This window comes from Medicago sativa, chromosome 2 (genome assembly GCF_051527215.1).
Source record: "Medicago sativa cultivar Bolivia chromosome 2, Bolivia_mono, whole genome shotgun sequence".
Classification (NCBI taxonomy): Eukaryota; Viridiplantae; Streptophyta; class Magnoliopsida; order Fabales; family Fabaceae; genus Medicago; species Medicago sativa.
In genome coordinates this window covers 68,877,372-68,947,553 of record NC_140750.1, presented here as the reverse complement: position 1 = coordinate 68,947,553, position 70,182 = coordinate 68,877,372, and the positions used below count along the sequence as shown (strand labels likewise).

General features: G+C 32.7%; 5 protein-coding genes, 1 long non-coding RNA gene and 2 other non-coding genes across 11 annotated transcripts in view; 5 read left to right on the top strand and 3 right to left on the bottom strand.

Moving 5' to 3' along the window:
• The first annotated feature begins 12,019 nt into the window (after nucleotides 1–12,019).
• Nucleotides 12,020–23,737, top strand: LOC146950099 (uncharacterized). The gene is made up of 15 exons (XM_085748608.1): nucleotides 12,020–12,250; nucleotides 15,366–15,505; nucleotides 15,632–15,718; nucleotides 15,823–16,027; nucleotides 16,121–16,315; nucleotides 17,142–17,306; nucleotides 18,437–18,453; nucleotides 21,505–21,707; nucleotides 21,859–21,940; nucleotides 22,024–22,136; nucleotides 22,408–22,574; nucleotides 22,675–22,763; nucleotides 22,861–22,989; nucleotides 23,097–23,258; nucleotides 23,477–23,737. The coding sequence occupies exons 1-15, from the start codon at nucleotides 12,025–12,027 to the stop codon at nucleotides 23,735–23,737; spliced, it is 2,241 nt and encodes a 746-aa protein (XP_085604734.1). The 5' UTR covers nucleotides 12,020–12,024.
• A 6,665-nt stretch (nucleotides 23,738–30,402) lies between these two features.
• LOC146950098 (uncharacterized) lies at nucleotides 30,403–34,125 on the top strand. Of its 2 annotated transcripts, XM_085746052.1 has the most exons (3): nucleotides 30,403–30,561; nucleotides 30,809–31,252; nucleotides 33,546–34,125. In XM_085746052.1, the coding sequence occupies exons 1-2, from the start codon at nucleotides 30,456–30,458 to the stop codon at nucleotides 31,240–31,242; spliced, it is 540 nt and encodes a 179-aa protein (XP_085602178.1). In that variant the 5' UTR covers nucleotides 30,403–30,455; the 3' UTR covers nucleotides 31,243–31,252; nucleotides 33,546–34,125. The 2 variants fall into 2 exon arrangements, with proteins under 2 accessions (XP_085602178.1, XP_085602177.1); XM_085746051.1 differs by lacking the exon at nucleotides 33,546–34,125 and having other exon boundaries at nucleotides 30,809–31,351.
• A 327-nt stretch (nucleotides 34,126–34,452) lies between these two features.
• On the bottom strand, nucleotides 34,453–35,854 carry LOC146950097 (protein SENSITIVE TO PROTON RHIZOTOXICITY 2-like). The gene has a single exon (XM_085741542.1). It carries the CDS (start codon nucleotides 35,759–35,761, stop codon nucleotides 34,562–34,564), a length of 1,200 nt encoding a protein of 399 aa, XP_085597668.1. The 5' UTR covers nucleotides 35,762–35,854; the 3' UTR covers nucleotides 34,453–34,561.
• Nucleotides 35,855–40,211: 4,357 nt separating this feature from the next.
• On the bottom strand, nucleotides 40,212–40,284 carry TRNAV-UAC (transfer RNA valine (anticodon UAC)). Its single transcript has one exon. It is a non-coding gene; the product is annotated as a tRNA-Val (tRNA).
• Nucleotides 40,285–42,821: 2,537 nt separating this feature from the next.
• TRNAV-UAC (transfer RNA valine (anticodon UAC)) lies at nucleotides 42,822–42,894 on the top strand. The gene has a single exon. It is a non-coding gene; the product is annotated as a tRNA-Val (tRNA).
• Nucleotides 42,895–51,283: 8,389 nt separating this feature from the next.
• On the bottom strand, nucleotides 51,284–52,502 carry LOC146950094 (zinc finger protein ZAT5-like). Its single transcript, XM_085746050.1, has one exon. It carries the CDS (start codon nucleotides 52,363–52,365, stop codon nucleotides 51,463–51,465), a length of 903 nt encoding a protein of 300 aa, XP_085602176.1. The 5' UTR covers nucleotides 52,366–52,502; the 3' UTR covers nucleotides 51,284–51,462.
• Nucleotides 52,503–56,883: 4,381 nt separating this feature from the next.
• Nucleotides 56,884–58,002, top strand: LOC146950093 (uncharacterized). The gene is made up of 2 exons (XR_015027431.1): nucleotides 56,884–57,215; nucleotides 57,961–58,002. It is a non-coding gene; the product is annotated as an uncharacterized LOC146950093 (long non-coding RNA).
• Nucleotides 58,003–69,490: 11,488 nt separating this feature from the next.
• The window catches only part of LOC146950092 (uncharacterized), a 9,913-nt gene continuing 9,221 nt past the window's right edge, over nucleotides 69,491–70,182 (top strand). For all 3 annotated transcript variants that reach the window (XM_085746048.1, XM_085746049.1, XM_085746047.1), the window contains exon 1: nucleotides 69,491–69,955. In XM_085746048.1, coding sequence (XP_085602174.1) covers nucleotides 69,512–69,955 — 444 coding nt within the window. In that variant the 5' untranslated portion in view covers nucleotides 69,491–69,511. The remainder of the gene's footprint in view (nucleotides 69,956–70,182) is intronic.

The window sequence follows — 70,182 nt, the reverse complement described above, 5'->3', positions numbered from 1 at the left end:
GTTCTAAAACATTGAAATTAATGACATAATGTTTGTCGGCCATTTTAGATCCTTACTGTTACTTATGCTAAAATCAGAAGGCTCGTTATCTTTTATTGTTTTATTTAACGTCACTTTCACTTGTGTGTACTGGCGCATGCTCATGTGTACCGTGTAATAAACGTGCTTATTACTTGCTTGTATTTGAATCATAGCATATTAGCATATATGATGAGTGATCCTATTATTTCAGATCACTAGAAACAATAGTACTTCCAGAGTCATTAAATACTGAGACGGTGGTTCCGAAGTCATCAAACACTGAGATGGTGGTTCCAAACTCAAATATGGTTCGAGAGACATCGGACACAAATATGATTCCAAAGGCATTGAATAATGGCATGAAGCAGAGTGCATCTAGCAAGAGTCGGGGAAAAATAACTAGAAAGTATGTATTTTAAGCACTTAATACATTTGGAAAAAATTAGAATGTAGATGTATATTATATATTATAAGCATTAACAACACACAACGTTCTAGTTTCATCAGGAATTTAAATTTTGCTCTTTTTCTTGATCCTATTTTGATAGGGATCTACAGTTGCATAAGTTGGTATTTGAAGAAGACGTGTTACCAGATGGAACTGAAGTTGCTTACTATTCTCATGGAAAGGTAGCTTCGGTTAAAGATGGGTTCTGCTTTACCTTTTTTAATGACTTTCATCTTTCCTGATTGTGCTTTTGTGGTGCGTTCACAAACTATTGGTCGGTTACAAAAAGGGATATGGAATTTTTTGTACCTGTTGCAGTGCAGTGGTTAGTGCTACTACATTTGAAGCTCACGCTGGATGGTCATCTCGACGCAAGCCGTGAGTTCTTGTTTAAATTCTTTTATCGGATCTGTAGGGTGCATATGTCTCGTCCAACTAGCTTTGCATTTGATTGCTTATCATATTCCCAGTTTTATCTTTTTCTTTGACTAGTAAATATTTTGTGCATTGTATTGATATTTTTAAATTCAGGTAAAAGTAACTTCATGAATTGATATGTGCTGTTTTGTAAAATTCACCTTCATTTCCTTGTTTAACATTGAGTTAATGTATTGCAGTTATCAGCACATATATACATCTAATGGAGTCTCACTACATGAGTTGTCCCTCTCTCTATATAATGAGTTGTACACCACTAATTTGAACCAGGGAGAGGTGTATAACATTAATCAATATTCACTTTTTATATGTAATTTTATATTTCATTCATTAAATATTATATGCTTTTGAAAATAATAAATGATTTTGTAGGATGTGGTGGATGCTCTATACCGACTATCTGAGGCATTTGATCATCGTCGCCTTGTTAGTATGGATTCTGCGACCGGTTATGTATCAGACGTTCTCTTTCATGATCAAGATGGTTCTCACGCACACACGGTAAAGTCAAGCTGCAAATCTCATTAAATTAAACTTTGAATCTAATAATATGTAAAGTTATTTTTCTCTTGTATAGTATTATTTATTTATTTGTTGTGTTTGTTTAAATGTCCGGCATGCAGGGAGTTTTTGAGATAACTTCTTTATCTCTACAATGTGTCGCTGATGAAGATGGTCGTCCTTGTCGAAATAAGGCAACATGTTATGTTTTATTGACCGATGCTAAGGGAAACACTTTTGAAAGTACTGGCGTGAATTCCCTCATTGCGGACGGCCCTATTAAAGTAAGAAAAACATGTTAACAATCTTTAATTTCTTTATTGTTTACTGAATAATACATGTGAGACATATATTTCAAAATGGTAGAACTTGCATAAATTTCACTTCGTTAGTAAATAGAGTGTTAAAAAGAGTGATAGAGAAAGTCGCACAGATATCTTTGAATTAACAATCTTTATCTATTGGTTAATTAGATTATTGCAGAAGTGGAGAAAGAGAAATCAGCTGGAGAATCTTCTTCTGCTGCTGCTGCTGGCGATGGAAACATAAATCCCGCAACAACAACAACTGGTGCTGCAAATGATCAAGACAAAAAGTCTCCTTCTGAAGAGGATATCTAGAGTCCTATTTGGCATTCGCGATTAGTTTTGGTGTCGAGGAAATGATCGCAAATGACATTATTGTTTTCTTTTCTTTTCATTTATTTGTTGGATGATTAGGAATTTAGTTCCCATGACATGATTCATTTTTCTGTCGTCCATTAATTTTGTGTCTTTTATGATTATTGTCAATGAAAATTTTCTGTCTTTCATCTATTAATTTGATTGTTACTTGCTGAGGAAATCATGGCCACAAACAGGATACACATGGCCATTTACACAAAGGAGACTATCATTCTAAAAACATTTAAATCATGTTCCCTTATATTGAATTTTAAAAACGACAATTAAATAAAAACAATTTGATCTACAAAGTCTGGTAAATTTATGGTTACAAAAACAAGTGTTAAATAGAAACAGAAGAGAATGTTTTTTGGTTTTTGTATGGGTACAACATGATTAGAGGCTAAGGGAGCAATTGTTGGCAATTGTTTCCATTTGATTAACATTTCCTGAAGAAATTTTGCAGACTACTTTATAGTAATAATAAGTCTTGGTAAATGTTGAAGATTCAGCATGGTGTGACATCTTTGGCTCTCAAGTAGAAGGTTAAGTTTTTAAGTCACTTGTACTATATAATGTTACTGCTAAGTCACATTTTAATTAAAGGATGCCCAAACTTTAAGATCAAATTTAAAAACTTGTCTTTAAATTCTCAATCTAATATATAACTTTAATAAGCAATTGGATATTGTTTGAAATTTTGAATTAAAACTATCTGACCAATATGCCAAATTTAGAGATTTGGTTTGTAGTTTGTATTATTGATATAATGGTTCTGTTATAATTTAAACATAACACTTACCTATTAAATTATGAATTTAGTTTTCTTCAAACAAAAACAAACTCTTAGTGATTTTTTTCTTCGGAAACAACTTAATTAGATATTTGCTTGAATGATATTTAGGATTTATTTTTTGAATAAAAGATTGTCTTCTTTGCACAAAGCAATCCCAGAAAGTAACCTGCTCATCTTCTATAAATAGGGATGCAAACTCATGAAGAAAAGTGCACTACAGAAACCAAGAAGATAAGCAAGTTCAGTTTTGAGAAGAAAAAAATAGCTATGCTTTCTTCATTCTCTGCACCATCAGATATGCTTTATGAGAATTAGAACTTCTAGAAGAACATTCTACTGTGAGAATTAGAACTTTAAGTAAGTTCAGTATTTTGTATAAAAATCTTTGTAATTTAAACCCTTGATGTGAATCAAGCATATGTATTTACGGCACTAGAGCCATTATTTTGATGTATTGAATTGTAAATGATTTTATTTTATGCGTCATATACATGCATATATACATGTATCTTATCTTATGTTTTATTCACATTGTTTAGAACACAATACTATTATGGATTGTCTGCACAATAAAAAGAGCAATATGAATACCTTCAAAGCATGAACTACAATCTAGAGGTGCAACTCCTCAAGCTCAAGCCAGCTGATCGACTAGTCTTTCACATCAATGTTCTATCATATTCAGTTGATTCTAACTCAGTTACGCGCTTTAACACCTTATTCCATGTTTATCAAGAAGTGAGCAGCAAAAGGTTCTTTCAAGAGGATCAAGATTGGATTCGCTCTATCTTGTTCCACCAAGACTTTCCCTCTGAATCACTTGAGCAACTAGCGCAAAGGCTCGTGCTCGAAGTTCATGAATTGTATGATTTCAATGAGATATTATTTGGTTCTAATCTTGCTAGTGGAGTCAGAACTTCCATTGCTCGTCATTTACTTTGCGTCTTACAATTGTCGTGGAGATATAATTAGATATTAGATCTGCAGTATTTTACAAATAAAAAACTATTACTTTTCTTGTCTTGATCACACTATTAACTGCATGTTGATTGAATATTAGTATTTATGGTTAAACAATTAATATGGTTAAACGTTAAAATAATTGAAATTGTAAAGTTGGAGTTATAATTTAATCCCTAAAATTTAAGCGTACTTTGTGCAGCAGGTGCTGTATCAATGCTTATAAAAAACTTCATCCAATAACATAATTTATAGTTGACAAGGAGTATTATTATGCTCCTTAAAGAAACTTAAAGAATTTTCAAATGGTTAACAATTATTGATCAGTTGCAACTTTTCAGTTATGGTAGTTGATTAGTTATAAGCAGTTAGTACCTTCTTAGATTGCTCTTCAGTCATATATATCTACTGTTCGCATTCCATTCTGTTTCTTGAAAATTATAGATTAAGTTGTTCTTGATACCCAAAAATGGAGGAGGATGGTAAAAACAAGGTGAAAAGGAGGTCGATGGCAATGAATGAGGTCGATGGCACAAAAATGGAGGTGGATCATAAAAACAAGGCAGCAGCAAAGATGATCAGTTCAACTACTGATCATCATCAGAAAGAGGGTGGTGATGACGATGTAGCGATGAATGAAGGCAGCACTAGTAGTGATTCTTCAACATTGCCATCCAAGAAGAGAAAAGAAGGACCTTCCTTTCCAAGAAAAGAAAAGGACGGCCTTCTGGTTCTTATTCTAGGGGGAAATTCACCGTACATTTGAATGCTGGCGAGGTATAGCAGAAATTAACCAATCTTCACATTTCAGATGCAACTTTATATTTCATCAATGTACTGTGTAAGAGTTAACTTAAAATCAGGTTCAGAAATCAGGAGCAACGTGCCACGATCAGAAGAAACGTGCCACGATGGAGAGCAACGTGCCACGATTGGAAGCAACGTGCCACGATGGGTTGAAAGCAGATCCTGATGCAAGCACTGGAAAAATCGTGCCACGATGGAATCGTAACGTGGCACGATGGTACGCTGAAGGAAATAAAGAAAACGTATTTTCAGTGCAGATTTGTTCCATATTTTAAGGGTTACTTTTACTATAAATATAAACCTTGTATCAGATGAAACGCAGAGTAGAAAAACAGGGTTTAGAAGCCAACATAAAAACTAGGGTTTATAGAGAATTCTCTTGGCAACAACACTAGGGTTGGGTTTGTTTTCGATTCACCTTGAACAAAGCACTATTAGGATTGAGTCTCTTGGTCACGGGAAGAGGCTGGGATTTTGGGTAGAATTAGGTTTGAAGACTGATTTTTGTAACCCTCTGACATCTCTTTGTAAAGAAACTCATATCATTATAGTGGAACGGAGAGCTGCTCTCTCCCCCAGAGTAGGTCATCATTAGACCGAACTGGGTAAACAGATTCTCGTGTTCTCTCTCTCTCTCTCCTCTCTTGCTGTTTTATTTTGTTTGTTTTATTTTTGTCATCCGCTTCAATTGATTGCTTGGTATTAATTTGCTCCACACATCAAGTTTTTATTGGTGTGGTTTTCACAACGAATCCGCAACAATTGGCGCCCACCGTGGGGCAAAGGTCAAATCAATAACCAGGTATCATGGGTTCGAAGTGGGATATTGAAAAGTTTACCGGTAGTAACGACTTCGGGTTGTGGAAGGTAAAGATGAGGGCAATTCTAATTCAACAAAAGTGTGTTGAAGCATTGAAGGGAGAAGCACAGATGCCTGCGCATCTGACACCTGTAGAAAAGACAGAGATGAATGATAAAGCGGTCAGTGCTATCATTCTGTGTCTTGGTGATAAGGTGTTGAGAGAGGTAGCAAGGGAGACTACTGCTGTGTCTATGTGGAATAAACTTGATTCATTGTACATGACCAAGTCCTTGGCACATAGACAATGTCTGAAACAACAACTCTACTTTTACCGAATGGTGGAGTCAAAACCTATAATGGAGCAACTGACGGAATTCAATAAGATTATTGATGATTTGGCGAACATAGATGTAAATCTGGATGACGAGGATAAAGCCTTACACCTACTGTGTGCTTTACCTAAGTCCTTTGAGAATTTCAAGGATACAATGCTTTATGGCAAAGAAGGCACTATCACTTTGGAGGAAGTTCAAGCAGCTTTGAGAACCAAAGAGTTAACCAAGTTCAAAGAGTTGAAGGTTGATGATAGTGGAGAAGGCTTGAATGTCTCAAGGGGGAGAAGTGAAAACAGAGGAAAGGGGAAAGGCAAGAATTCCAGATCAAAGTCTAGGTCAAAGGGTGGTGATAATAAAACAAAGTACAAATGTTTTATTTGTCACAACTATGGTCACTTCAAGAAGGATTGTCCGGAGAGAAAGGGCAATGGAAGTGGTAATCCATCCGTTCAGATTGCAAGTGAAGAGGAAGGTTATGAGAGTGCTGGAGCACTAACTGTGACAAGTTGGGAACCTGAAAAGGGCTGGGTCTTGGACTCTGGGTGCTCTTATCACATCTGTCCGAGAAAGGAGTACTTTGAAACATTGGAGCTGAAAGAAGGTGGAGTTGTTCACCTTGGTAACAATAAGGCTTGCAAGATTCAAGGTATGGGTACTATCCGTCTCAAAATGTTTGATGATCGTGATTTCCTTTTGAAGGATGTGAGGTATATTCCTGAACTTAAGAGAAATTTAATATCTATAAGCATGTTTGATGGTCTAGGATATTGTACTAGAATTGAACGTGGTATGATGAGAATTTCTCATGGTGCATTAATTATAGCTAAAGGGTCTAAAATACATGGTTTATATATTTTAGATGGTTCCACTGTTATAGGTCATGCATCAGTTGCTAGTGTAGACACTCTGGACATAACTAAACTGTGGCATTTGAGGTTAGGTCATGTCAGTGAGAGGGGTTTAGTTGAGCTAGCTAAACAAGGTTTGCTAGGGAATGAAAAATTGAACAAACTAGATTTCTGTGATAATTGCACATTAGGCAAACAACACAAGGTGAAGTTTGGGGTGGGTGTGCATAAATCTAGTAGGCCTTTTGAGTATGTTCATTCGGATCTTTGGGGTCCAGCATCAGTTAAAACTCATGGGGGAGGTTCATATTTCATGTCTATTATTGATGATTTTTCTAGAAGGGTATGGGTATACATTCTGAAGAATAAAAGTGACGCTTTTGAAAAATTTAAAGAATGGCATACACTTATAGAAAATCAGATTGGAACTAAACTGAAAGTGTTGAGAACTGACAATGGCCTGGAGTTTGTTTCAGAGCAGTTTAATGAGTTTTGCAGGAAACGAGGTATAAAGAGGCATAGAACCGTGGCATACACACCTCAACAGAATGGTCTTGCTGAAAGAATGAACAGGACCTTGTTGGAGCGTGTGAGGTGTATGCTGTTGGGAGCTGGATTGTCCAAGAGTTTCTGGGGAGAAGCTGTTAGTACTGCAGCATATTTGATTAACAGATGTCCATCAACAGGGATAGATCTTAAGACACCTATGGAGGTTTAGAGTGGGAGACCGGCAGACTACTCTAATTTGAAAGTTTTTGGAGCTTTAGCATTTGCTCATGTGAGACAGGACAAACTTGATGCTAGAGCTGTGAAGTGTATTTTCATGGGTTATCCTGAAGGTGTGAAAGGTTACAGACTGTGGAAGATGGAACCTGGAGGATCAAAATTTATTATAAGCAGGGATGTTACTTTTGATGAGACCCGTATGGGGATGAAGTGCAAAGACCTGGATACAAGCTCAGAAACGGGGGTAGAGAAAATTCAGTTTGAGGTGGAGCCTACCACTGATGAAAGGGAAGGGGAGGATCAGACTCCGGTACCTGATGAGAGTGAAGGCCAAGAAACAATTGATCCTGACTATCAGCTAGCAAGAGATAGGATAAGGAGACAAATTAATCCACCTGTTAGATACGGTTATGCTGACCTCATATGTTATGCTTTGAATGCAGCTGAAGAATTGCAAGACTCGGAACCAAAGAACTTCAGGGAAGCATTAGAAAGCAATGAAAGCAAGGACTGGCTGAAGGCAATGAATGAGGAAATACTTTCATTGGAAAAGAACCAGACTTGGAAACTTGTTTCATTACCTAAGAATCAAAGGGTAGTGGGAAGCAAGTGGGTGTTTAAGAAGAAAGAAGGTATACCAGGGGTCGAAGCACCAAGGTATAAGGCAAGACTTGTAGCAAAGGGTTTTACTCAGGTGGAAGGGATTGATTACAATGAAATCTTTTCACCGGTGGTAAAACATTGTTCTATAAGGGTACTTATGGCGATTGTTAACATGTATGATCTTGAGTTAGAACAAATGGATGTGAAGACCGCATTTCTACATGGAGAGTTGGAAGAAACTATCTATATGCAACAACCAGAAGGTTTCGTAGAAGATGATTCAAAAGTATGTCTGTTGAAGAAATCTCTGTATGGGTTGAAGCAAAGTCCAAGGCAGTGGTATCGTCGGTTTGATGAGTTCCTAGTAAAGGCTGGTTTTGTGAGAAGCAACTATGATAGTTGTGTTTACATGATGAGGAGGAATGAGAAAGTCATTCTCTACCTTCTCCTTTATGTAGATGATATTCTTATGGCAAGTTCTGACATGCAAGAGATTCAGAAGCTCAAGAAAAGATTGAATGATGAATTTGAGATGAAGGATCTTGGTAATGCAAAGAGGATACTTGGTATGGATATCATAAGGGACCGAAACAAAGGTGAGCTATTCTTATCTCAGCAAGGGTACTTGAGGAAAGTGGTGGAGCGGTTCAGAATGAGAGATTCTAAGGTCGTTGGCACTCCTCTTGGTCATCACACAAAGTTGTCAATAAAGCAGTGTCCTCAATCCGATGAAGAGAAAAGCAAGATGGAGGGTACTCCCTATGCAAGTGGGGTTGGAAGCATCATGTATGGTATGGTTTGTAGTAGACCGGACTTATCCTATGCAATAAGTGTGATAAGTCGGTTTATGGCAAATCCGGGTCAAGTGCACTGGCAAGCTTTGAAGTGGGTTCTGAGATATTTGAATGGGACTTTGAAAGGTGGTCTGAAGTATACAAGGTCACAACCAGGAAGGGATGCTTTGGAAGGATATGTGGATGCGGACTATGCAGGTAATGTAGACACTAGAAAATCTCTATCAGGTTTTGTGTTTACTTTGTTCGGTACAGCGGTAACTTGGAAGGCAAATCAACAATCAGTTGTAGCTCTTTCAAAAACTCAAGCAGAGTACATAGCCCTTGTTGAAGGGGTCAAGGAAGCCATATGGTTGAAAGGTATGATTGGAGAAATGGGGATTAGTCAAGGGTGTGTGAAGATACATTGTGATAGCCAAAGTGCCATTCATTTGGCAAATCATCAGGTCTATCATGAAAGAACAAAACACATTGACATTCGTTTGCACTTTGTTAGAGACATGATTGAGACAAAGGAGATCATGGTGGAGAAAGTGGCATCGGAAGAAAATCCAGCAGACATGTTCACCAAATCATTACCAAGATCAAGATTCAAGCATTGCTTGGACTTGATTAACTTCATTGAAGAATAGATGAAGGTTGGAGAGAGAAGCAAGGTGATTGATGGTTAAATTGGCATCATCACTGATTTGAAGTCAAGGTGGAGAATTGTAAGAGTTAACTTAAAATCAGGTTCAGAAATCAGGAGCAACGTGCCACGATCAGAAGAAACGTGCCACGATGGAGAGCAACGTGCCACGATTGGAAGCAACGTGCCACGATGGGTTGAAAGCAGATCCTGATGCAAGCACTGGAAAAATCGTGCCACGATGGAATCGTAACGTGGCACGATGGTACGCTGAAGGAAATAAAGAAAACGTATTTTCAGTGCAGATTTGTTCCATATTTTAAGGGTTACTTTTACTATAAATATAAACCTTGTATCAGATGAAACGCAGAGTAGAAAAACAGGGTTTAGAAGCCAACATAAAAACTAGGGTTTATAGAGAATTCTCTTGGCAACAACACTAGGGTTGGGTTTGTTTTCGATTCACCTTGAACAAAGCACTATTAGGATTGAGTCTCTTGGTCACCGGAAGAGGCTGGGATTTTGGGTAGAATTAGGTTTGAAGAATGATTCTTGTAACCCTCTGACATCTCTTTGTAAAGAAACTCATATCATTATAGTGGAACGGAGAGCTGCTCTCTCCCCCAGAGTAGGTCATCATTAGACCGAACTGGGTAAACAGATTCTCGTGTTCTCTCTCTCTCTCCTCTCTTGTTGTTTTATTTTGTTTGTTTTATTTTTGTCATCCGCTTCAATTGATTGCTTGGTATTAATTTGCTCCACACATCAAGTTTTTATTGGTGTGGTTTTCACAACGAATCCGCAACATACTGTTACTATATGGTTTTGGAATTTTATTATTTTGCAGGATGTGGCGGACAATCTATATGCACTAGCATGTTGGGATTTGAATAAATGAAATAATTCATAAGTTGTTAATAACTTGTATTGCAAGTTATCTCTTTTAGTCGGTTAGTTTGTTGAGATATCTTAGGAAATTTTATTTAGCATTGACCTGTGTATGTAAGAGGTACATTGTAATGCAAAATCAGTTAGTTACTCAAGTTGAATAAACACAACCTTTCAATAATCACTTTTCCACTTATTTTTCTCTTTTCCCAGTTATCTCTCCTTCACTTGTTTTCATGATTCACTTGATTTTCATTACATTACATTACAGTAATTTTTCCCAACATAGCATCCCATCATCATCAAGAGAAATGTGTACAGCTAAAGGTGTATACACCATGAGAGAAAAATAAATAGAAAAAAAATGAGATGTTGAATGGATGTAGAGTATTATGGTCTGTTTGGTTCAAGATTTTTGGCCCGATAGAAAAAGCTAGTATATTTTTATTCCGCGCTAACGTGAGCATGTATTTTTCTATATTTTTTCATTTATAATATGCTTCATGAACATTTTATTAAGCTATAAATAAACATCAATGAATAGAACCAAACAAAGAACATCAATGAATTAATAGCATGAAGAGGAAAGAAAGACCAACGACATGCCCGAATGAAAAACATTTTCAAAGTTGCCTTTTATTATTTTTGGTATCTGATTCTTTTCCCATATTACTGAAAACTCTAAGGATCTACATTTTTTCCTCTATAAGGTTCTTTACTTGTTCCATGTAATAATTTTCAATGCACTGTTTTGGTAGAGAAACCTTTTGCCTCGTGACATTGGATAGAAGTACCTGTTACATAAATCTTAATTTCCTCTATTATTTCCCATCCTCCTCTTACTTAGTTGCCTTCGGTTAAATTAAAGATGATGTTGCAACTGTTGTAGCCAACTCCTGCCAAACTAAAAACCAATTATTAACAGTCGTACCTCTATGCATGGTCAGACAAACACTTTGCTTCAATTTCATTTAAACAAAATCAAAACTTAAAAAACTTAGTCATCAATCTAAGGGAGCATATGATATGACTATGATATGATTTCTATATACAAAAAAATGGCACAAGATATGCTTCCCATAATAGGTTGCTATAGCCATTGCTGCTTGTTTCCCATAATAGGTTGCTATAGCCATTGCTGCTTGTTTCCCATAATAGGTTGCTATAGCCATTCCTGCTCGTCAATTTACTTTGTGTCTTACAATTGTCGTGGAGATATAATTAGATATTAGATCTGCAGTATTTTGCAAATAAAAAACTATCACTTTTCTTGTCTTGATCACACTATTAAATGCATATATTAGTATTTATGGTTAAACAATTAATATGGTTAAACGTTAAAATAATTGAAATTGTAAAGTTTGAGTTATAATTTAATCCCTAAAATTTAAGCGTACTTTGTGCAGCAGGTGCTGTATCAATGCTTATAAAAAACTTCATCCAATAACATAATTTATAGTTGACAAGGAGTATTATTATGCTTCTTAAAGAAACTTAAAGAATTTTCAAATGGTTAACAATTATTGATCAGTTGCAACTTTTCAGTTATGGTAGTTTATTAGTTATAAGCAGTTAGTACCTTCTTAGATAGCTCTTCATTCATATATCTACTGTTCGCATTCCATACTGTTTCTTGAAAATTATAGATTAAGTTGTTCTTGAGGCCCAAAAATGGAGGAGGATGGTAAAAACAAGGTGAAAAGGATGGTCAGTTCTACTACCGATCAGAAATATGATGTAGCAATGAATGAGGTCAATGGCGCAAAAATGGAGGAGGATCATAAGAACAAGGCAGCAGCAAAGATGATCAGTTCAACTACTGATCATCATCAGAAAGAAGGTGGTGATGACGATGTAGCGATGAATGAAGGCAGCACTAGTAGTGATTCTTCAACATTGCCATCCAAGAAGAGAAAAGAAGGACCTTCCGAAACTTCTGCAGAAACTTCCAAGAAAAGGAAAGGATGGCCTTCTGGTTCTTATTCTAGGGGGAAATTCACCATACATTAGAATGCTGCCGAGGTATAGCAGAAATTAACCAATCTTCATATTTCAGATGCAACTTTATATTTCATCAATGTACTGTTACTATATGGTCTTGGAATTTTATTAATTTGCAGGATGTGGCGGACACTCTATATGCACTAGCATGTTTGGATTTGAATAAATGAAATAATTCATAAGTTGTTAATAACTTGTATTGCAAGTTATCTCTTTTAGTCGGTTAGTTTGTTGAGATATCTTAGGAAATTTGATTTAGCATTGACATGTGCATGTAATATGTACATTGTAATGCAAAATCAGTTAGTTACTCAAGTTGAATAAACACAACCTTTCAATAATCACTTTTCCACTTATTTTTCTCTTTTCCCAATTTTCTCTCCTTCACTTGTTTTCATGATTCACTTGATTTTCATTACATTACAGTAATTTTTCCCAACATAGCATCCCGTCATCATCAAGAGAAATGTGTACAGCTAAAGGTGTATACACCCTGAGAAAAAATAAATAGAAAAAAAAATGAGATGTTGAACGGATGTAGAGTATTATGGTCCGCTTGGTTCAAGATTTTTGGTCCGATAGAAAAAGCTAGTATATTATTCTTCCGCACTAACGTGAGCATATATTTTTCTATATTTCTTCGTTTATACTATGCTTCACGAACATTTTATTAAGCTATAAATTAAAATCAATGAATAGAACCAAACAAAGAAAATCAATTAATTAATAGCATGAAGAGGAAAGAGAGACCAACGGCATGCCTGAATGAAAAACATTTTCGATGTTGCCTTTTATTATTTTTGGGATCTGATTCTTTTCCCATATTACTGAAAACTCTAAAGATCTACATTTTTTTCCTCTATAAGGGTTTTTACTTGTTCCTTGTAATAATTTTTAATGCACTGTTTTGGTAGAGAAACCGTGTGCCTCGTGACATTGGATAGAGGTGCTTGTTACATAAATCTTGATTTCCTCTGTTATTTCTCATCCTCCTCTTTCTTAGTTGCCTTCGATTATGATGTTGCAACTGTTGGAGCCAACTCCTTCCATACTACTAAAAACCAATGATTAACAATCATACCTCTATGCTTGGTCAGACAAACAATTTGCTTCAATTCCCTTTAAACAAAATCAAACTTAAAAAACGTAGTCATCAATCAAAGGGAGCATATGGAAAGACTATGAATATGATTTCTATACACACAAAAATGGCACAACATGATACGCTTCCTATAATAGGTTGCTATAGCCATTCCTGCTTGTTTGCACAAAGCAAACAGGATTTGCTTTCTGTTGGTGTATTCTGTGTATTCACAATTGAGAACCATTCCTTAATGTAAAGTTAGATCATGGTGTATTCTGTGTATTCACAATTGAGAACCATTCCTTAATGTAAAGTTAGATCATATCTATGAATATTTGTTTTTGATACTTTTTTTTGAAGGAATTTGTTTTTGATACTTGTTAAACATAATAACATAATAAATGATAATTTTCTAGTGATATTTTATACAAGTTAAACTTTTTTTTGATTTTTTTTTTGGAAGACGCTAAACTAATCCACCCAAATTGGCATAAGGGAGAATCGAACCTGAGACATTGAGAAAGAGTATACTCTAAGGTATTAATCCAATACCACCAGGCCAACACAATTGGGTTTTTATACAAATTAAACTATTACTCCTTTAGTAACAAAATTTAAAGAAAAATATATTCAAGAACTCAAATGTATTTGGTCTAAAAACACGACAAAAAACATTTGACCAGACTTTTTTTTATTGCCATTTGACCTGACTTTATTGATATAAATATTTCTTGTATTTATTGTTTATATTTTGATTTCACTTGACTTTTTTTGAGAACCCTCCCTTAATGTAAAGTTAGATCATATATTTGAATTTTTGTTTTTGATGCCTCTAAAACAAACATATCATCCATATAGATACTTGTTAAATAATATGATAGTATTCCAGTGATATTTTATTCAAATTAAACTTTTTTTAATTTTTTTTTTGAAGAAGCTAAACTATCCCCCAACCAAATTGGAACCGGACCTTCCGTTTATTGGTCAGGATAGGAAGACATGATATGGTATATTAATCATATCCTGTTTAAATCTCATGTTTAATGCACGATAGGATAAAATAAACCATTTTCCTATCATATCCTGACTTTCCTTTGTAATTTTTATCATGACTATAAGATGGGTTAGAAACTATCCTGATATGATTAGAAGATCATTCCTTATTTATTATCATGATATTCTGTCTTTTTTAAAATGTTGTAATTTTTAAAATAATGATATCATGTATTTGTTATTATAATTAATTACATGTCATTTTTAAATTATTTAATTAATTATGAGAGCAATTTTTTTATTTAATTATAATGATATCATGTTTGTTATCATGTGCGCATCAAACCAATGATATGATTAATGCTTATCATGTCCATATCATATCTTGTCTCTGTTTCATATCATATCATGTCTCTGTCCTATCCTGACCATCAAACAAATACAAGGAAGGAACATACTCTAAGGTACCAATCAAATCACCAGACGCACCCAAGTGGGTTTTTATACAAATTAAACTATTACTCCTTTAGCAACGAAATTTAAGGAAAACGTCAAATGTATTTGGTCCAAGTACACCAAAAACATTTGACTTGACTTTATTAATATAGTATTGCTTATATTTTGATTTGACTTGACTATTGTTTTTAAATATAATATTAAATTATAAAATTTAAAGTAAATCATCTATATTAATTATTTTGTTAAATATATTTGTATATTTTAATAATTAAGTAATAGCACACACTATGGAAAAAACATGAAAATGAATAATTAAATTTCTATAAATTGAGGAATGATAGCTGAAATGACTTTTTTACTTATCCTTTTTTTTTACCTTAAAACTCAAAAGTGATAGCTGAAATGGTTAACAGTTGTTGATAAGTTGGCAGGTTTCAAATGGTATAGTTATAAATAAAAATAATTAGATACCAAAAAAAACTTAAAAGAATTTTTGAAATGGGTAATAGTTATTAATGAGTTGTCTCTTCATTCATACTATAAACACAACTCCATCTGCACATGCAAATCAAATCCATCTCTCTCTCTCTCTCTTTTTGTGACCAAACAATGAAGGGAGGTTCTGGTAAGAGGTTTCCTGTCAAGCTGAAGGATCTTCTTGCTACTGGGATTCTGGAGGGATTGAAAGTGAGATATGTCAAGGGACAGAAGGTATATTGTTTTGAACTTTTTTGATTTTGGTCTGGTTTGTGAAATTGTGAATGATGTTAGGAGTTTTTTTTTTTCTTTCTTGTGGTGCATTAGTGTGATATGAGTTTATTCGTAAATGATGTGTAGGCGCGTAAACCGGGAGAAAAGGATTTACAAGGTGTGATCAAAGATTCAGGAATTTTGTGCTTTTGTGGGAGTTGTAAGGGGAATCAGGCAAGTAAATGGAGGGATGGTTATTGTTTTTTTGCTTGTGTGGGTTTAGAATCTTGTAGGTTAATACGTTTTTTTTGCTATTTGTTGTTTTTTGTTGAGAGTAGGTTGTCTCGCCGAATGTTTTTGAGTCGCATGCTGGTAGTGCTAATAAACGTCCTCCGGATTATACTTACCTCGAGAATGGAAAACTCCTTCGGGATGTCATGAATGCCTGTTCAAGTCTTCCGTTGGATACATTGGATAAAGAGGTTCAAATGGTCCTGGGTGATTTCACAATGCAGAATTCTAATATCTGTTTCAACTGCAGAGGTTTGAAATGCACACACTTGCTTTCCTAGCTGTGACACTATGTAATTTGCAATCCTGTTGATTAAACATGTAATTTTGATGAACTGTTTGTAGGGTCAATTTCTGAATCTAACAAGGGTGAGTCAAAACTAGTATGCAATCCATGCATGGAGTTGAAAGAGACTTCTGCAGGAACTTCTTCCAAGAAAAGAAGAGGATGCGCTCTTGGTTTCGGATCAAAAAATAAGAGAGAAGAAGGACCTTCCGAAAAAACTACTTCTGCAGAAACTTCTTGCAAGAAAATAAGAGGTATTACATGACTTAGAAACTTGTAAACATACAATTGTCTGCAACTTTATTTTGCCAATAATATTGACTATACGTCCATCATGAGTTAGGGTATACATATTGTTGTCAACATTAAGAAAGTTGAAGAAAACACTTACAAACAGCTGTTATGTGAAATATTTTTCTGTGATGTGGAAATAGAAGTAAGGAGCATGAGTTTTGGTTGACTTCTTTTGGTTTTTTCTCTTGTTACGTGAATAAAATACTAGAAAATATCTGATTCTTTTGTTTTGAAACTGGTAGTTGCGAAACAAATAACCATTCATAGATGATTCGTTTCTTTAATTTAGACTTGGCATTGTTTTTATTAGCTTCGTGTACATCTAATCTTTTGAGAAAGATTTACCATCGACACAACTTATGATAGAACATTATGACATCGTTTAATCTGGGTAGCTGATCTCACCTAGTGCGATAAAGCTTTCGATTGACTTATTTATGCTTATTTACTGCCATAAGCACATAGGTGACTGTTTGGGAGAGATTATGGATATTGGAAACAACTTATGACGTTAAAAAACTCTTTTCAGCTTTTTTTCTTAAACTCTCCTAGAGAACTAATGTTAACAGCTTATAGCTTATATGAAAAGAGTTTTTATTTATGAAAACAGTTTGACTTTGTTTTGTCTTTCATAATAGAAGTAGCTTGTACATAAGTACTTAAATGATAAGATCTTATGCTATAAGTGATTTATTAAGTTGTTATGCAAACAAAGTTCTTATCTATGTTGGTTAGTAGATATACTTTTCGTTTATGTCTGGTGAAGATTTGCTTTCTTATATGCAGTTAGTCCAATTAGTCCAGCACAGACACTCGGTTCTTCAGTGCATGGAACAATTGACGCGAAATTTGATGACGGATATATAGTCACGGTGGACCTGGGTTCTGAACAGCTGAAAGGTGTCCTGTATCATGTTTCAAGTAATGCATCTAAGGGTTCTTCGATTGGAGGTACACTTATTTCAAACATACAAAAGAAATCAAGATTGGCATTATGTGATTATATCTTGCAAATCAGGCAAACATTGCATTAAGATTCATTTAGATTCATAAAATTAGTAATATATGTATGGTATTGTTCTACTTTGAATTTTCCATAACTTGATGCACGTTAACTTTTAAAAAAATACATTTGTTCTCTGATTGGCAAACTAAGCTAGGCGCAAAGCAGTGTTGTTAAATAGAGGCACTATCGCGCTGCTGCGTAGCGGAATTTGATCAAACTACCATTTTTTGCAATCTCCGATCGGCAATCATGTTGTCTAGTGATCTATTATTTGTAACAAAGCTAAATTTGACAAATCCTTAGCCTTTCATTTGCGAAACTGCCTTGATGTTCCTTGGAAAAGCCAAAAGTGGGATTCATGGAATTTTCCTTAAAACATTTATAGATTTATTGTCGGAGTGTGTGAAAGCAAGTAACATGATAACGTCTGTACAAGATTATAAAGTAGCAGGCCCTTTTCTAGTTGTAGCCATAGTTATGATGTTGTCTTTTCAGCATTTGAGATTGCTCCCACAGGCTTTATAGTGTATACAGACCTAACTATTTTTCTACTGGCTTCTTAAGAGGTTCCCCTGTAGAAATAGTTTATGTCAAGAAATATTAGGAGACTATTTGTGATAAATAACCACTTTCAAAATCTACTTATGAAAAAATGGCTTCTTAGGTCTATATGAAAATAGGGCTATAATATAATACTAAGGATACACTTGTAGTTATAATTTTTTCTTCGAATTAATTAGTATGCGGTGTCAGTGTAAAAAAGTACACATGCATCCATTCATATGATTATGAAACTTTGTGCTATGTTAGCTTCTAAAATATCTCCATTATCATCTATGTAGTGAGATGTGATTGGATACACGTGTTTACATTTTTTATACTCACAGTGCATATCAATTAAACTCATTTTTTTTAGAGAAAAAGTTGCATGCAAACTACAGAATCAAAATACATATTTGCATGTCAAAAACAAAACAACGACATGAAGCTGCTCTTATCTGTTAGAACTTGGTCTTATATTTTGGTATTATTTATCTTAGACTTTTTTGTACTTTATTTTGTTAATTTAATGCAGGTTTATCAGAAGAAAAGGTTGAGAGATAAAGAAAGATATAGGATTGAAATGTTGAAGTACAAATCCAATGGTTCAGCTCCTCAATGGACTCTTTTATATGGAATCCTCAGACCTTTTTTCCATTACTTTTATTCTTGTTATAGTTGATTTTATTTTATTTTATACAGAGTTTCCCCATGAGAAAACTGATAGCTTAGAAGAGTAGCTTTTTGACATATCTTGTGTAAATTATGACGGTGAATGATTTTGCAAAACATGTTGTAGTAGTTCACTTTGTTGTAGTTCTTCTTAAATCATGGATCCCCTTATTTTATCAGTCTAAAGTTAATCAATGAATGTTTGTCTTAGCACATGATAAGCTATGCATTATAATTCAAGGTTTGCTAGTACTATCATTTCTTGTTAAGATTATTAAGAACAACAACCAGCCTTAAGGGTCAACTACATCGATCAATAGACATCACAATAATCTGCCATATATACATCTCATTCCAACTCATTAGTATCTAGGTCTTTCTTAATAGCCTCTCTAATAGTTTTTCTAGATCTACTTTTGCCTCTTAGAATTTGATTATCCTCCATTTGATGTTATTTTTACCACAGAATCGACAGGTTTTCCCTAAGTCGAGTCTTACCAGATAGGTGTTACCTCAACTCTATAATATTGCCATTTTTAATCCTATTTTGTCTAGTCTTACTAGACATTCAACATAATATTCTCACTCTTGCAATGCTTATTTTTTCTAGGGTTACTTTTTTTACTGACAACACTCTGTATCATAAAATATAGTCGGTTTTACAACATACGATAACATTTTCTCTTCAATTTGAGCGCTATTTTTGTATCACATAAAACACCTCGGAGGATCTTCCATTTCAGCCACATGAGACCTCCATTTTACACTTTGGACTCAAGATATCTAAGTTGTGTAAGCTGTGGAATGAGATTATTGCAAACTTTCAAATCTATGATGGAAATGTTGTCTTTTGCTAAGTTTTATTCAATATACCCTCTCTTGCTTCTACGACGGAAGCCATATGTTTCTTAGACTTATCTCCAAGCCTCTCAACTCCCATTTAATTTCTCCTTTAACTCTTCAAGTAGGACCATATCATCTGCTAAGAGCATCCATCTCAATGTTGGCTTTTCAATGTGTTTCGTAGGTATGTTCAAAACTATTGTAGTGGAAAAACCTTTTGTGGCTCAACTCTATGTCCTCATCACACTAGTTGAGGTCCCCTCGTACATAAGTTGTTTTGAATAGTTTATTACCTTGTAGATGATCGGAGTCGACAAGACCAAATCAAAGCTTTATATCATTCATTTAGGTACCGTTTGGCCAGACTTTTTTACGGTCTAAAAGCTACTTTAAAACGAAGTTAAAAAAAAGATCTTTGAGAAAGAAGTTAAAGCTGTTTGGTTTCTTTATTTTTTTAGTTTTAAAACTATTTTTAAGTTAAAAGTTGTTTGGCAAAATATTATACATAACTTTGAATTTATTATTTTTTTGGTGGTGTCCGGGGTTCAAACCCCGGACCTTGCATATATTTATGCATTGTCCCTATCAACTGGGGTAAGCTCACGAGGACAAAACTTTATATTTATTATGAATTAAATAATAAATAAAAAAAATGTTTAAAATATTTTTGAAGGGAAAAAATGTTTAAAATATAAAAGATATTTTTTTTACAAATACTATATTTACTCAATGACGTTTATTTCGTGTAACATGAATACAAATTCGTATCATCATATAAATGAATTGTTAAATATTTGAATAGGAGAAATAATTTAAGGAGGCTCAAATAATAATAACATAAATAATATCAAAATAGTTGGTTTTTTCTTTTTCAATTATACTCTATAACAAATTTCGTTATAAGAATACCATATTTTTGTGTCATTCAAAAAGATAAGAATTTATATTATATGATATTATATTTGTTACATTGTAGGTGTCATTGAAAAAGATATGTTTAATTTTTTTGAATAAGAAAAAGATATGCATAGTTTGTTACAATATAAAGGTGCAAAATATATATAAGTATAATTTTTTTTAGGCATCTATACTTGTACTTTTAATCGAAATAAAAATATTATAAAAATAATTATATGCATTATGCAACACTAAAAATAAATTATATTGGGGCTTTTGCTTGCGTGGCTGTTCTGTATGGTGGCTGTTGGAGGGCTTTGGGATAGAGAGCAACTGGTGTGTGTATAGGGCCGTGGTTGGTGGGTTGTCCTTACTGCTGGGTAGGTTTTTTGCGGTGGGCAGTGGCTGCGTGGGTGTATGTCTGCAGGTTTTTCTGCTATCAGCAGTAGGCTTCGCTGTCTGTCATTGCGGTGGGAGTCTGTAGCTGTGTTGGGCTGTTTGTTTTTTGGTCTGTTCTCTGTTTTTTAGGTGTTTGTTTGTATTGCTTGCTTGCTCCTTGTTTGTAGGAAGCTTGTTTTTAGGGGTTTTTTTATCGAGTGATCATTGGGGGAGTGGCTATTGTTATAAGGCCCTCTCTTTGTACTCTTTTTCCTCCTTTGCGGGTTCGCACTCCTTGTGCTAACTTTGCCTAATAATATTTTGCTGTTTCAAAAAAAAAATACCAATTACAAATAAACCTGCTCCTTAAAGAAAATACAAGATAGCTAAAGAGAATAGGACTAAAGAGAAACACATTTAAATCTTTAAGTTAAGGAAAATCACGAATTAAGGAAAGTTAGTAACACCAATTACAAACCTGCTATCCAAAATACGACAGAAGAGAAATAAATTTAAAACCGCAAATTTAGAAAAATGCACGAATTAAGAAAAATCAAGAATGGCAATGAAAAAGGCACCTACCATCCAAAGAATACGACTAAAGAGAAACATATTTAAAATTACAAATTAAGGAAAATCACGAATTAAGAAAATCAATAATAACAATTACAATTACGGCTGCTACCCAAAGAAAAAAATTCACCACTATCGGATCTCTACTATTTGAATACGAATAGTAGAGATGCTGTGTGATGTATCGAAGTTCATTGGAATCATAGCATATTTGACGAGTGATCCTATTATTTCAGATAGCTAGAAACGGTAGTACTTCCAGAGTCATTAAATACTGAGAAGGTGGTTCAGAAGTCATCGAACATTGAGATGGTGGTTCCAACCTCATCAAACACAAATATGGTTCGAGAGTCATCAGACACAAATATGATTCCAAAGGCATTGAATAATGGCATGAAACAGAGTGCATCTCGTTGCAAGAGTCGGGGAAAAATAGCAAGAAAGTAAGCATGATTTTTAAGCATTCAACACATTTAGAAAAAATTAGAATTTACTGATTTAGATGTCTATTATATATTATATGCATTAACACACGGCGTTCTAGTTTCATCAGGAATTTAAATTTTGCTCTTTTTCTTGAACCTATTTTGATAGGGATCTACGGTTGCATAAGATGGTATTTGAAGAAGACGTGTTACCAGATGGAACTGAAGTTGCTTACTATTCTCACGGAGAGGTAGCTTCGGTTAAAGATGGGTTCTGCTTTACCTTTTTTAATGACTATCATCTTTTCTGATTGTGCTTTTGTGGTGCGCTCAGAAACTATTGGTAGGTTACAAAAAGGGATATGGAATTTTTTGTGCCTGTTGCAGTGCAGTGGTTAGTGCTACTAAGTTTGAAGCTCACGCTGGATGGTCATCTCGACGCAAGCCGTGAGTTCTTGTTTAAATTCTTTTACCGGATCTGTAGGGTGCATATGCCTTGTCTAACTAGCTTTGCATTTGATTGCTTATCATATTCCCAGTTTTATCTTTTTCTTTGACTAGCAAATAATTTTTAGAGATTAATTATTTTGTTATTTTCTCTCTTTTTCCATTTCCCATTTGCTAGGTCTCGTTGATTTTCTTTTTCATGAATTGATATGTGTTGTTCTGTAAAATTCACCTTCATTTCCTTGTTTAACATTGAGTTAATGTATTGCAGTTATCAACACATATATACATCTAACGGAGTCTCACTACATGAGCTGTCCCTCTCTCTATCAAAAGATCGGAGATTTTCTGCCAGTGATAATGATGACCTGTGCAGTATATGTCAAGATGGAGGGGATCTTTTGTGCTGTGATGGATGCCTAAGGGCTTTTCACATAGGTGAACATCATTTTTTTCTATTGTGTATTATTAATTAATGTCTAGTTGATTTGTTTCATATCGTATAGAAAATTGTTGTGACTGGGTTTAGTTTCTGCAGGAACTTCTTCCAAGAAAAGAAGAGGACGCGCTCTTGGTTCCGGTGGGGGAAGATTCACCCCTCATATTATGAATTTGAATGCTGGCCAGGTAGCATAACATTAATTAACCAATCTTCACATTCCATATGACATTTTATATTTAATTTATTAAATATATGGTTTTTTATTTAATAATTGTTTTGTAGGATTTGGTGGATGCTATATACAATCTATCTGAAGCATTTTCTAGTCGTTCTGTTATTATACATTCTGCAACAGGTTTTGTATCAGAGGTTGGCCTTCTTGATCCAAATGGTCCTCCTAACACGCACCAGGTAACTAAAGGTCTAAAATCTGATAAAATTTTGCATCATATCGTATATATGTAAAGCCCTTAATTTTTCTTTCATATCTTATAATTTGTGTGCGTGTATGTTTGCAGGGAAAATTTCAGATACTTACTTTAGCTGTAAAATGTCTCTTTGATGATGATGGTCGTCCTTGCCGTGCAAAGGCAAGGTGTGGAGTTATATTGACCGATGATAAGGGAACTGCTTTTGGAAGTACTGCTGTGAATTCCCTCAAAGCAGCCGGACCTGTTGAGGTAAGCAAATCATAGTTTATGGAATGATTTGTGATATTAACAATCTTTGCTTTAATTTCTTTAATAGTTGCTGAAATTCATATGAAACTTATATTCCGAATGGTAGAACTTATATAAATTACAATCAGTAGTGTTAAAAAGACTGTGTAAAGCCGCACTCATTTGTTTTATTAAAGTGAGTAACTTGAATTAACAATCTTTATCTTCTGGTTAATCAGATTGTTGCGTCCAGTTTTGTGACAGACGTTGCTAAGGAATCAACTGCAAGAATTTTGACTGCTGCTGCTGCTGCTCGAAATAGTAATTATGATTCACAAAAGGTTCTTGAAGAGTTAGAAGCTCCTATAATCTTAGAAGGACAGTCGAGTCGCCTTTTGCCACCAACTCCACCAGCTGCAGGTGGAAACATAAATCCCGAAACAACAACTAGTACTGTGAATATTCAGGACATGAAGTCGCCTTCTGTAGAGGACACTTGAAATTAAGTGTCTTATTTTCAATAAAACCGAAAAGTTCTTGATATCTTTTCGGTATAGGTTGTAGATCATTGACTCGGGAAATGATATTCCAAAAGACATATTTGTTTGCTTTTATTTTAAGTTGTTTTTTAGGAAGGATGATTAGGAATTTAATGCATCCATAAGTTCCTTGTAGAAGAGATGATGATATATTTCAGGTTTTTCTTGTTGAGGAAAGTGGATTGCAGATGATATTTCAGTTCTAAATACTTGTTGAGGAATGTGGATTATGAAACTTGTAATATTGAGATATTGTCAATGAAAATCTTGTGGCCTTCCTATATATGTTCAGAAAATAGATTTCTTATGATATATACTCTTAACATAAATGGATATAACATAAATTTTGGAGAATCTCGGCCATAGAGTGTTTTGAAGCACTGAGTTTTAGTTTATTGTCTGTTAACTTGAACAACTTAGTTTGGAAATATATTGTCTCTGTCTAAGACTAACTAACATATTTAAGTTAACATAAAAATTAAAGTCTAATATTTGGAGTATATCAAATCAAAATCCAAACTAATTATTCTAATGGAGTTGGACCTTTAGAGATTATTTGATTATGAGATTGCAAATGGAGTTGGACCTTCCGATGTTCGCCAGTTCACTTTGCATCTTACAATTGTCTCGGAGATATAATTAGACGTATCATAATATATAGCGCTTTATTTTGCAGATTGAAAACTATTATTTTCTTTGTCTTGATCATACCATTGAATCCATCTGTTGAATTAATAACAATATTATGGATCTGTTTAATAAGGTTAAACCATTAATTTGTAGTAGATATCTTTGATATGAATTCGTATAGTTAGAATTAATGTGGAAATCTTTGATATTGTTTTTCTTCAACACATTGTAATTGATTTTGATGAGAACTAAGAGGATAACCAACAATTCTTGTATAGCAATATACTAAATTTACAATTTTTTTTCCTTATCAAATAACTGAATCTCAAATTTTATTTTCAAAGAAAATTAATAATGGTGTGAAGTTGGGAGAGCACTCTTCATGATCAATTAATTCATAATTTTTAAATATATAAATGCAAAAAAAAAAAAAAAATGAACCAACATATATAGATCAACCTACACCCTTCTCATTGTACATTTTGGGACAATGACTTCTCTTGTATTTATTTCTCATCCTCCTCTTTCTTAGTTGCCTTCGATTAAATTAAAGATGATGTTGCAACTGTTGTAGCCAACTCCTGCCATACTAAAAACCAATGATTAACAACGATACCTCTATGCATGGTCAAACAAACACTTTGCTTAATTTCTCTTTGAACAAAATCAAACTAAAAAACGTAGTCATCAATCAAAGGTAGCATATGGCATGACTATGAATATGATTTCTATACACACAAAAATGGCACAACAAGATCTGCTTCCCATAATAGGTTGTTATAGGGTGCGTTTGTAACTTTAAAAAAAAATAGATTTTGTGTCAAAAGAATCTAGAGATTTTTTTTTAGAGATTTTTAAAAAAAAAAATCTGAAGTTATTTGTGTTTGCCTACTATCCATAAAAATCCATTTTTTTAAAAAAAAAAATGAGTTCTAACATGTACATGTGTTATCTCCTTGTTGTTGAAAAAAAATAGATTTTGAGAAAAGTTAATCCTAATAGCTTTTCATTTTAGGGTCAAAATAGATTTTTTTGATAAAATGATTTTTCTAAAAATCCTAAACAAACACTTAAAAATGAAAAAAGTGATTTTTTTAAGGGGAAAAATAGATTTTTTTTTGAAAAAAAAACTGAAACAAACGGGCTCGTAGTCATTCCTGCTTGGTTGCACAAAGCAGGATTTGCTTTCAGTTGGTGTATTATGTGTCCATTCGCAATTGAGAACCTTTCCTTAATGTAAATTAAAGTTAGATAATATCCTTGAATATTTGTTTTTGATACTTGTTAAACAAAATAAATGATAATATTCTAGAGATATTTTATTCAAATTAAACTTTTTTTTTTAAGAAGGTAAACTAGTACATCCAAATTGACACTCGGGAGAATCAAACCTTAGACATTGAGAAGGAGTATACTTTATGGTATCAATCCAATACCACCAGGCCAAACCAAGTGGGTTTTTATACAAATTAAACTATTACTCCTTTAGTAACAAAATTTAAGGAAAAATATATTCAAGATGTCAAATGTATTTGGTCCAAATACACGACAAAAAACATTTGACCTGACTGTTTTTTATTGCCATTTGACCTGATTTATTGATATAAATATTGCTTGTATTTATTGTTTATATTTTTATTTGAATTGACTTTTTTTGAGAACCATTCCTTAATGTAAAGTTAGATCATATATTTATATATTTGTTTTTATGCCGCTAAAACCAACACATCATCCATATAGCTACTTGTTAAATGATATGATAATATTCCAGTGATATTTTATACAAATTGAACTTTTTTTTTTTTTGAAGAAGCTAAACTAATTCCCCACCCAAATTGACACCGGGGAGAATCGAATCTATACCTTGAGAAGGGCCATATTCTAAGGTACCAATCCAATCACCACGCCAACCCAAGTGAGTTTTTATACAAATTATACTATTACTCCTTTAGCAACAAAATTTAAGGAAAAATATATTCAAGTCAAATGTATTTGGTCCAAGTACATGACCAAAAACATCTGACTTGACGTTATTAATATAGTACTGCTTATATTTTGATTTGACTTGACTTTTTTTAAATATATTATGAAATTATAAAATTCAAAGTAAATCAACTATATTAATTATTTTATTAAATATATTCATGTATTTTAATAGTTAAGTAATAGCACACACTATGGAAAAAACATGAAAATGAATAATTAAATTATATAAATTGAGGGATGAAGTACACAACACTATCAATCTACCTCTTTCACCTCCTCCTCCTCCTCCTGAATCACTCCCCAAAAAACACTCATCTTCCTCTTTCACCTCCTCCTCCTCCTGAATCACTCCCCAAAAAACACTCATCTTCCTCTTTCACCTCCTCCTCCTCCTCCTCCTGAATCAACCACCATGAATTCTGATAGGTTGAAGAAATGGTTGTATGGCTACAACACAACCACATCATCAGCTGATACAAATAATTTTGGTGATCATGCTCCAGGAATCTTAAAAGCAATGCAAATTCTTGAATCCAACAAGGGTGAGTCAAAACTAGTATGCAATCCATGCATTGAGTTGAAAGAGACTCAAACTAGCCAACTTCAAACAGCAGCAACATGTAGTAAAAGTATTACCCCAGTTGTTCAACCCAGGTATGTTTTTTAATTTTTTATCAATGTTGAATAGCCGCTATAGTGCAGCAGCATTTGCACACACCACTATTATTCTGAAGTGCGCTATTTAGTACAAAATTTTGAAGTTGCGGATATAGGCGCTGCTGTCACACTGTTGCATAGCGGGATCTGAACATACCACTATTTTCCACGATCCACATTGACAACACTATTTGTTATGTATAACATATTGGGTGCATTGTGGTACAGTTTAAGAATTTAAGATAAGAACGTGCTTCATGGTTAAATTCATTCTAAAACATGGTAATGACATAATCTTTGTCGGCCATTTTAGATCCTTACTGTTACTTATGCTAAAATCAGAAAGCTCGTTATCTTTTATTGTTTTATTTAACGTCGCTTTCACTTGTGTGTACTCTGGCGCATGCTCATGTGTACCGTGTGATAAACGTGCATATTACTTGCTTGTATTTGAATCATAGCATATATGATGAGTGATCCTATTATTTCAGATCACTTGAAACGGTAGTACTTCCAGAGTCATTAAATACTGAGACGGTGGTTCCGAAGTCATCAAACACTGAGATGGTGGTTCCAAACTCAAATATGGTTCGAGAGACATCGGACACAAATATGATTCCAAAGGCATTGAATAATGGCATGAAGCAGAGTGCATCTGGCAAGAGTCGGGGAAAAATAACTAGAAAGTATGTCTTTTAAGCACTTAATACATTTGGAAAAAAAATTAGAATTTAGATGTATATTATATATTATATGCATTAACAACACACAGTGTTCTAGTTTCATCAGGAATTTAAATTTTGCTCTTTTTCTTGATCCTATTTTGATAGGGATCTACGGTTGCATAAGTTGGTATTTGAAGAAGACGTGTTACCAGATGGAACTGAAGTTGGTTACTATTCTCATGGAAAGGTAGCTTCGGTTAAAGATGGGTTCTGCTTTACCTTTTTTAATGACTTTCATCTTTCCTGATTGTGCTTTTGTGGTGCGTTCAGAAACTATTGGTCGGTTACAAAAAGGGATATGGAATTTTTTGTACCTGTTGCAGAGCAGTGGTTAGTGCTACTACGTTTGAAGCTCACGCTGGATGGTCATCTCGACGCAAGCAGTGAGTTCTTGTTTAAATTCTTTTATCGGATCTGTAGGGTGCATATGTCTCGTCTAACTAGCTTTGTATTTGATTGCTTATCATATTCCCAGTTTTATCTTTTTCTTTGACTAGCAAATATCTTGTGCATTGTATTGATATTTATAAATTCAGGTAAAAGTAACTTCATGAATTGATATGTGCTGTTCTGTAAAATTCACCTTCATTTCCTTGTTTATATAACATTGAGTTAATGTATTGCAGTTATCAGCACATATATACATCTAACGGAGTCTCACTACATGAGCTGTCCCTCTCTCTATCAAAAGATCGGAGATTTTTTGCTAGTGATAATAATGAGTTCTATACCACTAATTTGAACCAGGGAGAGGTGCATAACATTAATCAATCTGCACTTTTTATATGTAATTTTATATTTCATTCATTAAATATTATATGCTTTTGAAAATAATAAATATTTTGTAGGATGTGGTGGATGCTCTATACCGACTATCTGAGGCATTTGATCATCGTCGCCTTGTTAGTATAGATTCTGCGACCGGTTATGTATCAGACGTTCTCTTTCATGGTCAAGATGGTTCTCACGCACACATGGTAAAGTTAAGCTGCAAATCTCATTAAATTAAACTTTGAATCTAATAATATGTAAAGTTATTTTTCTCTGGTATAGTATTATTTATTTATTTGTTATGTTTGTTTCAATGTCCGGCATGCAGGGAGTTTTTGAGATAACTTCTTTATCTCTACAATGTCTCGCTGATGAAGATGGTCGTCCTTGTCGAAATAAGGCAACATGTTATGTTTTATTGACCGATGCTAAGGGAAACACTTTTGAAAGTACTGGTGTGAATTCCCTCATTGCGGACTGCCCTATTAAAGTAAGAAAAACATGTCAACAATCTTTAATTTCTTTAATGTTGATTGAATAATACATGTGAGACATATATTTCAAAATGGTAGAACTTGCATAAATTTCACTTTGGTAGTAAATAGAGTGTTAAAAAGAGTGTTAGAGAAAGTCGGACACATATCTTTGAATTAACAATCTTTATCTATTGGTTAATTAGATTATTGCAGAAGTGGCAAAAGAGAAATGAGCTGGAGAATTTCTTCTTCTGCTGCTGCTGCTGGCGATGGAAACATAAATCCCACAACAACAACAACTGGTGCTGCAAATGATCAGGACAAAAATTTTCCTTCTGAAGAGGATATCTAGAGTCTTATTCGGCATTCGCGATTAGTTTTGGTGTTGAGGAAATGATTCCAAATGACATTACTGTTTTCTTTTCTTTTCATTTAGTTGTTGGATGATTAGGAATTTAGTTCCCATGACATGATTCATTTTTCTGTCGTCCATTAATTTTGTTTTTTATGATTATTGTCAAAGAAAATTTTCTGTCATCTATTAATTTTGTGTCTTTTATGATTATTCTACTCTAGTATGATATATTTTAATTTTAAACAATTTGTTCTGAATAAATTTAGAAAATAATTTAATTGATTGTTACACATGGCCATTTACACAAAGGAGACTATCATCCTGAAAACATTTAAATCATGTTCCGTTATATTGAATTTTAAAAACGACAATTAAATAAAAACAATTTGATCTACGAAGTCTGGTAAATTTATGGATACAAAAACAAGTGTTAAAAAGAAACAGAAGAGAATGTTTTTTGGTTTTTGTATGGGTACAACATGATTAGAGGCTAAGGGAGCAATTGTTGACAATTGTTTCCATTTGATTAACATTTCCTGAAGAAATGTTGCAGACTACTTTATAGTAATAATAAGTCTTGGTAAATGTTAAAGATTCAGCATGGTGTGACATCTTTCTTCAACAGGCTCTCAAGTAGAAGGTTAAGTTTTTAAGTCACTTGTACTATATAATGTTACTGCTAAGTCACATTTTAATTAAAGGATGCCCAAACTTTAAGATCAAATTTAAAAACTTGTCTTTAAATTCTCAATCTAATATATAACTTTAATAAGCAATTGGATTTTGTTTGAAATTTTGAATTAAAACTATCTGACCAATATGCCAAATTTAGAGATTTGGTTTGTAGTTTGTATTATTAATATAATGGTTCTGTTATAATTTAAACAAAACACTTACCTATTAAACTATGAATTGAGTTTTCTTCAAATAAAAACAAACTCTTAGTGATTTTTTTTTTGGAAACAACTTAATTAGATATTTGTTTGAATGATATTTAGGATTTATTTTTTGAATAAAAGATTGTCTTCTTTGCACAAAGCAATCCCAGAAAGTAACCTTCTCATCTTCTATAAATAGGGATGCAAACTCATGAAGAAAAGTGCACTACAGAATCCAAGGAGATAAGCAAGTTCAGTTTTGAGAAGAAAAAAATAGCTATGCTTTCTTCATTCTTTGCACCATCAGGTATGTTTTATGAGAATTAGAACTTCAAGAAGAGCATTCTACTTTGAGAATTAGAACTTTAAGTAAGTTCAGTATTTTGTATAAAAAAATTTTAAGTAATTTAAACCCTTGATGTGAATCAAGCATATGTATTTACGGCACTAGAGCCATTATTTTGATGTATTGAATTGTAAATGATTTTATTTTATGCATCATATACATGCATATATACATATATCTTATCTTATGTTTTATTCACATTGTTCAGAACCAGCACAATACTATTATGGATTGTCTGCACAATACAAAGAGCAATATGAATGCCTTCAAAGCATGAACTACAATCTTGAGGTGCAACGCCCCAAGCTCAAGCCAACTGATCGACTAGCCTTTCACATCAATGTTCTATCATATTCAGTTGATTCTAACTCAGTTACGCGCCTTAACACCTTATTCCATGATTATCAAGAAGTGAGCAGCAAAAGGTTCTTTCAAGAGGATCAAGAATGGATTCAGTCTATCTTGTTCCACCAAGACTTTCCCTCTGAATCACTTGAGCAACTAGCACAAAGGCTCGTGCTCGAAGTTCATGAATTGTTTGATTTCAATGAGATATTATTTGGTTCTAATCTTGCTAGTGGAGTCGGAACTTCCATTGCTCATCAATTCACTTTGCATCTTACAATTGTCGTGGAGATATAACTAGATATTAGTAAGCATTATTTTGCAAATAAAAACTATTACTTTTCTTCTCTTGATCACACTATTAAATGCATATGTTGATTGAATATTAATATTTTGGCTTTCTTTATATGGTTAAACGTTATAATATTTATGCTTTGTTTAATATGGTTAAACAATTAATTACTAATTGATATCATCTAGAGTTCAAATTTGTATGAATAAAGTAGAGATGTTCGGTCTGACCAAAAAAAAAAAAAAAAAGTAGAGATGTTCGGTAACGATATTTTTCCAGGATTTCAAGATTAATATTTTGGAACTACAGGATTTGTTGATTTTCTGAATTAATGCTGAATTCATATATAAACACTCAAGAAATCAAATGCTTTATCTGAGTTAGAAACTTAGAATTGCAGAAAGAGTAAAAGAGTAAACAGGTCAATTGGCAAAACACTTGTAAGTAATATTTGAAAGTTGGGCAAGGCTCCTCCTTCTTGATCAATTTGCTTAGTAAAAAAGAGTAATATAAATTATTGATAAACAAATCAATAGTTGATATTATATGTGTGTGCATAACGAAATTACATGTGGTTACAACTTATAATATCACTCTAGAGATGTCAAATTCTTGAGAGCCAATTTATCTTCCAAATTCCAATATCCCTATAGTAGCAGTGAGTATGAGAATCCAACCTTAACCTTTTTTAGTATGTCTAAGAATGCTGTCAACAAAATGTGTCTAAACTTCACAAATCATCACATCATATCATAATACTTAATGAAACCCAAGAAGCCTCTCATTGATGTGGGACAATTTTTTATGCATGTTTAGTATTCTTAACGAACCCTAAGAACTAGTAAACTTAATAACAACCTTAGTCCCTTCCTACGAAAGCACGGATACGGACACCGACACCGAACACGACACGGACACTGACACGCCGACACAGCTAATAATTTTTAAAAATCACATAATTAAGTGTAATTACAAGTGTCGTGTCTGACACGACACGTGTCCGACACCGGGACACGCCTGATTCGATCAGTGTCCGTGCTTCATATCACTTCCAACACGGCATGCTTAGCCCATTGCCCAGGAAGAACCAACCTAACCGCTGTTTGAATCTCCTTGGAAGTAATTGTGGATTTCTTATTATACCTCGCCAGTTGCGACGATTCCTGAGCGAGTTTCTCAAGTATATCATTCACAAAACTGTTAATTATTCCCATAGCTTTACTTGAAACACCTATGTCAAGATGTTACATAGCTTCTCTTTGTTGTCTTCCGTTGCTCCTGCGTTTGGCACTTTCTTCTCTGCAGGTTTCTTCTCCACTGGTTTTTTCTCTGATGCTTTCGCCATTTTTGAAGAAGAATGAGATTTTCGGCATTGAAGTGTTGTTGTGAGTTTTGAATTTGGTGTGTTTTTGTTTTGTATATATAGGTTTGTTTTCTGTGATTTGATTGGTTGATTTATAGAATTATAATAATAATAATAATGCGGTAATTGTGGGATATAATTAACAAAAATAAATTCTGCTTCTCTCAAAACAAAAAATAAATAAATAAATTCTGCTATAATTTTAAGATGATTTCTCACCTTTTAATTTATTATTAATTAATTTTAATTGATTTTACTTCAAAGAATATCTCGGAGTAATAAAATCAAAATCAAAATTAAAACTAATTATTCTAGCAAAATAATCGAAACAAAGTAACAAACTTCCTTCAAAAAAAAAAAAAAAAAAAACTGTTTTCTTGTCCATAAAGCAATCCACAAAAGAAACTCTCTCCTCGTTATCAATAATAAATCTTAGTTTTTCTTTCTCTACAAGAGTTAAGCTATCAGAAGAAAAGAAATAACCATGGCTTCTTCATTCTCTACAAAATCAGGTATGTTTTTCTTTCTTGACGCAATCAGGTATGCTTTATGAGAATTATAATTTTAAGAAAAACATATGATGCTTGATGAATATGACACTTATTGTAACAGTAATTTATTCTTTTTTTTTTTCTTTTGACAAAGTGACCGTGATTTAATATCATATGCGGTCTTTAAGTTAGAAGATTATAACAAATTAGTTTTAAGTTTTCTTTTGGTTACAAATTGGTAAGTCATAAAATACCTGCATCTTTATATATAATTTTCATCAAACTCGGTTAAAAAGTGTTTATGCGGGCATTGGCTTATCTAAATTCACCCCTCTCAAAACTAGGGTTTAAGGTATTAGAAATTTTGAATGATTATTTTGATGATGTATACAATTTTAAATAATTTTATTTTATGCATTCAATCTTATGTTTTATGTTTTATAACAATGTTCAGAACCAGCATGTTACTACTATGGACTGTCTGCACAATACCAAGAACAATATGAATACCTTCGAAGTATGAACTACAATCTAGAGGTGCAGCGCCCTAAGCTTAAGCCCACTGATCGGTTAAACTTTCATATAAGTGTTCTTTCACATTCAGTTGATTCTAACTCAGTTACTCGTCTTAACACCTTACTCCACAATTATCAAGAAGTGAGCTGCAAAAGGTTCTTCCATGAGGGTCAAGATTGGATTCACTCTATCTTGTTTCACCAAGATTTTCCATCTGAATCACTTGAGCATCTAGCACAGAGGCTTGTACCCGAAGTTCATGAATTGTTCGATTTCGATGAGAAATTATTTGGATCTGATATTGCTAAAGGAGTTGGACCTTCCGATGTTCGCCAGTTTACTTTGCATCTTACAATTGTCGTGGAGATATAATTAGACATATTGAGATATATGTAGGCTTTTTTTCCAGATTAAAATATATTATTTTCCTTGTCTTGATCATACTATTTAACGCATATGTTGAATTAATTTCAATATTTTGACTTGTTTAATAAGGTTAAATCATTAATTTGTAGTAATAGATATCTTAGAGCATATGAATTCTTGTATTTAAAATTATTTGATAACTATCTTTCTCTCATAAATTTCTCAATTGAAATTATTGATATTGTTTTTCTTTTAACACATTGTAATTGATCTCGGTAAGAACTAAGAGGATCATACCCATAACAAAAAAGTTCTTCTACTCCAATTACTTTCCGCCTCTATAGTTGATCAACAACTTACAAAACCAACAATTCTTGCATAGCGATATACTAAATTTACAATCTTATTATCTTATCAGAATCTAAAATTTTATTTTCAAGACAAATAAATAGTAATGGTGTGAAGATAGGAGAGCACTCTTCATGAACAATTCATAAATTATAAATATATAAATGCATAAAAAATATAATTTTGAACTAACATATATATAGATCAACCTACATATGCAATTAATTCATGTTTAGAGCTCTAACTTGTGTGAGTACTATATGACAAACCATTGATAACCGGGTGATGTCCCACAAACAAACCAACATGTCCCATAAGCTTATCTTTCCTAGAAAAGGTAGTGCCACATGAACACTGCCACCTAAGATCACCACAATGTTTCTCATGTGTCCTCAAATCAGAAAGAACAGAAAATTGCTTCAAATTACACCTCTTGCATACATACATTTTGGGACAATGACTTCTCTTGTAATGATTCTTAGCACAAATCAATGACTTCAAAGGTTGAAACTTGGCATGTTTTTGGTTCCATCTACACCCTTCTTGAGGACATGAATATTTCTTATTTTTCATACTCATCAAATAATCTCTATTCTTAGTAATTGGATTGCTCAATGCTGCACTACTCTTGTACTCATCCCCATGAGCTCTCATATGCATCCTCAAATTTGCATCCCTCTTGAACCCTTTGCCACAAACTTGACAATAATGTGTGTACTTGGCTAATAAATCAGCCGCGTCCAATTCAACTATCTCATTGTCACATTCTGGGCCGACCCAATTATAAGATGACCCAAATTTTAAGCATGTATCGTCACGATCAGAATTATTCTTCGTTGAAATATCTTCATTAGACCCTCTTATACTATTATTGGTTTCACTAATTTCATTATCAACCCTTTGTTCATCAATATCATCCTTGAGCCTATAATTAATGTTACTATTATAGCTTTCATCAAACCAATCCAATGGTTCCGACTCATTATTAGAAAATATGCTTTGACCTCTAAGATCAAGGTTTGTGTCATTGTTGCCAAAATTTGATTGAATATTAGATTGCTGCTTTTGAAATTCTTGGTTTGTACATTTAATAGAAGTAGTACCTTGAGGGAAACTAAGAGCAATCTGTTGGCAAGTGAACATCATTGATGTGGAAGTTACAATGATTTCTTGTATTGTGGAGTTCATTGTGGATAATGCCATGGAAGTTGATGAGTCTTGTTGATTTGGGGAGAGAATGACACCAACAAGAGTTTGCACTTGATTGAGCTTGTCTTTGAGAGTAGAGAGATTGAAGAGGAGGGAATGGGAGGGTAAAGTTGAACTAGAAATTCCTTCCATGGAATTTGGCAATGGCATCAAATCTTCCGTGACCATAGGAAACATTTGTAGGCCTTGATTTCCAATTTCAAACCCTAGAGGTGTTGTCCTTGAATTCATTTTTCATACAAATGTTAATTTGTAGCTGGAATGTTTTGAAGATTGGAATAATTGAGTTTATTTGGTTCAATGAAATTTAGGTGCTATATATATTGAGATGCTATAATATGGTAAGTTTTCCATTTATATATAATGAAGTCAACTTGGAGATGTAATTTCAAGTTGTAGCTTCCCCACTTAAGACCTCCCTTACATGTACCCATATTTCACAGTGAGGCCACATTTCTTTATTTAAATTTGAAAAGAAAATTCAAGTAATAGAAATAAACGAATCTATGATTCACAATTAAATAAATGAGTCAAGCATATGCCTTGAGTATCTTGGACAGTCAACCCCACAAATTCACCATATGTATGGCTAATGTAGGATTTAATTTTTCTCTGATAAACCTCTCATATCTAAAGCTATCGGATTTGGCGCATAAATAATTAGCGAGTTAGTGTAACTCTAGATTTCAACGTACTTTTGTATCATCGTTAAATTCTGAATTTAGTTCGACTTTATAAAACTGACTTGCAACGTGTGATTTTTTTCTCTGAAACTCTATCTTTTCAACTTGATATTTTAAATTTTGCTTCAAACATTGGCTTAGGATTCTACATCTTGATTATGATAGGTTGCTTATAATATAAACCTGTCATAAAAAATGTTGCTTAATATAGAACTATTTATGCTTCTCTCCTATCTTCTCTCATTCATGAAGGAAGAAATAATAATATTTTTGTCATGCGCACACTTCATTGTCTTTTTTTTATTCTTTAACATTTATATATTCAATCTATACGCATGGTTTGACACATTCAGATGTAGAATCTTTACTAAAAAAATGTGTCATGTTTATTGCTTGAGAAGAAAAATACATGTAAACATTTCTTATGGTGGCATGACATAAGCTGATCCAGGCCCACAAGAAAAGAGTCGAAATTCATGCGGCCTTTTGTTTTGTCTAACTACAATCCAGCCCAACTAAACTATTCATCTAAGTCGTTTATTTTATGAGAAATGATATTTTGACAACCACTTTTTGACAACTTTTGGACAACTTTCTCTCTCATACTCACATGATATTGTTATCCTCTCTCTTCCTTTGTCTCTCTCCATTGTTTTTGACCAATAAGAAGTGAGAAAAACAAGGTTGTCAACAAAGTTGTCATCAAATGGATGTCAAAATATCATTACTCTTATTTTATATATACGAGTTTTCATTTTAATATCAAAAAATTTAGATTAGCAGAGACATATATCATGTAAAGTAAGAGAATTCTACCAACTATGTTGCGAAGTAAGAGTGAATATTAAGTATATAGAAGTTTTTGGTTCGTGATGAACAATGATATGATATTTTTTGAAAGGGTTAATTGTATCTTTAGTTTATAAAATTCCAAGAGCAGCTCTAGTAAGAGTTCATAGTGTGTTTTTAGAGGGTTCACCATTGGAGTGCTCTTCACATTGCGTGGAAATCTGGCGCCTAAATAATTTATTTTGAAAAGAAAAGTAATGGCATGAGCCTAGTTAATTAAACAACCTAAAGGGAGATCCATAAGTTATGAAGAATTACTTAAAATTAATGTGACACATGAGTGAGGTCAAGTTAAGTAGCTCAGGGTGGATTGCATGACTGACCATGCTCTAAATTGAATGTGATAGGAATTCTTGGTACAAGATAGGAGTTTATTATGTAGTCTTATACATGTATTTTTGAAATGGCAAAATATCATTTCATATAATAAGGTGATGTTATATATACTCAATAGGAAATACACGATGTAATTTCTTAGCTCTAAAAAGCAAACTTAGCTTGAAATACCTAACTCAATCTATTGCTATTGTCAAAATAAAATCTAACTTGTAGAGATATGTCGAAAACTTGGTATTCTTTTTTCTTTTAAAATAAATTGAAACACCGAGCCATCAAAAAGGAAAAGGGTGATCTCAACTAGATTGAAACTTCTTTGTGATTCCAACTAGATTGATACCACCAACCTAAACCTAAAAGAGAGCAACAACGACTTGGAGAATGTATCAAAAACCTAAAAATATTAAGCATGTGGGAAAAGAAACAAACACATGTTAACAACATTAATTATGTAGTGTTTGTATTTGCGGCAAAACTATCATTTCTTGCGTCTCGAGGTCACGTTGAGGATGAAGCTAGTCTTACAAACTTCAAATGGATGCACGTTGGCGGTGACCCACTTGGGTCGCAAACATATGCTTAAACTTAAAACTAGACCGAACAAATCTATCACGGTCAAAACTCAACCTAATAAAAGAGGGAATATTGGAAATATTTCAAAAAAAAGAGTAAAATATACTCTCCTCATTAAATGATTGTGATATTACACTCTTCTTTCCTCATATTTTAAAACACACACCTTGGCTCTCACCCTTCATAGATAACAAAATAATATAGTTAATCCATTTTAGAAAAATTATATCAAACATTTTAAAAAAATTTGGTCTCAACAATGGCGAGTATTGTATGCACATATATTGTAGATGAAGACACATCCTAGGAAAAGAGTATTATGGTAAATATCATAGTGTCTACTAGAGATTGACCAGTAAACTAAACTTAAAAATTTTAAAAGATTAAATTTATTATTTGGGGTAATAGTCACTTTGGTCCTTGAACTTGTAATGAGTAGTCAAAATAGTCCTTCAATGTATCAAAACTTCAAAGTAGTCCCTGATTGTGCATTTTGTTAGTCAAAATAGTCCTTAATGTTAAAATATTTCATTAATATTGTCAGATTAGTCCTCCAATATACTTACTTATTGTCATATTAGTCCTTATAAGTACATGTTTATTGTCATTTTAGTCCTTATATGAAAAGAGTTATTGTGAACATTGAGAGGTTATTTTAGTGTCAAGGACTATTTTGACTAACATAATGCACAACCAAGGACTATTTTGAAATTTTGATATAATGAAGGACTAAAATGACTAATCATTACATATTCAGGGACTAAAGTGACTATTACCCCTTTATTATTTTGTTACCTCTTAAGGGATGTATGTGTTGTTTTATTTTAAAACATAAGGGGCACCACCAAAAAAAGGCTTTTTGCACCACCGAAAAAAAATTAAAAACATAAGGGGAGAAGAGTGTAATACCACAATCATTTAGAGGAATAAAGTGTATTTTACACCAAATAAAAAAAAATGCAACAATTCGTTTTAATTATTGGGATTTCATCCCGTTGTTCTCACATCTCATGGTAGTTCGTGGTTTTAGTCTTTTTACTGAAACTTGTTCGTATTTGCTTGTATTTTGTTTGTGTTTGATGAATCAGTGAGCATCTGGAGCAATAGCTAAGGAATACCAAGTAGTGTGGCAACAAGACCCACACTCAGAGCAAATATTTCAATTAAACAAGATTCATTTAGTGAAGTTAAAACTTGATTCTACACAATAAGAGACTTGGTTTCTTGATACTAAAAATCATCTTTGATGGAAAAAACCTATATTTGATTAGTGTTCTTGCCAAATGAGGCATTTCATGGTAATTCCATGCGAAATAATCCCTATATCGCATGATTATTATGTTTATTAAATAAATTGGTGTTTCTATTTTTATTTATACTTGTAAGAATATTTTACTATTATGCATGAATCCACACTAATTTTGTTAGGGAAAATATGTGATCGGATGTGGGTTCAAATTTTTCCAAAACTCAAAGTTGAGGTAGGAGATTGATGTGATGATATTAAACATAGTATTTTTTTTATACACATATACTTATTCTTTAATTAATATTTTAAAAATTTAATATTTCCACAATAGTGAATATAATTTTGATATTATTGAATGTATTATGGTCTATTAATTATTATTTTGATTTTATTATTGTTTATTTGAGTTTATTTGAGCGAGGGCAGGGAACCCTGATATCGGAGTTGGGTACGGTACCCAATTTTCAATCTAGACGGATATTTGGTTTTTTAGAGATGACAAAACTCTTCTCCAACTCATCTTGTTCCCATATCGGCGATCACGAGACTTTAACACCACAACTTTATTGAAAATATTTCCATACTCCGCAATAGTTTGATGAATCGCTACATTTCTATGAAGTTAAGGTTAGAAGGGTGAGATTGAATGTTTATGTCAAATTAGTATAAACATATTTTGGAGTATTTTGGAGTTCATGTTGAATGGAAATCAAAGGAAGCAACTTGGATCAACTTAAGATACATAACCTACTCATGATAATACACCAAGTAATTTAAAATTTTCCTGATCTTGCTTCCTTTTCCACGAGTTCAATTTAATTCTCGGCATGCTTACTTCAATGGAGACAATTTGCAAATTATATTGTAGTTGTACAAAAAATAATCTTTAATAAATGGAAAAAAAAAAATGTATTCCCTATTCTGGCAAGAACAGAAGCATTATCGGTTTTTAATGTCACTCATCAAAAATTAAAAACAAAAAGATATATATTGTTGCTGCCCAGGATCGAACTGGAGACCTTCAGTGTGTAAGACTGACGTGATAACCACTACACCACAGCAACTTGTGATGTTAATCTTTCATTATATATTTATAAAATTAAAATATCTTCGTGTTTTTCTGTATAATTTTATTTTATATACGTCCCTGCCAACCCAAAAAAAATAAAACGAAGTGCACCTTTTCAAATTTTCCTCCATGTAGAAATGGATTTACAGTATCATCCCATCCCACCACATGATTCGTTGCGTACTGCATAATAGATAATGCTTTGGCTTGACTCAAAAGTCAGACAAAAGTGCAAATACATTTTATTGATGATGCATGCCTATTGAATTCAGAATACCATATTGATTAAAATGCAAAAAGTGATTCCTAATGATCATTCAGTCCTTACATTAAGATGTGACTGTGTGCTTTTAGCAGTTAGTTTCTTAATTACTCCAAAAACATTTAGGGGGAATTAGTCACTTTAGTCCCTGAATGGGGAACGATTCGTCAATTTAGTCCCTGAATGCAGATAAATTGCAAAATAGTCCCTGAATGTAGACTTTGTTAGTCAATTTAGTCCCTGAATGCAGACTCCGTTAGTCAATTTAGTCCCTGAATGTAGACTCGTTAGTCACTTTAGTCCCTGAAATTGACCATGCAGGGACTGTTTTGCATATTATCTGTATTCAGGGACTAAATTGACGAATCGTTCCCCATTCAGGAACTAAAGTGACTAATTCCCCAACATTTAGAGGTGTATTCAATTGAGATTTCGAAAGACTTTTTTAAGATGAAAAAATATAAGTATATTTGATTAAGATTTTTGTTTAATTAAAAATAATAATCTAAGTGGTAGGGATGTCAGTGGGTATCTATGGGTATGTATAATATGATACCGATGCCCGCCCTGTTGGATAAAGATGATACACATGTTCCCCCCGTACCTGCGTGGATACCTACTATACGGGTAATCCGCGGGTATTGAGGTATCCATGGGTATTCATGGGTACCCATGAATTTTTAAATTTATTTATTCTTTGGTAGAAAGAATAACTTTTTTTAATTACCAAAAAACTTCAACTTTTAAACATCCATTCAAATTTCATAACCAAAAGGGAAGAGGAAGAGAAAGTTGTGACATAAGAGAAAAATTCTCGTACAATAAACTAAATTAGGGTTTTCTTAGACCTCAAACTCCTACACACACACATATACATACATATACAAGGATATTTTAGTAATTTACTTGACTTATTATCGGATATGGTACCCATGGGCACATATATCATCAAATCAGTATTCATATCCATAAGATAATGGGAAGTCAAATACCTGTTAACTATACCAGTGGATACCTGTTTAGCTACCCGCCACGTGCCCGTGACGGATTTTGCCCACGCGTACTCGTGGGCATGAGTATTTTTGCCACCCCTAAGTGGTATTCATTTAGGATTTTTTAGATTTTTAAAATTGAGTATAGAAATTTTGTGGTATTCAATAGAGACTTTTGACAACTCGTAAAGAGTTTAATGGTATGAAAATAATCTCTAACTTTGAAGGATTGTTTAAAAAATAGAATTTTAATTGACTTTTTAGGGAGTTTTTAACATTGTTTAACTAGTCTCAATATTATAATTTTTTCAGTGATTTTTTCAGACATGTTGAAAACATTATAAACAGTTATGTTACAGCAAATTAGAATTTTTTATCATGTAATGAATTAAATATGAATTTTTTTAAAACGCTAAAAGTTAAAGATAAAAATAATGAAAATCTAGACCTAGAAATCAAATTATGAACTCTTTTTCTTTGAGAAGAAATAAATTTTAATGTTCTAAATATGTTTGAAACAAAAATCATTCAAAATTTAAAAGTTTAAGAAAAATTAAACAAATTTGAATTTACTGCAGACTAAAATTGTGTGCTGAATTTTTTTATAGAGATGGAAACATACAACTTTTTGTTATGAGGACTAAAACTGAAATTAGCTATATTTATAGCTAAATCTGTCCAAAAAAAAAAAAAGCTATATTTATAGCTATTAAAATCTTATGTAACCCTTATTGATGATATATAATAAAAATTAACTAATTGATTGGTGATAAAAAAAAAAAATGTCTCGTGTATGAATTAATTGTAGTTTCTAACGACACTCTTCAATGGCTTATTTAGAGAAAAACAAGGTGAAAATTAAAATATGGCAAAAAATGTAATTGGTGTAGTATAATTGTTCTATTTTTTTATGTCAAATATATTAAAGAACACTTATTTTAAGTATTTGTTTAGTGATAAACATGTGTCCTCCTGTGTATAATTTTCACTATGAAATTTTGTTTAGAAGACGTAGAAATAATTTAAATTTAACTAATTAATTAGTGATAAAGAGTTGTCTCCTGAGTGAATTGCACTCCCCAAAGTCACTATTTAGTGATTCATTTCTAGAAAAATAACATGAAAACCATTGAGTGTAAAAGCTTTATAATTTGTGTATTATAATTGTTCTACTTTTCATGTCAAAGATATTAAACGAAAAACTAATTTTGAGTAATCTATAGTGACCTAAAATTGTTTGGTTTTTATTTTTAAAAAATTTTATAAATATTATCAAAAGTTGTTGTGGTGTAGTGGTTATCACGTCAGTCTTACACACTGAAGGTCTCCAGTTCGATCCTGGGCAGCAACAATTGTGCGATAAATGTCCTTGCTCTTGGCTTAGAGAAAGCGATAAATGTCCTTGCTCTTGGCTTAGAGAAAAAAATTACGATCCTGGGCAGCAACAATTTGGTTCTTTTTGTGCGATAAATGTCCTTGCTCTTGGCTTAGAGAAAAAAATTATAAATATTCTATTTTTTTGACAAGATTATAAATATTATATTATAATTATTCTCATTTTTATATATAGAAGCTATAAAAAAAAATTAGTTAACTTTTTTTCTCGAACAAAAAATCAGGTATATTATAATTATTCTCGATCCTGGGCAGCAACAATTTGGTTCTTTTTGTGCGATAAATGTCCTTGCTCTTGGCTTAGAGAAAAAAATTATAAATATTCTATTTTTTTGACAAGATTATAAATATTATATTATAATTATTCTCATTTTTATATATAGAAGCTATAAAAAAAATTAGTTAACTTTTTTTTTCGAACAAAAAATCAGGTATATTATAATTATTCTCGATCCTGGGCAGCAACAATTTGGTTCTTTTTGTGCGATAAATGTCCTTGCTCTTGGCTTAGAGAAAAAAATTATAAATATTCTATTTTTTTGACAAGATTATAAATATTATATTATAATTATTCTCATTTTTATATATAGAAGCTATAAAAAAAATTAGTTAACTTTTTTTTCGAACAAAAAATCAGGTATATTATAATTATTCTCATTTTTATATATAGAAGCTATAAAAAAAATTTAGTTAACTTTTTTTTTCGAACAAAAAATCAGGTTAATTATTAGTGACAAACAACATATAAAATGTGTATTCCAACTACACTCTTCAGTGACTTATTTATAGAAAATAACATTTTTTTTTTTTGAGGGATTATAGAAAATAACATGGATATATTATAACTATTCTTATTTTTGTTTAGAATACATAAAAAGAAAATGAAACTTAGTTTTTTTTGGAACAATGAAACTTAGTTAATTGATTAGTGACAAATAATTATTTTTCATTGATACTCTTTAATGACTCATTTGCCGAAAGTAACCGAAAACAATGGAATGACATATTAAAAAGAAATGAAGTTTTGTTTTTTGGTTACACAAAAAAATGAAGTTGACAAACGACAACTTATTAACTTTTAGAATGAATGTCTCTAAAAAAAATTACTAATGTTACTTTATGATGATATATGTCATGTTATTTTGTTTGATAATTGTCATTTTAATAAAAACTACTATTGATATTTAAAGGATCAACTAAATAAATCCGCCTAACAAATATTAAAGTAAGCGTATTGTTGGATAATGTATTACAACGTTGCTCTTGGGGATGATAAAAACTTCTATTTTTTATTAAAAAAAATTATTCAATGTCGGGACGAGGATGGGGTGGGGATACCCGAACCCGACGGGGAAGGGGATGGGATTCAATTTCTCATCCCCGTTGGGTATGGGTAGGGTAACGGGTAAGTATATTCAAATCGGGTATGGGGACGGGGAAGATAAAACCCGTCCCCACCCCGCCTCATTGCCATGCCTAGCTAGAAGAGTAATTTTGGTAGTCATTTCTTCTCTAAAGTCTATAGTAATAGATAAATATTCGCGATTTGTTAAGCAACGGTGTTCAAAATCTGGCACAATAGTTTGGTTATCCTTGAAGGTGTGGAAAGACAACACAAGCAAATTTTACTGGTTCACCCTATAAATTGATATTAGTTCAATCTCCTTGAATTTTTAAAAAATTTCCACTATAATCACATAAAATTACAATTGCTCCAACACACAAGTCAGAGACTTCTTTGCCTCATACAAGAGGACTTCTACAATCATAGTTTTACAAAAGAATATGTATATGTTTACACTTTAAAACTTAGAGAGTGGTAAACTAACTTAAAGTTCCAGAAACTTAAGACACTAAGAAATGTTAAGATACTAATTTTGTAAGAATTTTGTAATTGTTTGTGCACTTTCGAATTTGACGGAGTTTTGATATCTTATTTTCTTCAAACTTCTCAGGTCCTTATATACGAAAGAAATGAGAAAGTCGTTGTTTGAAGATTGTCAACTAATCAAATTCGTCTTTAAGAAGCTTTGATCAGATTTGAATTTTTTTTCCTCAAATGGATAATATCAATGAATATATAGTACTAGATGAGTCATTTGCTTCATAGGGAATGATCTGTTACATTTTTTTTTTTGCCACTGAAGTTGTTTGTTTGGTTGTTTCTACACATGGTTAGAAGACGACAAACAATACTATCAGAACTTGAAAGCGACATTCCATCATAAGAAGACAAAACTGGTCAGAGTCACTCAGACTGTTGTCGCGTTCTTCTGGACATGCTTCTTTCAGAGACTGAGTCCATCAAAGTTTGTTCTTATCAAAGTCTTCAGTACAACTTCTGATCAGAGCTTTGACTTTATGTTGACCTTTCTTCAAATCATCTTCTAAGTCTTCAGAAGTTTCTATTGTTTCTTTTGAATATCATAATGCTTTTCATTGTCCTCAGAACTTGATGTATCATAACTAAAAACGTAACTTTAAAGTCATAATTTAATCATATAGTCTTATTTACTTGAACACACATTAAAGTATCGAATTGTTCTTTTATACATTATTATCATCAAAACATTAAAAACATTGTTCTAAACCTCACTTTGGTTAACAATCCTATTATAATCTAACGGTGATATGGTCAAATAGATATCATAAATGAAGGACAACCTTACTTACTACATAGCTTTTGAAATTGTTAAACTAACTTATTGTTGGAGCATAACTTGTTATTGGACCAATCACATGTGTTGCATCCTGTGTAATTCTTTTCTTTTTGTATGTATGTATATACCCATGGTAGAAAATTAATTAGATACACATCAATGAATGGTTCCGTCACCAAACACCAAACCCAATTAGTAACTAAGAATGAATAGTTTGGTTTTGGTATTCCGAAACCAAATCCTTTTGATGGTCAATTAGTTGGATAGAGGATTAGGAAAGTGGAACAATTAATCGGTTGAATGGAAATTTGTTAGACACTAGTAACACAAATAGAAGTGATAGTAAGGCAATACCCAATTTTTTGGTCATGGGCTAGTTTACAAAGTAGGGACAATAAGCCACATAATAAACCAACTTATGTATGGATTTTGAGGCGTTTGTCTTTATCTCCAAACCATGAGCCTAGGTAGGCTACTACAATAAATAGATACCCCTTCATTTCAAAATATAAGCAAAATTCATTTTTTAGGTTCATTCATTGAATGATGTATGTGATCCATATTATGAACCACATACATCATTAAATGAATGAACCTAAAAAGTGAATTTTGCTTATATTTTGAAACGGATGGAGTATACCTTGTTGAAACAAAAGGGATAAGACCATCTCCATTAGGAGGGTTTTAACTATTTAAGACCGGATACCTATTAGGTACTCCCAATGGGAAGAATCTTTTTCAGGGTCTTACAAGACCCGGGGTCTTACTTAAGATCCACACTTTTAAGCAGGACCCGTACTTTTTTAATATTAAAAAATTGAAATATAATAATATAAAGTTATTGATAGTTGATTAGTGGGTCCCATTTAAGAACTTTGTGTGAGATCTTGGTTGGAGTGATTGCGTGCTTATTAGGTACTACTGTTAAAAAATTATAAATGAGTGATGTGTACACGTGAGACCCATTTAAAAACCCAAAAAAATATGTGTCTCCATTGTAGTTCCTCTAACAGCCACACAATGCATGCATGCTTCACTTAAATTGAGTTTCCCACACAAGTACAACTAGAAGAAAAATACTCCCAAGCTATTCAACTACTGCCAAGTGTCGAGGTTTGGAAGTCGCAAAAAAAACCACGTTAACAATTTGTTTGTATGGTCAAGAGATAAAATATGATAAATTATTATGGGTTTAAATATGCAAATGTTTATTGCAGATATCAAACGTTTTGATTTTAATATCAATAAAAATGTCTTTTTTTATTTTATTTTAATCCTTGTAAATATAGATTTATTTTTGTTTTGATCCGTAGTTTTTTGTTCTAGTCTATGTAAAATCTATTCATATTAAAATTGATTCCTATAATATTAATTCATATAATACCGTATTGTTATTTATTTTATCTAAATTGTATAATAGAATTAGGCATGTCAATATGGGGCATAGTGGGGACAAGTTTTACCTTCTTCATCCCTGATTTCCATATACGTATTTGTTATCCTACCCATACTCAACGGAGATGAGAAATCGAATCTCATCTTCATCTTTGACAGGTTTGGGTATCCTTGCCACTTTCCCGTCTCCATAGTGATTATAATTTTTAAATGAAAAAATGAAGTTTTTTTCAACCCCGAGAGCGATTCGCATTGTTAATCTGTGAGAGTAAGACCAACTGAGGAGATAATGGGACCAATGTATATGGTCGAAGAGAGAGAGAGAGAGAGAGAGAGAGAGAGAGAGAGAGAAAGAGAGAGAGAGAGAGAGAGAGAGAGAGAGAGAGAGAGAGAGAGAGTAATGTCCTACATTCGGGATGAGTTTGGGTATGGATTCAGAGTGGATACCTATATCCTCATTACCTGTCTCGTACATGTGTTTCGAAATTAGAGAAAACCCAAACTCATACCAAACCTAGTGAAAGCGGAGAAAAACCGTCATATCGGGGTGGGTTTGGACAGGGTAACCGCCGGTATGAGTTTTGTTGTCATAACTAAATAGAATTAAGTTTAATCTCTTTTATTATTCTTCTAGGTCAAATTATTTATTTATTTTGATACGATGAAATTAGTATAAATTTTCCACTATCAGTTCTCCGGTTCTCCCATTGCAACCAAATTTTTTTTTCGTACACATGAATTTTGAATCCAACCCATGACCACATATTTAAGAAGTCTAAGTCCTTTGCCACCTGGATCAATCTAGCGTTGGTATAAATAATCTCTTTTATTTTTATACATATTTAAAAGAAAGTTATATATATATATATATATATGCATTAAAAAGACGTCATGTATTGTTTAAAAGAAAGTTATATATTGTTAACTTATTAAAAATACGTCATACAAATAATCTTAATTAATGTTATCACCCGTTAAAATATAGAGACTCAAAATACTTTTTATTTTTGTTATGGCTAAAAAGAATATAGGCATCTCAGCTTTCCAGGCTTTGTTTCTCCGTGACAGGTGGTAGTTGAGTAAGTAAACAATGTCCATTTGGAGCACGAAAAGTAGCAAACTCAAAACCAAATTAGTACACAATGTGTAGAAAATAATTCCGGCTTGAATTCATATTTGACAAAAGATACAAACTTGTAGTAAGAATGGGACAAGAAAAACACTCTCTATATGTTAGGGACGTGAGTTCAACCTAACAATTTTTCACTTCTCAACATTGTGTGAGCTTTAAATAAGTCATTTAAAATAGGTGATCAATAGTTTGGTCTTGAGTCATACACATTAAATAAAATTCATCTTTTGAGGTAAAATCCCTTAATACACTTGAAATCTTAATTAGAATGTATTTAGATTTTTTTAATGGTAATATTAACATGTTGATTGTCATGTTGGTATTTTCTTTCTTTGTCAGAATTCGAACCTTGTATCTTTATCTTTAACTCCTTTAATTCCTTAGATCAACCAAGTGAGCTACCCACCACTGAGATCCAGCGCAAATGAATTTTGTGTGAGTGTTGTAACTCTTTTTTTGTTTTTGAATGACAAATAACAAAATAAAATAAAAATCCCTCCAATAGTAAAACAAGAGCGAAAACTAAAACAACAAAAAGCCGTCCAAACTTGTAACAGGACACCCAACAACAGTGGAACAAGCGGAAGACTATGAACATAATCTCTCGGTCAACCAACCCCTAAACAAATTTCCCACAAGACACTACTAGTATCAGCATATAATGTGTTCATGATCCCACTCATAGAAGGAACGTGTGTGACCATAATATTTTCCTAAAAACCACACCCAAGAGGATTTAAGCATATCCACCAATTGGAGCACAGACGTCTCCTTCTCGAAAAAGATGTCCCCATTTCAGGATCTCCACAAGGACCACACAACAGTTTGTCAAATTAATGAGAAACATAACATCTTCTTTTTCCCTTCATCTAAGTCTAACATATATAATACTAAGAAGACTTGATAAATCTGAAAGTAAAACAAACTTTTACCCCAACTATAGTCTAACATATATAATACTAAGAAGACTTGATAAATCTGAAAGTAAAACAAACTTTTACCCCAACTATCTAAACACATGATGTCACACCTGACCTAAAAACAACATCTAACAAAAACGTGACTCTTGAGTACCAAGTTCAATTTATACTTGTATACAATAAAATTGCACAATAAGATACAAACTGATATGGAGTGTGTCCTTACCTTGTGGCAAAGTTAATGACATTATATATTTTTTTTAAAGAAGTTAATGGCATTATTGTTGATATAGTATAATAGAAGAAATTAAATACAGACAAAAAAAAAGTATAATAGAAGAAATTAATGTTCAATTAAATACGTACAGATAGACTATGGAGATAGTTGAGTGACCAGAAATTAGGATAGGCCTAACAACGCAAGCAAAGCAACAATTCATTATTATGGTATTGTATTATGATTAAGTTACTTTTGGAGTATGATAAGAATATTATATAGAATAGTATTAATTATATAAAGTAGAATACGTAATGGGAGGTTACACGACATGGAGGGAACTTCTCAACCTACATGTGCTAATGTCAATGAGTGATCACTTCTTATCTCTCCCAATATTTCTTATGCATTCGGACACCTCACGCAATGTATGTGTCCACATGCTTAGCTTACCAGCATTCACCAAAACGTGCACATAACTAACTTTATATAAATCACTACCTATGAATCAGTAACTCATCTGAAAACGATATTGATATTGATATATCGACATTAATAGTAAGTTGAAAAATGAATTAATTGTATATAATCATGTGCATTGATGTTCAAAACTAACCCGTCTCTGACATTAGCTACACATTCGATCAGAAGTGTTGGTGTTACAAATTTTTTTAAACGATTAACTTCTCCTTTATCTTACATATTGACAAAAATGCCATTGTCTTTGGTGAAGACAAAATAATACCATTTTTGTATAGTTATTCTCATTTTGTTATTTTTTATGGAAGAGAAAATTATGGAAATGTTTTCATGTGTGATGTCTTTATCTCATCTTCAATCTGTGGAACAACATAAATAAGGATGAAGCTAATAACTAGAAACTAGAAAGTGAGATAAAGAGTATGGTTGATGGGTCCAATGCAAATAGTGGACCATAGTAAAGCTTCTATAAATAATCAAATGTTTGTGGTCCGCAAGTCAGCAGTATCTTTCTTGGGAGCATCAATTTTGTATGGGCTTCGAACTTCCACTAATAGATAATCCCAAAGCTGAATATATATATGATGTAATTATTCCATTTTAGTTTCTTTATCAATAAATCAAATTTGACAAATAAAATTAGAGATAAAAAAAAGAAGAAGCAAATTATTGTCTAAATTATTCATCATTAAATTTATTGACAAAATTAGAAATAGACCTTATAACTTTCCTTTAAATTTCTTCTCTAATTTAGTTTTATTTTTAATTGTGACAACATTTGGTTAATTAGGTGCAACTGATCTATGAACATAATTAAAGTTTAACTTAAAATAAACAACTACATATAAGAATGGATGGTAGTGGAGTGGACCAGAAAATATAGTACTTGTACATATATTTTTAGTGGATTATAACGAATAGATAGGGATACATATAAGCCAGTGGTATTTTAAAATTAATAATTCAGTGTGCAAATTGTTAATGAGTAATGACATAGTGACATTTTCCAAATTAAGTATATTGTTTATTTTAAAAAAAAGTAAACGCTATTTTTTAAAAAATAAATTGGTGAAAATTAAACACTAACAGCTAATCCTTTATTCTGAACAATAAATAATAATATATGTGAGTGTGGTAGTAGAGTAGAGTGAGTGAGAAACTGAGAAAGATAGAGAGTGAAAGTGAAAGGGAAAGAGATCTTTTCAAAAACTTTATTAAAATAATTATGATAAATTAGAAAGCCACACAATGGATGCGTATTCCTATGACTTTAATTTGGTTGTGGTAGTGGTGCAACCAAACCCTAATCCATGCCACCACACCACTCTATCTATCTCATCCATTACTTCAATCTCACACAAAAGAAACACCCAAACAAAAACTAAGATATATAACAAACAAAACCAAAATAAGTTAAATAAAAATAAATAAATACTATAAATAAAGATACTTCATGATATATGACTCACTTTTCGTGAATGAAAGGCAACACTAACCAAGTAACCACTTACTTACTCAAAGTATACCAAAACTTCAACAAGTAGATCATCCAAATAGAAAAATAAATTTATTCATAAACCCTGAAAATATAATCCTTTGAATTAACAATAATTTCGAATAATTGTATATTAAAATGAAGCTAACAATAATAATTCACAATGATCATTATTGATCAAATTAAATAAAAATATAAACCCTCTCCCCTTCATCCCACGCTGGCCTAATAATGGCAACCCACCAACGCCGGAAACTGAAACGTCGAATCGCGGAGATCTTCCTCCGGTGCCGGAAGGTTAAGGTCCAATTCAAGAACATTCCTAGACCTAACATGAACATCTTCAAAACCTGTAACAACACCAACGTTGTTGTTTTTGTTGTTGTTGTTGTTGTTATTGTTGTTATTGATACAAGCTCTATGTCTCCTCATGTGACCACCCAATGCTTGACCTGATGTGAATTCAGCTCCACATATTGAACACCCATGAACCTTATTAGGTTTGAAGTTGATATTAACACCACATCTTAATTCAAGAGAAACTCGAGGAGCAAGAGGACTAATATTCTTGGGTTGAATTTGCTTATTTTCATGTTCAAATTCACCGGTGGTGGTGATTTGTCGCGGTCGCGGAGGTGAGGATTGTTTTTCTTCTTTCATCTTTGGTTTCTTGTGACTTGCTCTATGTCCACCCAACGCTTGAAATGAATGGAAAAAACGGTTACAAGTTTTGCACTCATAACTATCAAAACCGTTTTTTGTCTCCTTTTCAATTGTTATTTTGTTGTAACCATCCACTTGTTGTTGACCGTTGTTGTGGAGGTGGTGGTTCTGAGGACGACGGTTTTGATTCTCCTCTTCTCTTCCAGTTCTTCCTTGAGCCAGAAGAATCAAACAATTAGCCATGTCTGCTTCCTCTTCTTGCTCAGTGTCATCAAAGGTGGTGGATGAAAACGATCCACCACCTCCAGTGGCACTTGAGCAGCTCGATGTCATTGTAGCAGTTGCCACGGTGACAGGAGACAACTGCCTTAACCGTTTCGTTCGCTTTCCTTTGATGAGGTGCCCAACATCATTAACATGTTCCTCGGTGCTTATAATTCCTTCCATGTCCATTTTAGACAACATCTTAAGAAAAAAAACTATAGGGTTTTGAATTTGATTTAACAATATGAATATGAAAGGTATAAGGTAAGGTAAGAGTAGAGAATAGGAAGAAAGAGATACACAAGTGTGTGATTTATATACAAGTATAAGGAGTGTGTGAAGTGTGAATAGATGATTATGTATTTATATATATTGGTATAGTGAATGAATGAAATGAATGGTTTTGTTACGAGTCAGCCACCCAAAATCTTCCTTGCTTTTTTTCCAACCTTGGAAGTGTTACTGGCAAGAAATTAAAGTTCTTTCGTTTTTATTCACGCGCCTCTATTCGCGAGTGGTTTCACGCGTCAATCATAGCCATGCTTTTTTGCTTCTCTTTCTGGTTTATTTCTGCCACACTCCTTATAGTATTACTTTTTTTTTTCTTTACTAGGGTTTACCTTTTTATGAAATTTATTATTTAATTTTTTTATATTATTTTTAGTGAGTTCGTGACTAGCACACTGTATTGTTGGCATGGAGTGATTGTAAATTTGTAATGCATGGGTATGATTCATCAATGATTAAACATGCTTTTGTATTATGTGTGATTATATTTGGAACTTAATGAGTTGGAACATGTCCAATGTGTGTGAGTGTGTTTGTTTTTGATTAATCATAATAATCATATCTTGCGAGTGGTCAAGATTAATTACGTGCTATAGTATATTAAAACATAAGATCAGATGGAGATTAATGAACTAAAATTCGGTTTTAGGTGGTAGTGCTAACTGATAATTAAAATTGAATAATGTTTCTATGGTTTAAAATTTAAAAGCATTGAATTAACAAGGAAATATTGTTGTTAAGTGTTAACGTTTTGAATCCGTTTCACTCTTTCTTTGGTTAGAGGATTATTTTAGGCCAAACAAAGGAATGGATAGTGATTTACACAAACCCATTAAAGTAAGATAGCACGTTAGAAGTATGCCAACCCTAAATCTAAATGGAGTGATTAGAGATTCGGGTAGCTTTTAAGTATTTTTTTAGTATATATTTGATAAATTGTATTTTATTTATTTATTTATTTTATGAGTAATAGTACTCCAACAAGAAAAGAAAAAGACATAAGTGGCATGTGATTAAGTATAGGATTCGGTTAAGAACTAAGGAGTTAGGAGGGTATGTGTAGCATACAAGTATATGATGACATAAGCACTTTAGGACGGTTCCTACTCGCAACAATGCTTTCTTTTAATTCCTAATTAGTTACACTTAATCTTCTGCTTTAAGGTACATTTAGGATTTTGGGTTGTATAGCTGAGCTGTCATAATAATCCATTATTGCTAAACCAATGTTAGTATCATTTCATAACGAATGGGACTTCTGAAAGTTGATCAAATCATTTGTCTAATTTGGCTTGTAAAGTAACATAAGACAATTTGTTTCATAAAAAAAAAAAAAAAAATCTTGCTAACAAGTGTCCTTACAATTGATAAATTTTATGTTGAAAAAATTATTTTTAATGTTTTAATATGTTGAATGCATAACTCCTAAAATAAAATTTTCACTTTAAACTTATTATAAAATACCCTTGTTAGCTTTTTTCTAAAAAAACAAATATATCATAAGATCATTCAATAGTAAAATAATGTAGTGAGTGGAATAAAAAAATACCATAAGATCATTTCAATTTTCCGGTTTGAAATCACATAACGAGAATCATACATCTTAAGTGCGGTTAAGTAAGTAACCACATGTTCGAACACATGAGTGGTCCTGAGGGTGTGTTAGAGGTGCAGTCGCATATGACCCAATTTGTCTGAAGCACTAATTAACTTCTTGTCCCACTCGAATACGCTGATCCACTTATTCTCCGCCACCAAGCTCTTGGTCTTATTTTGTAGCTTTGATTCCTAAGGTTATTTATTTCTCCTTCTATGTTGACATATTACTGACCTATATCCCTCCTTGGTTTCCTATATAAGTTAATAGTTAAGATTTTGAGACGAGATTGTCTAACATTGTGAATACTTTGGTAGCTAATACTCAATCGGCTTTTCGAAAGGTCGTAACTTAGTTGATGGAGTGATGGTGGTTAATGAGTTGGTGTATCTTTTGATGAAATGTGTGGTCGTATTTTGATAATCGTGAACGCTCTACTTGGAGTTGATTGGATACATTTTTATCATCTAATTATTCAGTCTTATCATTTTTTTTTATATTTAATTATTTTAAAATGAATATAACTTTTGCATTTATTTTTCCTTGAGGGTAAGGTACCCAATCAAATTCTAGGGTAGGGGTAAAAATAAATCAGACCGACCGATATGAGTCTTGGTTCGAAACTACTTCATCTCTTGGCCATACTATACTTTTTTTAAATAGATAAGACTATGTCTTTTAAAAAAGTGTATTTAACTAAAAGTATCAGACTTTAATTTTATCACAAAAAAGACTTTTAAATTTCACTACAAGAAATTTGCCATATAGCAACGGTAGCATTTAGTAACCGCACTAAAAAGCATTGCTATAGATAAAATATAGCAACTGAAATTTCAAACAGGGGTTGCTATAGGTTAAGAGAGAAAAAGCGGCTAAAATTTTCACCATTTTCTTTAATTCCCACAACAAAAAAAAAAAAAAAACAAAAAGATAAACTCAAATCACACAGAAACCTAACACAAAATCCTAACTTCTCATAAGAAAACCCAATCTCATGTGCCAAATCCAATCCCACTTTAGTTCAGCAAACCCTTATCGATTCAGCAAACCAAATTCACCACCATCACCATCGATTCAGCAAACCCGTGAAACCCAATCTCACCATCTTCACCACCATCGATTCAGCAGCTTCACCACCGTGAAATCCTTACCAACACCATTCCCATCATCTTCCTTCCCTTACGAAGACCATGGCAACTCGTGTTTTCGCCGCCGTCAGTTATAGTCCCTAGTATCTAAATTTGTGTTTGCAATTGTCAAATCATCTCCTCCGTTTTTAATCTCTGGGTTCACCACCAACGATCAAAGGTAACTTCACTTTCCTTTTCAATTTTGCTTAAATATCATCGCAGATAACTTCAATCTATAATTGTATTTTTTACCTTACATAGCTAATACTGACACAGTTTCTTCAGAAAGTTTGGGATTCCACATATTGGCATTCAGCCCTTAAGTTTTGGGCAGTCTGTTCTAGTTAAAACATAATTTAAATAAGCAATAACTTGCCATCGTGATTAGAAGAATCCTAGACAGTTTCTAATGCTTGTTATTAATTAAATTAAAATTATGCATCTGAAGCTTTTAAGAAAAGGGACTGATACAAATCCTAATACAGTTACCCCTAAAACAAAAGCAAGAGTTCACAACAACGAAGTAACATAGCATAGTAGAATCAAATTGCGGACAGAGTCATCTACTCATTTATGTATTAATAATGTCATGTTCTTTGGCTACTCCCAATGTGATAAGCGTCCTTTGGCTGTATTTTTAATTATTTTGGCAGTAGAGATTTGACTATGAGAATTTGAATTTTTGTTAGTAATAATATTAATGAAGATATGTATATTGGCTTATGAATTCAAGTATGAAACTTTGCATTTTTATGAGTGATTTTTTGTTGTAGGGTGATCTTTTTGAAATTTTACTGTTTTTTTTTTTTGGATTCAGTTGTGAAACTTTGCATTTTCAAGTAATAATCAGAATATGTGTATTGACTTATTGTTACTTTGGTTGATGAACATAATTGAAATCACCTATAAGACTAGAAAATGTGGTATGTATGAAAATGGAAAATAATGATTATGATGGGACATGTACAATTTATAGTAGTAGTTTAGAATTTAATGATTCAATTTGTGGATGAAATGACATACCCTTATTCTTATCTCACTTGAAAATTAAATGTTAGTTGCCTAGTTTGAATTGAGTGAATCTCAGTTTTAGGTAGAAATAAGTAGTTTTTTTTTGTGGAAGTTATATTTTCAATAATAGGATATGGAAGGGGATTGGTAAAGGGTGTGAATGATTTCAACCACTTATGCCTTAATTTCCCTTTTTGTCACCCTACATGATCTTTGTGAATTGTTCACGAATTAGGATGAACCAATTCGCAAAAGTACTGTGAGTTGGTATGCAAGTACAAATTTGCGGTTCTCTGGTGAATGCGGCTTATTATGTGACAATGAGCTTTACCTTTTAGATACATTTGTATTAAACTCTAATTGAAAAATCTAAAATGTTATGGTAAAACATGATATGATATCCCACCTGCATCTTAGGTTGTTAAGACTTTTTTTTATTTCTACGTAGAAATGTTAAGTTGGATTTTCAAGAAGACATGCCAAAAATGATTCTGAATTGTGATTACACATGTGCTATTTCTTCGAGTTTTTTGAATGCGAAATTAAACCATTGTTGTTTCATGTAATTTGGTACAATCTGATGTAGAACAGATGCATCTCTATGATGTTCGTGCTTTCCAATGCAATTAGCTTCTTGAGAATTGAAAGTTTATAATCTGTCAAATTTAAAAGAGATATTATCATACTGTAAAAATCTTCGAACTTGGTTCCTTCTTTCGACTAACATTATGTTGTATCAATTGTAGAAAGAAAGTAAAAAGAATAGTCAGAATCGTAAAAGATATGAAGATATTCATTGCATGGGTACAAAAAGTCTCCCAAAATTGATCAATGGGGAGGTTAGTTAATATTTGAACTTGTAATTGAATAAATTGAATTTATAAAACAAATTACTTATAATTTCATTTGTTTGGTATTAGAAAGAAAAAGCCAAAGGAGTGTCGCCCACACGCAAAGAGATTTACATTGATACACGTACTCGTAAAGATGGTTCAATTGTTAATGAACATGCTGCAAGATTTATAGTAAGACTTTCTTTCGTTCATACCTTTTTTGATTCTATAACTTATACTAAAACGATATGTTAAATCAATGAAATTGGATCCCCGACTGTTGTATAAAATTGAATGTTTTATAAAATTGAATTATGACCGTAAGAATTGAAACTAGTTCAATTGTTCTGTTTTAATTGTTCCGAATTATGTTCTGATTGTGACATAAAATTGGAGTTGCTTATTCAATTTTAATTGTTCTGTAACAATTGTTCTGGTTCAATTGCTCTGATTGAATTCTGTTCTGAAGTTTGTTTTGCAAGTATAGTTCAGTTAGTTCCCTTTGAATGATTTTTATGATGCCATTCAGGTGGGGAATTTTGTTATTTATATTGGTCTCATTTCGGATTGTCTTGTCATGATGCTGTGTGTTTTTATTGTTGGTAAAATTGAACTAGTTGTTACAAATAACTGATATATTCGAATGAGCGGTCCCCTATTCGAATGACCATCCACAACCATTACTTTGATCCTGCTTATTCTGTTTTAATTGTTCTGGTTCAGTTGTTCTAATTTAATTATGTTCTGAATTTTGTTTTAAATTAATGAACTCTGTTTTGAATTCTGTTCTGAATTATGTTCAATTGTTCTATTTTAATGAACATTTCTGTTATGATTATGACATAAAAGTGACCCTTTTCAATTGTTTTGATTGTCATATTAATGAATTCTATTTTAAAATGTATTCTTATAATCTCTATATCTTATAATTTTTCAGGAAGAACTAAACAAATATAATAATGAGGCAGAAACTTCTCAATCGGTTGGGACACAAAGTCACATGCCTTGGAAGAATGACATTTATTCCCGAGTAAAAGGAGCTGAAAAGAGGGGACATGTGCATTGTATAGGCAATATTCCCAAACCTAAGAAATCAAAAGCTTCTTTGTCTGAAAATCAAGAATTGAGGGATGAACTTAAGAAAATGCGAGAAAGTCAAGAGAGGACAAATGTGTTTATGGCAAATATGATGTTAGTGATACAAAATCGATTATCTCAAGAAGATTTGAATGATATTTTACAAGCTGCAAAACAGGTATATTATATAATTGATATTTTATTTTTCGAGTTCAGATTTCGAATATTATGATAACATGAATTAAGTAGAGTTTGTAACATATTTTATTTTTATTTTTAATAGGCCACAGCTGGTGCTAGTACTCCAAACCAGATAAATTCTTCAAGTCGATGCAGTGATGAAGACGAAAGAGAGGAAGATTTATCTTGGATATGTTTAGGCTCATCTAGTGTTTTTTTGATGTAGTATCTATTTTTGTGTTGGTTATTATATAAAATTGACATTATTTTGTTATTTTAATATGTTTGTAAGACTTACTACTTTGATCATATAATTAATTTTTTTTTAATGTTACCTTAAATTTTGTGTAGTGCAATAAAAAAGTATTGCCGAATATATTATTTTTTTGGTCAGGAATTATTGTGAAAATTTTATTATTATTAAAAAATATTTATATTATGGTGAATTTTATTAAAAAAAAAAAAGAGAGAACCTATAGCAATGGACAGTTTGGTCCTATACCAACGGATATGGAGGTTGACTAAAGCAATTTAATAGGTGTAAAATGCCGTTGCTATAGCTCCGAAATCTATAGCATCAAGCTAATTTTCCGTTGGTATAAGCTATTGGGACGGCATTCTTGCCGTTGGTATAAGCATAGTATCCTAGACGGTAGCAGGTGGGCGTTGGTATAGGTTTTATGACCTATAGCAACGGCTTTTGAGACCTTTACCAACGGTTTCTGCCGTTGCTAAATGGCAAGTTTCTTGTAGTGTTTGTTTGACTGGCCTACTAAAGTAAATATAAATAATATATTTTTGCACGGTAAATATAAATAATTTCTTGTTATAATATTAAACTACAGATTTTGTATTTTGTGTTAGACATTTTTTATTATCATAAACTATAATTAAAATAGTTTGTCATATAAAATCATATTATCTAAATATCTTATAAAATCTTAAAATTAAATATAACAAATTCTAATAAACATATTAGCTCGATAATCTAAGTAAATATGGTTACTTATTTGAATATGTTAATATATATGAAGTACGTCTTTAATTAGACTTACATAAAAGACCTTTAGAAAAAGTCCGACTAACACCCGTATATAAGTCTGTGATAAATAACATGTCAAATTTAAACCTTGATTTTTTTAAACAAATTTAAACACCTTGAATATTTTTAATCAGACTTAGGTTTTACAAAACCTAACTCAACATAACCTATTTCCTCCCCTGCGCGCTCTTGAGTACCTAGAATTCTACTTTAATAAAATGTTAGTTAATTACCCTATTTTATAATCTTTTGGTGCTTAAAAAAATTGAATTAGTTACTGATTAAATATAACTCAAACCAATGACTTAATTTATTTATTTTAAAAAAAAAATCATTGACTTGGTTTTTACTAAGAAATGGCACCATTAAAAGAACAACTCAACAACATATACTATATATTCTTTCAAAAAAAAAAAAAAACATATACTATATACATCATAAAAAGTTAAAGTAAAATATGTTCTTCGTCGATAGATGATGTAGTTAACTGACTGAAATCTTGATCAAATTACTGCATTTGGCGAATCAATATATAGTTCCAAGTTTATTTCATCTCACTAGCACTTGATTACACTATATCATCATCCATTGGTGTCTAGTGTCATATCATATCAAGAAAACCCATTTCACTCTTTGACATTATTAATACCACTATACTAGCTACTATATGTTATTTCTTAGATGGTTTGTTTCATGGCTTAGATCTAAAGTAGTCCTTATCTGGTTATTATACCGTTGACCTACATCTTATTATGATGCAACAGCTAATAGATGTCAATTAATTTGGAGTTGCTCAAAGATAAAGCAAGTTCGTTGGTCCAAATAAATCCCTAAATTCTAAATATGTTTAAGTTCGGTTGAATTTGAATTGAATAGTAGAAAGTACAAGTAAGATAAATATATATACTTTTGAACATAACTAAAAAAATTATAATTAATCATATTAAAAAAAAAACTCAAACAAGATAGTCATGGTACAAGACTGTTCAAATTTTCATAATTGCATTTGATCGACTGTTTGTGTAAAAGATTTCCTAATTTTTAAAATTAGGAAAATCTTAACCGGTGCTTTTGGGGCACTAGTTAAGAAAACCAAATACTCCTATAATATAAGTACCTTAGAATTTGTGCAGTCAAAGTTTAAAAAATGTAAAAAATGATGTTTTCAATGTAAATATTACTTTTTTTGCTTCCTTAATTAATGTCCCGGAAACACTAGTTAACAAGACCAAAAAAATTATATAAACTATCGACATGACGGGTGCTAACTGTATCCGTCTTTCCACTTTTACAGGCAAGAAACAACAAAATGATTAAAAATATTTAAGTAAATGGTAGTTAAAAGAAAAAGTGTTACATCAAAACACAATAGTTTTTATATAAATCTAAAATAGGGTATTTTTGTAGTGTTCAATATTGTTCTATAAGATAACTAATGTCCACAATTTTTGATAATATGTCATCAGTTAATCTTTTAATCTCATAATAATTATGAAAATCTTGTTTCAAATGGTTGTCTAATATGGAATCTTATTTTCCAACGTAGTTTCCACTTCCCATAATTTTCTCTAGCAAGAATTTCTCAACAACTGAATCAAGACATATTTTCTTATAAACATGGATCAAGTATCATATTTATAAAAAAAAAATGTTAACCAAAGACACGAGTTAAAGAGTTAAATATAGTAGTATTATATTGGAAGTGTGCCGTCAATGTCTCATAATTCTATCAAGTGTCATTTTAAATTTAAAACTTTATTTTTTTGGCTTTTTTATTTGTCTACTACTCGTATTTTTTTAAAGGTCATGTTAACCGGTGTCTAACTATGGAAACAACATTTATACACTTTTAAATATTCAATTACACAAGTTTCAAAAAATTCTTATTATACTTATTTTTTTAACCAGTACCCTAGAAACACTAGTTAACATTTCCTAATATAATAGGAGATGTACCTTAGGAAGAATGTTAGTGAAGAGGAGGAAAGTAAAAAAAATGACAATTGAGAGGAGCATACTTCAAGGTCTCGAGTCAACATAACTTAGTTTCAATCAAAATTAATTAACGATCCGAATTTAATTAGTATACTTGGTCAGTGTACAATTATTTTACACAACAACCAATGATGATTGTCACGTCAATTAATGAATATAAAACCACACTAATAGTCTTAATTATTACTCTTGATGTGAGTACGTGACAACGCATTATTGGATGTTTACCTAAAATAATTATACACTCACATTGTATACTAATTAAACTCTTAATGGTCCATATTAAAAGATTCTCATGCCTTTTATCGTGTGCTCATGCATGGGCGGAACAAATCGGAGGATTTTAGCCTAATCTTGTGCATACAAATGATGTCCTCTTACTATGCCTTACTTAGAAGACCATATCGCAACTTTTGTATATAAAAGACTTTAAAGAACACAAATTATCCTATGTGGATTGAAATATCTCAAAATACACACCAACCACATTATATATTATATACTTTTTTTTAAAAAAAAAAAACAATTAGATTCAATCAAAGTGCATAGGCAACTGGGAATCAATAGAGAGTGATGCGTCCTGGGTAGCACTTGGGTGACATTGTGGTGGTGACATTGGTGACATTGTCCAACCACAATGTCACAAGTGGCTTTTTTCCTTTCTCTTTCATAAGGTATTTTTGTTTTATGTACACTTGTGACATTGTAGTTGACCAATGTCACCAATGTTACCAACCACAATGTCACCTAAGTATTTTCCGTATGCAAGTGACATGCGCATTTACAGCAAAGGTTCAATGTACAGTGAAGTTTGGGGAATAAAAAGAATAGAAATTATCAAGCAAAAATGGACGGCAGATTCTTAGCGTAGCAAATTAATGGTAGTAAGTTGTGTTGTGTGAGGCACGTAATATAAGAACTATTGGATGCTGCCATAACCTGTTAGTGACATATTGGTATGTGCAAGTTTTTCTGCTTTACCTCCACCACTTCCTTTTGAGAAAGATAAAGAAAATATTAATAATTATATACTTTATATTATTATTAGTGAAAGAGAAAAACCAAGATAGAAAAGGATTAGAAAGTGCAGCATTCTTCCTTATCACTTTTTGTATTCAACTTGTGATATGAGATGAGAAATGTGACTGCGCAGCCTTTTTGTAACTAAGGCCATGCTGCAGTATTTAACTTTACAAACTTCTAAAGGTGGTGAAATGAGTCGAGCCCGTCGGCCGTTCTGTTTAATCCGTTATTTAAATGGAGTTGAATTGAAGTTTTGAACTCTACCACTTAAATTGTTGCTCCGTTTAGAGATGTTAACGGAGTGAGGTTAGGGGCGGAGTGTGCTTTCCTCCCCCTGTCTCCGCCATCTAAAACGCTCCCTTCTTGTATCTCCGGTACCTTCCCCTTAAGTGGATCCCCACAGTCCCTTTGGAGATCCTATCACCATTAAAAAAGTATCAAATTTCTGTTATTTTTACTCATTTGTAGTTAAAAAAATTGAAGTTTAATCATAAAATAAAAAGAAAATTAAGACATTATTTTTTTTTTGAGAGAGAAAATTACGACATTATTGTGAGCCATGAGACAATTATAAACATCACATATATAAACAAATCTATGCATACATTGTGTTTTATTGAATTTTATCGGGTTAATTTAGCCCAATCTAATATTAGGGTCAGATAAGAGATAGACAACCTTACCTAATTCGTCTTTCGTATACCATTACTTCATCCAACGAAAATGAATTGGTGCCGATTATATTCTACCTTAAATATGTTAGGTTAATATGTTAGGTTTAGTGATGAGAGCACAACTATGTTTATATCACTCCTTTTTTTTTTTGTTTGGATGGAATTTATCTCACTTAGCTAGTAGCTAGCAGTTTTATACTTTAATACCTCACGCCTAACTCGTGAGCAAACTTTTCTATCAAAATTCCACCACAACTTCTAACTGCAATAACAATATACAGAAGAGCTTTTTTATGGTTACATACGAATAAGAGTTTAAGTATATAAAAATAAATATTTTTGCTAAAAAAATGGAAATTTCCTGCCAACTGTTTAAGTGCTTAATTTGCAATGCCGTGTGAATTAGCGTGTCTTAATCGCAAACACATCTTGCTAATTTGATGTTCATTTGAGGTTAATTATGCATCCTCACATGAATTTGTTTTTCCTAAACTTATAATTAGATGAACCAATTAATGTTCTGGTACAATGTGACATAGTAGTAAAGTGGACGGTTTTAAACATAATTAGTCATAATATTTAGAAATAATGCATTCCACATATAATAAGATGTCTATAAGGGAAGTTAGGCATGGGAGGCTAAAAGGGATACAATCCCAACTATCAACTTATTATTTATGTATTTTTTTTTAATAACTTTTTTCTTTTTGACAAATTTTTTTGAATGATTTATTATTTATGTAATGTTATGATTTATTTTTTAGTATATTAATATTGTTTATGACACAATATACACACACAACTCTCCAATCTGCATCCTTCAAGCATGACCCAAGCTGGAGGGAAGACACTTGTTGAATATAAAATAATTCTTGATATATATATATACACATAGCAACTAAGCATGATAGTGACCAATTGATACATTTCAAGTATGAGCATGCTTCCTAAAAAAAAAATGTATGAACATGCTGTTTCTTGTATCAATTTTTTTTTTTAAGAGAAGCTACCCCTCTAAATAAATAATTTAGTATTTCATAATTAAGGATCCAGAATGTCTCATTATCAAGCTTTTATAAAACTACTAATACATTGACTTATAATATTAGCTGAGATTTCCCTAAAAAAAAAATATTAGCTAAGATTAACTTCTTTTAATAGATGTTCTTCAACACACACATCAATTTGAGACCGAATATTTAACCATATGCTTACAAGATTCTGATTATCTTTTAATTGCGTCACAATATATCAGGAGCAAATATATGTAGCACTAAAAAAATGCACAATCATTTATTAAGTTTTGCTAAGTAAACACCTGATGCATGATGAATCTATGCCACTGCCACCGTATATGTCTTCACGATTTTATTTTGAATTCTTTAAAATAATTTGAATTTGAAGGTCATCGTGCATCATAGCTTACATGGGTAACTTAAGAAAGTAAACAACCATAAAACAATGCTTATAATAACATCAATTCCATTACACGGGTGTCAAACCAAAAACGGATGTACTTAATTAGTTAATTACTTAAACAAGCGTACACACAAAAAAGCATAAAAGGAAGTCATCTTTGAATCATAAGTATAGGGCCATTACATTTCCCATCCTATGAGGTTCTCGCGCGCTCTATTCGGATTCTAAAATTCAAAATATTTCAATGTATTTTTGAAGGCTTTATGGGGTTTTTATGCAGTTCGTATTCTAAAAAATCTGAACTACATAAGACGCGTGAGAAACTCATAGGGTGGAAAAAGAAACGGTCTAAGAATCTAATGGGAACATTATTGTTTGGGCTTATAAAAAGAAAATTGTTTTTCTGACAATGAAAACTTCCTATTGACACAAGTAAAATACTAAAATGCCTCCAGCGGCAGTTAACAACCGCTCCATGATACGCCGACAGTTAACAGCCGCTGGAACTCAGCGGTTGTTAACAACCGCTGAAGCTGAAGGCAGCGGTTGTTAACTGCCGCTACGTGTTTATCATTTTCCAGAAGCTCATTTCTCAGTTCCAGTGTCTTTCCTAACCAATTTTAATTTTCATTTTCATCTAAAAATTTTATCAAATAACCAATTGAAAATTCTTCTAAAATTTTCATCTAATAACCAATTGATACTTAAACACATTCATCCAATATTTAACAGGAACATGGTAAAATTAAAACGCAAGAAATAATATAAAACGAACGTACGTATATGTCATAGAAATAGGAAAATGTATGGAACATGTCATAATAATACATCATGATCATCATAATCAAAAAATACATAAAAAAATCCTAATAATAATCAGCCCTGCCTACCCTGCCTCTGCTGCCCCCTGCGCCGCCTGGCAATCTGATAATTAAGGGCAGGGCCAGTAGCACTAGCTATCTGCATGACCTCCTGGACAATCTCCTCTTTGGTCATCTCGGCTTGCCTGGCCACAATATCATTAGCTATGTGCGCCACATCCCGGACGATCGTGAGTGTGTCAGGCATCTCTCTGGCATGCTCCTCCTTTATGATCTGCTCCACGTTCGCCGGCCTGGGAGGGGATCCTTCATCAGGTGGGAGAATGCGAGGGTGAGAGACTCTGGCATACCAAGCCATGTAGCCAGGAACATGTTGTCATGGTCTCTGACACCCATTTCCCCAAACAGTGAATAACCATGGCTGAGCGTCCATCAACACAGTCGTCAGCATCTGTGTAGGCACCAGAGGGACATCTGACGGATGTCTGGGAACGTCCTGCACAAATAAGAACGGCCTCTTTACCCGCTCAGGTAAATGACGGTAGACCCTCTCCTTCCCGCACATGAGCCATCCCGAGTAAGTGCACAAGATCTGAAATGGATGCACGTCTCTGTGATCACCATAGGTAGAAAACCTGACGTCATCCTCCTCCTGCATCCGATCATATCCAACAAAACCCTCATCCGCATAATCATGCGCTGGTGTCGGATCAACCACCTGAGCGGAGTAATCCACATGTGCCTGTGACTGTGAGCCCTCTCCATGTATCCTCGGGTCCTTGCGCCTCCGAGTCTTAGGGACATACGGGTTTTCATCCCCCTTTTCTCTCCGAGCACTAGCGGTACTCGCCTCTTTACCTTTCCGCATCCTATCCTCTCTAATAACCCGCTGCTGCTCATCCGTATCCCTAGCCATATCTGTACAAAACAAATTTTAAAAAACATAAATAAGTTGCCAAAAAATATATACTTTTAAGGCATTTATCATTCAACTTAGACATTTCACATATTCATAAAAAGAAAAACCATATTAATATAAGTTTGGAAATCCAACATAACATATTCACATTTCACATAGTTTGTACATATTTCGCTTAGGCATTTCACAATTCACATATTCACATATTCAACTTAGACATTTCACATATTTAAAAAAAAACATATTAATATAAGTTTGGAAATCCAACCATATTAATTCAACTTAGACATTTCACATTTCACATATTCAAAATCCAACATAACATATATACATTATTAAATTTAACATATTTGGAAAAAAATCACAAAAAAAGCAAGATTATTTCACTTAGGCATTTCATCAAACACCTTAAGTGCATTTTAAAATACTAGCACAATTAGTGTTAATTCAACATCAAATTCAACTACATTTAACAAAAACCTACTCTAAACAACAATGTCAGCATAAACAAGCCTAAACAACATCTAATTATATCATAATTTGCAATTTTTAAACCTAACCTAAACCTAACCTAAACCCTAAACATTTTGCTAAAATTATGAAAACTAACAACCTAAACAGCCTACATTACATGTAAATAGGAAGAAAGGTACTTACTTGTTAATTACTTGAAGAAATTTGCCTCAAATCTGTGCAATTGAAGTTGGGGTCAAGTTGGTTTTGTGTTGTTTTGAACTTGAACCAGAAACTGGAAGCTGTTTGCGTTCTTAACATACAGATATCAGCGGTAGTTAACAACCGCTGAGTTCTAGCGGCAGTTAACTACCGGCGTGTTTCCCAGCGGCAGTTAACTACCGCGAGTGGCATTAAGGTCATTTACTTGTGTCAATTGGAAGTATTCTTTGTCAAAAAAGCAATTTGCTTATAAAAAACAGTTGTTGGGCCTTTACTGTGAATTTCATTGAGGTCCAGTGGTAAGATCCGAGTCATGGAATTTGCTTTTTAGACCCCACTAATTGCTCACATGCACCTTAAAATTCTAAAACTGTCACTTATATAACGATCAAACGTTTTGATCCGATGGAATTTGTAGATATCTACCAATCACTAGGTATCGTAAGATACATCCCGACCTATTATAGAATAACACCAAAACAAACTTTGTTCTCAAATGTGTGACACATGATTTAAAACATAAAAAAATTGAGTTCTTGACATCCAAATACTCTCTTTACTTCAACAGTTGATTTTCATCAAACAAACATCAAAAACATTATATTTGTCGTCACATTTCTTCTCAAACGCAACAAGTAAGTGTTAACTTTCTCTCATTTTATTTATGAAGGTTATGGTTTTTAGTTGTTGATTAAGTGTAAATTGTTCAGGATTTGAATGTAGTTTAAATTTTTTTTACTTGTTGATCAAGTAGAATTTTCGGGGTTTGAATTTGTGAAACTAAACAAGTTAGTTCTTTAATTTTCTTTTTAACAAATTAATTCCTTTTTTTTTTCCATCAAACTTTGTCATAATATGCTTACAAGACCATTTTTTGGTCAAGTAGCCTAGTTGCCAGAGCTCACAAATATTAAATATGGAGAAGTGGGGTGTCCGAAGTTCGAACCCTGACCCCTACTTACAAGACCATTTAGCATTAAAGTGAAATGTCTAAATGTGTTTATGACATCATACATGATTACATATACATTTTCTTCTTATTGTTTCTTAATTCAATTCTAATTTTATAAATAAATATTTCATCAGCAACTTTATAAATCAAGTAATCGATCGATTTTGTTTCAAACTAAGACTGAATTATACACACATGAATTATAGTTTCAAGAACGGTGAATTCTCTCAATAAACACATCAAGATGTTTAGGAGCTTTTGACTCATCACACTATTTTTATGTGGAAAATTGCTGTTGACACATTGAACAATGCTGTGACACACATGTAAAAGACGAAAATGCCCCCGCGGCAGTTAACTACCGAATTTTTGGAACCGGCTGCAGTTAACTACCGAAGTTAATTCGGCAGTTAACTGCCGAGGAAAAAGGGGAAAAAAAACCATCGGCACTTAAGTGCCGAGGAATCACTTCGTGTTCCTGTATTCACCCAAACAATTTTTCCCATCAAAATTTCTTTTCCCAATCACTGTGTTCATGAACAATTTTTTATCTTTACCCAAATTTCCTTTTCCCAATCACTTCTTGTTCCTGAACAATCAAACAATTTTTTATCTTCACCCAAATTTCCTTTTCCCATCAAAATTAATATTTTTTCTTTGTGGGCAGTTCCCAAATTCATCAAACAAAAAAAGGCAATTGAAATTTGTTATGTGGATCAAACTGCCGTTGCAAAATCTTGGGTAAATTAGGACCAGAATAATTGAAGAAGAAGAGAAGAATTGGAATCTAAGTGTCTCAACAGTGTATGAGGCTTTTTCACACATGGACTCTTTCACCAACCTTCCATGAACACTCGCATGAGGCTTGTAGATCTGAAAATGCATGTGGTTTCAATATTTTTTTTTCTAATTTTGTGTGAGCCTACATCGACAAACAAAAGGAAAAGGATGAAATGGAAAAAAGGAACAGATGAAAGATTTCCTCAATTACATTACATAGATGTTCCTCAATTCATAGGAGTGATTCCACGGCACTCAACTGCCGATGGATTTAATTGAATTTCGGCAGTTAACTACCGAGGTTTTCCTCGGTAGTTAACTGCAGCCGGTTTTGGATTTCCTCGGCAGTTAACTGCCGAGGGGGCAAAATCGTATTTTATATGTGTGTCACAGCCTTATGCAATGTGTCAACAGCAATTTTCTTTTATGTGTAAAATTCGATTAGATCAAATGGTAACTTTCAATTGTTTTTTGGGGAATTAGTCACTTTAGTCCCTGAATGGGAAACGATTCGTCAATTTAGTCCCTGAATGCAGATAATATGCAAAACAGTCCCTGCATGGTCAATTTCAGGGACTAAAGTGACTAACGAAGTCTACATTCAGGGACTAAATTGACTAACGGAGTCTGCATTCAGGGACTAAATTGACTAACAAAGTCTACATTCAGGGACTATTTTGTAATTTATCTGCATTCAGGGACTAAATTGACGAATCGTTCCCCATTCAGGGACTAAAGTGACTAATTCCCCTTGTTTTTTACTTTTTTCCAACCTAGCTAGCCATTTTGAGGTGATTATTATCATGAATGAAACTTGAGAAAGTCCACAAGAAGTTAAAAAAGTAGTGAAGTGAAAGTATAAAAAAATTGAAGGAACGTGTAAATAAAAAAAATTGCAAGCAAAGAAGACACAACGTAGTAGATTCTGTTAATGGAGGCTCGAAACCCTTCTGCGTCTCCGGTTCGAGTCCTCATCCGTCCACCACCGTCTTCCTCCACTTCCACCACTACCACCACCGCTCCATCCTCATCGGCGCCACCGCCTCCTTCTCCTTCCACCGACAACGTCGTAGTAATCGGTTTCATTTCCCAACACTACGACGATTCAACTCACCTCCTCAACCGAGTCATCGATTCCAACGTCTTCGCTTCTGGTAACCTCGATAAACCATTACTCGTTGAAGATGAAGAAGCTAAGGAATGGTTTAAGCTTAGAAGAATTAGTTACTTTCGTGACCGTGATAAGGGGATTTTGTTCCTTCACTTCGCTTCAACTCGTTCTTCGTTTGTTCATGATTCGCCTTCACCGGGATTTGATTCTGTTGTTGAAGAGTGTGAGTTTGGTGATTTACAGGGAATGCTTTTCATGTTCTCTGTAAGTCGTTTTCTTCGTCATTGAATTAATTACACTTTGAAGATTATCTTTACTTTTTGGTTTAATTGTGCTAAGTTTATAGAATTAGGGTAGGATTATGTTAACATAATTAGATTGAATTAGGAAATTTGGATTTAGGAACTGTAATGTTAGTGATTTAGGACCTGTTTGGATAAACAGCTTATTTGTAGCTTATAGCATAAGCGTTTATGAGTAAGCTATTTCTA

Coding starts and splice junctions, on each gene's coding strand:
- LOC146950099 (XM_085748608.1), top strand. CDS start 12,025: ATGGAGGAGGATCATAAGAACAAGGCAGCAGCAAAGATGATCAGTTCA. Junction 22,137..22,407: donor TGGTCATCTCGACGCAAGCC/GTGAGTTCTTGT, acceptor AATGTATTGCAG/TTATCAACACATATATACAT. Junction 22,575..22,674: donor CCTAAGGGCTTTTCACATAG/GTGAACATCATT, acceptor TAGTTTCTGCAG/GAACTTCTTCCAAGAAAAGA.
- LOC146950098 (XM_085746052.1), top strand. CDS start 30,456: ATGCAAACTCATGAAGAAAAGTGCACTACAGAATCCAAGGAGATAAGC. Junction 30,562..30,808: donor TTCATTCTTTGCACCATCAG/GTATGTTTTATG, acceptor CACATTGTTCAG/AACCAGCACAATACTATTAT.
- LOC146950097 (XM_085741542.1), bottom strand. CDS start 35,761: ATGAATTCAAGGACAACACCTCTAGGGTTTGAAATTGGAAATCAAGGC.
- LOC146950094 (XM_085746050.1), bottom strand. CDS start 52,365: ATGTTGTCTAAAATGGACATGGAAGGAATTATAAGCACCGAGGAACAT.